General features: G+C 42.0%; 1 protein-coding gene across 5 annotated transcripts; it reads right to left on the bottom strand.

Moving 5' to 3' along the window:
- Positions 1-24596: 24596 nt before the first annotated feature.
- LOC115148621 (14-3-3 protein epsilon) lies at positions 24597-65766 on the bottom strand. Of its 5 annotated transcripts, XM_029690673.1 has the most exons (12): positions 65513-65766; positions 44018-44128; positions 43759-43909; positions 43485-43636; positions 37992-38208; positions 37695-37815; positions 35516-35715; positions 35135-35241; positions 32438-32644; positions 31689-31825; positions 31198-31244; positions 24597-25822 (listed from the first exon to the last, which is right to left on the bottom strand). In XM_029690673.1, the coding sequence occupies exons 5-11, from the start codon at positions 38007-38009 to the stop codon at positions 31237-31239; spliced, it is 798 nt and encodes a 265-aa protein (XP_029546533.1). In that variant the 5' UTR covers positions 38010-38208; positions 43485-43636; positions 43759-43909; positions 44018-44128; positions 65513-65766; the 3' UTR covers positions 24597-25822; positions 31198-31236. The 5 variants fall into 5 exon arrangements, with proteins under 5 accessions (XP_029546533.1, XP_029546535.1, XP_029546532.1 ...); XM_029690675.1 differs by lacking the exons at positions 31198-31244; positions 37695-37815; positions 37992-38208 and having other exon boundaries at positions 65513-65758; XM_029690672.1 differs by lacking the exons at positions 31198-31244; positions 43485-43636; positions 43759-43909; positions 44018-44128; positions 65513-65766 and having other exon boundaries at positions 37992-39109.
- Positions 65767-72089: the final 6323 nt, after the last annotated feature.

Below are 72089 nucleotides of genomic sequence, written 5' to 3'. Positions count from 1 at the left end.
AGTACTGAGCAAATATGAAATTGGCTTTTTACCAAATTACCGTATGACAAACCACGTTTTCACCCTGCAGACGCTAATTGACAAACAAACCAAAACAAAGGCAAAGTCTTCTCATGCTTTGTTGACTTCAAAAAAGCTTTTGACTCAATTTGGCATGAGGGTCTGCTATACAAATTGACGGAAATTGGTGTTTGGGGAAAAAATTATGACATTATAAAATCCATGTACAAAAACAACAAGTGTGCGGTTAAAATTGGCAAAAAACACCCACATTTCTTTCTACAGGGCCGCGGGGTGAGACAGGGATGCAGGCTCGACCCCGCCCATTTACTTCCGGCGCCAACAGAGACAGCCGCCTCGCTTCGCGTTCTTAGGAAACTATGCAGTATTTTGTTTTTTTATGTATTATTTCTTACACTGTTACCCCAGGAAATCTTAAGTCTTATTACGGATAGCTGGGAGGAACTATTGGATATAAGAGCAACGTCATCTTAGCAACATTTTAACCAGGAATACGACTTTCCCGAAGTGGATCCTCTGTTTGGCCCACCACCCAGGACAATGGATCGGATCCCAGCAGGCGACCCAAAACAACAGCACCGCAGAAGGGGCAGACGGAGCGGTCTTCTGGTCAGGCTCCGTAGAGGGGCACATCGCCCACCGCTCCCGAGTATACTACTCGCCAATGTCCAGTCTCTTGACAACAAGGCAGCCAAAATCCAAGCAAGGGTTGCCTTCCAGAGAGACATCAGAGATTGTAACATTTTCTGTTTCACGGAAACATGGCTCACTCGGGATACGTTATCAGAGTCAGTACAGCTACCTGGTTTCTTCACGCATCGCGCCTACAGAAACAAACATCTCTCTGGTAAGAAGAAGGGCGGGGGTGTATTCCTTATGATTAACTTCACTAGGGTAGGGGGCAGCATTTGGAATTTTGGATGAAAAGCATGTCCAAAGTAAACTGCCTGCTACTCAGGTCCAAAAGCTAGGATATGCATATAATTGGTTGGATAGAAAACATTTGATTTGGATAGAAAACACTCTGAAGTTTCCAAAACTGTTAAAATAATGTCTGTGAGTATAACAGAACTGATATGGCAGGAGAAAACCTGAGGAAAATCCATCCAAGAAGTGCCTTTATTTTGAAATGCCTGTTTTTCCATTGAAAGCCTATCCACCATACAAAGACTTATGACGCAGTTAATAATCTCTATGCCTTCTACAACATGTGGCCAGTCTTTAGGCATTGTTTCAGGCTTTTACTCTGAAAAATGAGGGAGAAAAAGCACATTCAATGAGTGGACAGTGGAAATTTCCAGACATGAAGCCAGCGCGCGACCGGGAGCCTTTCTTGTTTTTCCTTTTCTATTGACGAAGCTTTTGTCCGGTTGAAATATTATCGATTATTTATGACAAAAACAACTTGAGGATTGATTATAAACATTGTTTTTCATGTTTCTACGAACCTTTATGGTACTTTTTAGATTTTTCGTCTGTCTTTTGTGACCGCGCTTTGTTCCAATGGAATACTGAACAAAACGCACCAACAAAACTGAGGTTTTTGGACATAAAGAGGGACATTATCGAACAAAACAAATATTTATTGTGTAACATGGAGTCTTTGGAGTGCAACCATATGAATATCATCAAAGGTAAGTGATACATTTTAACGCTATTTCTGACTTTTGTTACTCCTCTTCTTGGCTGCTAACTGTTTGTAATGATTTGTCTGCTGGGCGCTGTTCTCAGATAAGCGCATGGTTTGCTTTCGCCGTAAAGCCTTATTGAAATCTGACACAGCGGTTGGATTACCAATAAGTTTATCTTTATGCTGGTGTACAACATTTGTATCTTTTATGTATGTTTATTATGAGAATTTCTGTTTTGTTGAGTTTCACGCTCTGCAATTTCACCGGCTGTTGTTTGAGACAGTGTTTTACTGAACAAAACACGCTAACAAAACTGAGGTTTTTTTATATAAAGAGGGACTTGATCGAACAAAACAAACATTTATTGGGTAACTGGGAGTTTTGTGAGTGTAACCATATGAAGATCATCAAAGGTAAGTGATTCATTTTATCGCTATTTCTGACTTTTGTTACTCGTCTACTTGGCTGGTTACTGTTTGTAATGATTTGTCTGCTGGGCGCTGTTCTCAGATAATCACATGGTTTGCTTTTGCCGTAAAGTATTTTTGAAATCTGACACTGTGGTTGGATTAACAAGAAGTTTATCTTTAAACCCATGTATAACACTTGCATGTTTCATAACTTTTTATAATGAGTATTTCTGTTTTTGAATTTGGCGCTCTGCAATTTCACTGGATGATGGCCAGGTGGGACGGTAGCGTCCCACAGACCCTAGAGAAGTTAACGAGTTGTGGTGTGATCATAACAACATACAGGAACTCAAGTCCTGTTGTTCACCTGACCTAGAATTCCTTACAATCAAATGCCGACCGCATTATCTACCAAGAGAATTCTCTTCGATTATAATCACAGTCATGTATATCCCCCCCAAGCAGACACCTCGACGGCCCTGAAAGAACTTCATTGGACTCTATGTAAACTGGAAACCACATATCCTGAGGCTGCATTTATTGTAGCTGAGGATTTTAACAAGGCTAATCTGAAAACAAGGCTCCCTAAATGATATCAGCATAACGAATGTGTGACCTGGGCTGGCAAAATTCTGGATCATTGTTACTCCAACTTCCGTGACGCATACAAAGCCCTCCCCCGCCCTCCTTTGGGCAAATCTGACCACAACTCCATTTTGTTGCACCCAGCAAAATGGAGACAGAAACTGAAACAGGAAACGCCCGTGCTCAGGTCTGTTCAACGCTGGTCCGACCAATCTGATTCCACACTTCAAGATTGCTTCGATCACGTGGACTGGGATATGTTCCGGATAGCATCGAACAACAACATTGATGTATACGCTGATTCGGTGAGTGAGTTTATTAGCAAGTGCAACAGTGATGTTGTACCCAAGGCGACTATTAAAACCTTCCCCAACTAGAAACCGTGGATTGATGGCAGCATTCGCGCAAAACTGAAAGAGCGAACCACTGCTTTTAATCAGGGCAAGGTGACTGGAAACATGACCGAATACAAACAGTATAGCTATTCCCTCCGCAAGGCAATCAAGCAAGCTAAGCATCAGTATAGAGACAAAGTAGGGTCTCAATTCAACAGCTCAGACATGAGAGGTATGTGGCAGGGTCTACAGTCAATCACGGACTACAAAAAGAAAACCAGCCCCGTCGCGGACCCCGATGTTTTGCTCCCAGACAAACTAAACAACTTCTTTGCTCGCTTTGAGGACAATACAGTGCCACCGACACGGCCTGCTACCAAAACCTGCGGGCTCTCCTTCACCATAGCCAACATGAGTAAAACATTTAAACGTGTTAATCCTCGCAAGGCTGCCGGCCCAGACGGCATCCCTAGCCGCATCCTCAGAGCATGCGCAGACCAGCTGGCTGGTGTGTTTACGGACATGTTCAATCAATCGCTATCCCAGTCTGCTTTTCCCACATGCTTCAAGAGGGCCACCATTGTTCCTGTTCCCAAGAAAGCTAAGGTAACTGAGCTAAACGACTATCGCCCCGTAGCACTCACTTCCGTCATCATGAAGTGCTTTGAGAGACTAGTCAAGGATCATATCACCTCCACCCTACCTGACACCCTAGACTCACTCCAATTTACTTACCACCCCAATAGGTCGACAGATGACGCAATCACAATCACACTGCCCTAACCCATCTGGACAAGAGCAATACCTATGTAAGAATGCTGTTCATCGACTACAGAAAGATTATCAAGGACAACAACCACCCGAGCCACTGCCTGTTCACCTCGTTATTATCCAGAAGGCAAGGTCAGTACAGGTGCATCAAAGCTGGGACTGAGAGACTGAAAAACAGCTTCTATCTCAAGGCCATCAGACTGTTAAACAGCCATCACTAACATTGGGTGGCTGCTGCCAACATACTGACTCAAATCTCTAGCCACTTTAATAATTAAAAATTGGATGTAATAAATGTATCACTAGTCACTTTAAACAATGCCACTTTATCTAATGTTTACATACCCTACATTACTCATCTCATGTATATACTGTACTCTATACCATCTACTGCATCTTGCCTATGCCGTTCGGCCATCGCTCATCCATATATTTATATGTACATATTCTTATTCATTCCTTTACACTTGTGTGTAAAAGGTAGTTGTTGTGAAATTGTTAGGTTACTTGTTAGATATTACTGCATGGTCGGAACTAGAAGCACAAGCATTTCACTACACTTGCATTAACATCTGCTAACCATGTGTATGTGACCAATAAATTTGATTTGATTTTTAAGCCCCACCCTCTTCAACATATATATCAACGAATTGGCAAGGGCACTAGAACAGTCTGTAGCACCCGGCCTCACCCTTGTAGAATCTCAAGTCAAATGTCTACTGTTCACTGATGGTGCTTCTGTCCCCAACCAAGGAGAGCCCGCATCAGCACCTAGACCTTCTGCACAGATTCTGTCAGACCTGGGCCCTGACAGTAAATCTCAGTAAGACAAAAATAATAGTGTTCCAAAAAAGGTCCAGTTGCCAGGACCACAAATACAAATTCCATCTAGACATCGTTGCCATAGAGCACACAAAAAAACCATACATACCTCGGCCTAAACATCAGCGCCACAGGTAACTTCCACAAAGCTGTGAACGATCTGAGAGACAAGGCAAGAAGGGCCTTCTATGCCATCAAAAGGAACATAAAATTTGACACACCAATTAGGATCTGGCAAAAAATACTTGAATCAGTTATAGAACTCATTGCCCTTCATGGTTGTGAGGTCTGGGGTCCGCTCACCAACCAAGAATTCACAAAATGGGACAAACACCAGATTGAGACTCTGCATTCAGAATTCTGCATATATATCCTCTGTGTACAACGTAAAACACCAAATAATGCATGCAGAGCAGAATTAGGCCTAAACTCGCTAATTATCAAAATCCAGAAAAGAGACGTTAAATTCAACAAACACCTAAAATGAAGCAATTCCCAAACCTTTCATAACAAAGCCATCAGCTACAGAGAGATGAACCTGGAGAAGAGTCCCCTAAGCAAGCTGGTCCTGGGGATCTGTTCACAAACACAAACAGACCCCACAGAGCCCCAGGAGAGCAACACAATTAGACCCAACCAAATCATTACTTACATGACACATTGGAAAGAAAGAACAAATAAACAGAGCAAACTATAATTTTATTTGGCCCTAAACAGAGAGTACACAGTGACAGAATACCCGACACTGACTAACCCAAAATTAAGGAAAGCTTTGACTATGTACAGACTCAGAGAGCATAGCCTTGCTATTGAGAACGGTCACCATAGGCAGACCTGGCTCTCAAGAGAAGACAGTCTATATGCACACTGCCCATAAAATGAGGTGCAAACTGAGTAGCACTTCCTAACCTGCCAAATGTATGACCATATTAGAGACACATATTTCCCTCAGATCACACAGACCCACAAAGAATTGAAAAACAAATCCAATTTTGATAAACATCCATATCTTTTGGGTGAAATACAATGCAATCACAGCAGCAACATTTGTGACCTGTTGCCACAAGAAAAAGGCAACGAGTAAAGACCAAACACCATTGTAAATACACCCATATTTATGTTTAGTTACATCACTGTATATACACACAATGACATTTGAAATGTCTCTATTATTTTGGAACTTGTGTTAGTGTAATATTTACTGTCAACTTTTTGTTTATTTCTCTTTTGTTTATCCATTTCACTTGCTTTGTCAATGTAAACATATGTTTCCCATGCCAATAAAGCCCTTTGAATTGAATTGAATTGAGAGAGAAATGAGGGGAGTGAGGGGGAGAGAAATAAATGTGGTCGCAGCGAATGAAAACAGAGTCGCTTGTTACTGTTTTGTTTTCAGAAAACAACTCGATTATTGATTTATATTAGGTTAATCGCACCTATGAAAGGATACAGCGGTGATAGTATGTCTTGATTAATTTGTAGCTTTTAATCGAGCAAAAGGAATGACTAAAAGTCGCTTTTGAATTTTAGTTTGAAGGATGTTTCTATTCAGGTTCTGTCACCTTGAGTTTTCACTTAGTCATAATCATAAGCATTGTATCAAAGCTTTGAAGGGTGAGACAGATAGCGATAAAATGGATGTTGCAAATCATCTTTGTCAAAATGAATAATTGCTGATTCATCCATTTGGATTCATGAGTAGGAAATATATTCAATCCACTACTGTGCAGTAATATGAATCTTTGATTGTGTGTACAGTTTGAGACAGAGCCACATATAAAGATATATAATACTGTACATATAGCTCTTTCCATAATGTAACGGTGTAGGGTAAAGTTGCCCCTTGACGCTGTCTTGAGTCAGTTTTGCATTTCCCGCACTAACAAATAAGGTTAGGAATGGGAGAGGGGAAGCTAATCATAGATCTTTACCTAGGTAAAATGTCATGGAGCTTTGATAATGCATGAGGGCCTCTGAATTCTTGCAAGGGTTGTCACTCCCTATACCTAATCAATGAGGTAGAAATAATTTCATACACTTATAGTTTGAAATACAAAAAGTTTTCTTATTTGACTGATTAAAAAACAAACAGTCATGATCGCATTTGAACCTCCAAAAGTGTGTGTGTGTAGCCTGATCTCTTAATAAAGAATGAATAGAAAATGCCATTCAAGCAATAGCCTACAGTACAACATTCTCCTTGGCCCATTCATTTAGGTATGTTATGACTTTGCAAAATCTATTCAATATCTCAACTCACCCCACTGCAAATGTATATGTTGCGGCAGTCAGACACAAGCGTAGCAGAGAGTGGATGTTGCTGTCCGCTGGCACCACCACATGGCCACTTGCTGCACCAGCAGCAATGTCAGATTGCCATACGCACAGAGATTAGGGTCGTGTTCATTACATTTACATTTACGTCATTTAGCAGACGCTCTTATCCAGAGCGACTTACAAATTGGTGGATTCACCTTATGATATCCATTAGGCACCAAACAGAAGAAAAGTGACTGAAACAGGTCTTGTCCAATGAGAAAAGCATGCACAACGTTTAATGTTGCAAGTCCTAAGGAACATGACCCAGGTTTACTGCAGCTGTCAGAAGGGGATCCTGTGATAACTGCATATTCTATAAGGGCCCGATTCCGACCCGAGTTAAGTGAGTGTAAATGGAGCGTAATCCCCTTTTTATGCACTTTTGTCTCTGTGTATTCTGACCTTGAATTTAAGCATGAGAATAGCATGCTATTTACCAGCTATTCGTTTGGGGTAGAGATCGAATAAATTAAGGTGTGGCGGAGAGGTCTACTGTCTTCTGACCTTAATTCCCTAATAATTCCAACACCTTTACGTGTGAGGAAACCATGAATAAAGTCTAGCGAACCAACCTGTTTCAAGTTGGAAAATCATCTATTTTTTCTTCTCCATGCACTTTAATTTACAACTTAATAACAGCTATTGATAAGAGCTAGGTACATTTGTAATCCGTTTGGATAAGGTTTTAATCTATTTTACCTTATAATCGCTGGAGACAAATGTGAAACCAGTCATATGACAGCAAACGGAAGCATATAAACATATCAACTTTCCCACAGTAAAGTTTCTGAAATGCTATACCTTTATGCAGAATTTAAATTGTACAGCCTCTTTTTTCTTTTTTTACTTTTACCCCTTTTTCGTGGTATCCAATTGGTAGTTACAGTCTTGTGTCATCGCTGCAACTCCCATACAGACACGGGATAGGCGAAGGTCTAGCCCGACTTTCTCTGTCTCCTCCGAAACACAACCCAACCAAGCCGCACTGCTTCTTGACACAATGCCCACTTAACCCAATGTGTCGGAGGAAACACCGTGCACCAGGCAACCGTTTCAGCATGCACTGCGCCCGGCCCGCCACAGGAGTCGCTAGTGCATGATGGGACAAGGATATCCCTGCCGGCCAAACACTCCCCTAACCTGGACGACGCTGGGCCAATTGTGCGCCGCCCCATGGGTCTCCCGGTCACGGCCAGCTGTGACAGAGCCTGGACTCGAAACCAAAATCTCTAGCTAGCACTGCGATGCAGTGCCTTAGACCACTGCGCCACTCGGGAGGAATTGTACAGCCTTTTAATGCAGGGATGGCCACTCTCAAATGTTTTAATCATAGGCTAACCCGACTTTCTCTGTCTCCTATTTCTATCATGTTAAATATTAGCCACTATCAGTATCGACCGTCAGTAGGTCTAAAACCACACATATTCAACTGCCAATTTACTGTTAGTTCCCTTCAGGTGGTATAGCCTATATTATAATTTCATGTAATTACATTGCTTCATTTACCTTCATTTGATTCCTCTGTAAACGCTGTCACGGCTGTGTGGTTGTTGCTGAGGATCATTAATAACAGTTGATCATATTTTTTAAAAGACAGGAATGATCATTAAATTGTTATGAGGTGGAGCGCAGACCAAGCCCTTGGCGCAATACTTGGCCATGTCGTCACACAGTTCCATCGTTGGTGTAGGCAATAGACAGGGTATAGTCTACAATGTACACTATTCAAACCACCGTTTTTTTTATTCCGTGCGCACGACAACACCTTTTTCCAACCTCAGGAGACTGAAAAGACTTGGCATGGGTCCCCAGATCCTCAAAAAGTTATACAGCTGCACCATCGAGAGCATCCTGACTGGTTGCATCACCGCCTGGTATTGCAACTGCTCGGCATCTGAGCGTAAGGCTCTACAGAAGGTAGTGCATACGGCCCAGTACATCACTGGGGCCAAGCTTCCTGACATCCAGGGCCTACAGTGCCTTGCCAAAGTATTCATCCCCCTTGGCGTTTTTCCTATTTTGATGCATTACAACCTGTATATGGCACCACAACAAACCTGCAAAGAGAGGGCCGCCCACCAAAACTCACAGACCAGGCAAGGATGGCTTTAATCAGAGAGGCCACAAAGAGACTAAAGAAAACCCCGAAGGAGCTGCAAAGCTCCACAGCGGAGATTGGAGTATCTGTCCATAGGACCATTTTAAGCCGTACACTCCACAGAGCTGGGCTTTACGGAAGAGTAGCCAGAAAAAAGCCATTGCTTAAAGAAAAAAATAAGCAAGCACATTTGGTGTTTGCCAAAAGGCATGTGGGAGACTCCCCAAACATATGGAAGAAGGTACTCTGGTCAGATGAGACTAAAATTGAGCTTTTGGCCATCAAGGAAAATGCTATGTCTGGCGCAAACCCAACACCTCTCATCACCCTAAGGACACCATCGGCAGGGACTGGGAAACCGGTCAGAATTGAAGGAATGATGGATGGAGCTAAATACAAGGAAATTCTTGAGGAAAACCTGTTTCAGTCTTCCAGAGGTTCACCTTCCAGCAGGACAATGACCCTAAGCATACTGCTAAAGCAACACTTGAGTGGTTTAAGGGGAAACATTTAAATGTCTTGGAATGGCCTAGTCAAAGCCCAGACTTCAATCCAATTGAGAATCTGTGGTTTGACTTAAATATTGCTGTACATCAACGGAACCCATCCAACTTGAAGGAGCTGGAGCAGTTTTGCCTTGAAGGATGGGCAAAAATCCCATTGGCAAGATGTGCCAAGCTTATAGAGACATAACCCAAGAGACTTGCAGCTGTAATTGCTGAAAAAGTGACTCTACAAAGTATTAACTTAGGGGTGGTAAATAGTTATGCACGCTCAAGTTCTGTTTTTTGTGTTATTTCTTGTTTGTTTCACAATAATAAAGATTTAGCATCTTTAAAGTGGTAGGCATGTTATGTAAATCAAATGATACAACCCCCCCCAAAAAATCAATTTTAATTCCAGGTTGTAAGGCAACAAAATGCCAAGGGCAGTGAATACTTTCGCAAGCCACTGTATATACTAGGCGGTGTCAGAAGAAACTGTCAAAGACTCCAGTCACCCAAGTCATAGACTGTTCTCTCTGCTACTGCACGGCAAGCGGTACCTGTCAATGGTGTGCGTACTGGGAGCGAAGTCAGGTGCAGGAGAGCAGAGAGTTGTGAACAGGCGCACACTTTATTGAGGCAGGAGAAACCAACAGACGAACGCCACTGCGTTGAAACCTCCAGCCAATATGCAAAAGTGCAAAACGCGCAGTCACAATAATTATGTTCAAACAAATAAACATACCTTGTGAATAAAACACGGAACAAAACGAACACCAGTCTATCGCGTCAAAATTGACACATAACACAAAAAAAATTCACACAAAGACATGAGGGGGAAGAGAGGAATAAATACATGTAGTGTGATTGGGGAATGAAAACCAGATGTGCAGGGAACAAGACAAAACAAATGGATAAATGAAAAATGGAGCGGCGATGGCTAGAAAGCCAGTGACGTCGACCGCCGAACGAACAAGGAGAGGAGCCGACTTCGGCGGAAGTCGTGACAGTACCGGAGTGCCAAGTCTAGGACCAAAAGGCTCCTTAACAGCTTCTACCCCAAGCCACAAGACTGCTGAACAATTAACCAAATGGCCACCTGGGCTATATAAATTGACCCCACCTTTGTTTTTACACTGCTGCTACTCACTGTTTATTATCTATGCATAGTCACTTTACAAATTACCTCAACTAACCTATACCCCTGCACATTGACTCGGTACCGGTACCACCTGTATATAGCCTTGTTGTGTAATTTTCTTGGTTACTCTTTTATTTTTTTATTTAGTAAATATTTCCTTAACTCTATTTCTTGAACTGCATTGTTGGTTAAGGGCTTGTAAGTAAGCATTTCACAGTAAAGTATACACTTGTATTCAGCGCATGTGATTTAAAGGCTCTCCAAACCTGTTTTTTTATGTTTCATAAATACTTTCCTAAACAAAATAATCTATAAGATCAGAGTATTTTTGTATCTACCAATTGGTGTTGAAACGGAGACTAATATGCATATATTTAGATGGCTTTCTTTCATTGATCCCAAATACTCTGAACCCGTTCTCTCGATATACATTCTAGTGAGTCTCTAGACAAAATCCGAACTTAAAAGGTACAGCGTATTTAAAGGGATGGCTTAAGATAAATGTACTGAAAACCCTATTGAATGAAAACTCCACGAGAAAATGTATTGGTCACTAAGTGGAAGGGTTTTCAGTGGTTGAATGAAATTTATTCAGAGCATGCAAGGGAGCCACATCTCAACAAGGTAAGTCTGAATACCAAATACTGAGACGTGCGTAGGAAAGGCGTGCATAGGAAAGGAATTAATTCCTAAGTCGGAATCGGCCCCTAAGACTTTATTGTATAATGTAAACACTATAACAGATCAGATGAGAATTGAGATTGCATTATTGGATTATGGTTTGTTGTGGATTTCCATTTGTGGCAATGATATTACCTCAGTTCAGTCTCGTGTTAACTTGGAAAGAGAGAGTGAGAATTAGAGTGAGAACGAGAGTGAGGAGGGGCAAAGAGAAACAGGAGGGGGAGAGAAAGAGAATGAAAGAGACAGAAAGAAGCTGGCAATAAATCCTCTCATCCATGACTGACAGTGAGACACATCCTGGTTGGTTTATCACCCCTTAATAACTGTTAACTACCTGTAATGCCATTAAGTACTATCAAGATGGAGGGCATAAACAACGCTAGATTAATCTTTCTTCGTCTGTGATTGAACTTATTCTCACAGAAGTTGACTGTCATCTCATCATATACACGGATACAGTCACATTAATACAAACAAACACATTGTGTTCCAAATGGCACCCTATTCCCTCGTGCACTACCTTTGGTCAAAAGTGTAGTTGAAAACAGAGAGTGAATCAATGTGAACAATGATGAAGGCCAGTGATGAAGACGCATCTAGAGAACTTGCTGGCACAGAGGCCCAGCATGATGACTCAATCACGATTTATGACATTTTTTGAATGGCTGACCATCTGTGGGATATCGCAGGGGTCAAACACACCTTATCTGTGGCAATCTCGAGGAGGAGACATTCCCACAGACGCCCTGGGGTCACTGACGCCAGGAGAGGTGTGAAGACTGATGAAACTTGAATCGACAAAATGAATGTTACTGTGTGAATTAAATTGTAATGTTTGGATTGTTTCAGGAGTTCATAAAGAACTACACATTTTGATATGTTTTCATTGTACTGTAAGTGCTATAGATTTATTGTTACAGAGAAACTGTGTTATTCTGTTCGTCGGACAGTGGATAGTTCAAAGAGGAGCGACACAGGGTTTCGCTCTTATTGTACAGCTTTGAGGTGTGGTGATTAGATTAGGGAATGTATGTAAAGTTTGAAGCCTTTTGTTTTAATGTTTTGGGCCATGCAAAGTGATGTTAATTAGACGATGGGAGATACTGGGATTTGAAGCTCCTGGAAGAATAAAAGCTGGGTTTAAACTTTGATCATGGAGTCATTGGTAATGTCACAGTTGACTTGGACTGGTGTAAGGCGGAATCAGATGCAGGAGACAGGTGCTGGAGTTGAGTGTCCTTTTAATAATTTGACACACAAAAACAAAACCCCGAGGCACAGGGCGCTACAGACAGACTGCCTGGGAAAAACACATTCCCGATATTGCGAACTATATATATTAGCGGCACAAAAAAGGCACGGGGCGCAACCCGGTAAATCCTCTCTTCCTTAAACTGTCAGAAAACAAACCCGTAATAAAACACGGACCACCGTCCTGAGTGGACAATCAACAATCCCGCACAAAATCCCAACTGAAAACACACCTTAAATAAATCCCCACTAATGACAACACAAAACAGGTGCGGAACAGACAGACAAAACTTAACGACAGAAACAATGATCGGTGGCAGCTAATAGGCCGGCGATGACGACCGCCGAGCGCCGCCCGACCGAGGAGGGGCGCCACTTTCGTTGGATCCTGTGACAGGTAAACCGATCTCCTGATGTATGTCATAGTGGTGAATTTTCTATGCTGTTAAAAGTTAGAATATTTTGTATTATTTTTATCCTGAAGATTTCTGGTATGTACCATTTGCTAATTGTATTCTTATTGCGTAACTGTAATAAATTGGATTACTTTTAAATAGGTACAAACTGTAGCCCTCACATTCCTGAGTAACATTCCTTGAATTATTATTTGGTGAAATGTCTAATGGGAAATGTTATTCACAATCCACATAGCATATGTGCTTGGTCTTTAACTGTGCATCTCTGAGCTAAGGTTAACTCAATCATTGAATGCGAGCACATCGATTGCAAGATATTAGCTCCTTGTTCCTTAGCCTCTTAATAATTGCATAATGGTAAACCTAGACACGTGCAGCATATAGTATTCCGATTGGTGAAGCAAGGCTCGCAACCTTGGCTATATCCACCTGATATGATTATGGGCATATAGCATTCATATGATAATGGAGTCAGATGGTATATCATATTAGGGTCATTGACCCCTACACTAATTCTCTGTCATCCTCAGACGAAGTGGATTTTCACCTACAGTATCTACAAAAGTAGTGCACCATGTTCCGGTCAGTCTCAGATAACAACATCTATACGCTGACTCGGTGAGTGATTTTATAAAGAACTGCATTGGCGATGTTGTACCCACTGTGACTATTAAAACCTACCCTAACCACAAACCGTGGATGGATAGCTGCATTCGCACAAAACTGAAAGCGAGAACCACTGCCTTTAACCATGGAAAGAGGTATGGGAATATGGCTGAATATAAACAGTGTAGTTATTCCCTCCGCAAGGCAATCAAACAAGCGAAATGCTGGTACAGGGACAAAGTGGAGTCGCAATTTGACGGCTCAGACACGAGACGTATGTGGCAGGGTCTACAGGAAATCATGGACTACAAAAAGAAAACCAGCCACGTCATAGACACCGACGTCACACTTCCAGACAAACTAAACACCTTCTTTACCCACTTTGAGGATAATACAGTGCCATCGTCGCGGCCCACTAACAAGGACTGCGCCCCCACCCCTCTCCTTCTCCGTGGTCGACGTGAGTAAAACATTTAAACGTGTTAACCCTCGCATGCCTACTGGCCCAGACGGCATCCCTAGCCGCGTCCTCAGAGCATGCGCAGACTGGCTGGCTGGTGTGTTTACGGACATATTCAATTGCTCCCTATCCCGGTCTGCTGTCCCCACATGTGTCAAGATGGCCACCATTGTTCCTGTACCCAAGAAGGCAAAGATAACTGAACTAAATGACTACCGCCCCGACGCACTCACTTCTGTCATCATAAAGTGCTTTGAGAGACTCGTCAAGGATCATAAAACCTCCACCTTACCCGCCACCCTAGACCCACTTCAGTTTGCATACCGCCCCAACAGGCCCACAGACGATGCAATCGCCATCACACTGCCCTATCCCATCTGGACAAGAGGAATACCTATATAAGAATGCTGTTCATTGACTACAGCTCAGCATTCAACACCATAGTACCCTCCAAGCTCATCATCAAGCTGAAGGTCCTGGGTTTCAACCCCACCCTGTGCAATTGGGTCCTGGACTTTTTGACGGGCCGCCCCCAGGTGGTGAAGGTAGGAAACAACATCTCCACTTCGCTGACCCTCAACACTGGAGTCCCACAAGGGTGCGTGCTCAGCTCCCTCCTGTACTCCCTGTTCACCCACGACTGCGTAGCCATGCACACCTCCAACTCAATCATCAAGTTTGCAGACGACACAACAGTAGTGCGCTTGTTTACCAACAACGACGAGACACCCTACACGGAGGACACCCTCTCACTCAATGCCAACAAAACAAAGGAGATGATCGTGGACTTCAGGAAACAGCAGGGGGAGCACCCTCCTATCCACATTGAAGGGACAGCAGTGGAGAAGGTGGAAAGTTTTAAGTTCCTCGGCGTACACATCACAGACAAACTGAAATGGTCCACCCACACAGTCAGTGTGGTGAAGAAGGCGCAACAGCGCCTCTTCAACCTCAGGAGGCTGAAGAAATTTGACTTGTCACCCAAAACCCTGACAAACTTTTACAGATGCACAATCGAGAGCACAACGCATCACCGGGGGCAAACTACCTGCCCTCCATGACACCTACACCACCCGATGTCACAGGAAGGCCAAAAAGATCATCACGGACAACAACCACCCGAGCCACTGCCTGTTCACCCTGCTACCATCCAGAAGGCGAGGTCAGTACAGGTGCATCAAAGATGGGACCGAGAGATTGTGAAACAGCTTCTATCTCAAGGCCATCAGACTGCTAAACAGCAATCACTAACTCAGAAAGGCTGCTGCCTACATTGAGACCCATTCACTGGACACTTTAATAAATGGATCACCTGTCACTTTAAACCAGGGGTCACCAACACGGTCACCAACACGGTGCCAGGTCGCCCCCAGGGACCACATGAGTCGCCCGCAGGCCTGGTCTAAAAATAGCACAACTCACTAGTCAGCTATGTCTGAAATGTAATTGTATTCTGTTGCTATTCTTTTTAATCACACTTGCATTTATATATATTTAAAAATGACAATATCTTACAAATATTTTCATTATACATGAGTTTAGATAAGTTTAGGTGAACTCTGACCTACTCTAGTTCAAAGGTCAGTATTGTGCGCGTGAAAAAACCAGTGCTCGTGGAGAGTAAGCTAGCGGGCGCAGCGAAGAAAACAAAAGTGATCGGCTTTGAGCACGTGATGACTCCGTTGTAAAAATCATAAACAACATTCGCTCCAAAGCAAAACAGCACAGGATTTTCAATGTGCTATTGGAGGAGATGTCAGCTGAATATGGTGACCTGCTGCTACACACAGAAATCCGATGGCTCAGCAGAGGACGAGTTTTACTTCGTTTTTTGTCACTTTTGGGTGAAATCAAAGAGTTCAAGCAGTCCAAAGGCAAAGACGTCTCACTGCTAGAGGACACAGAGTGGACACTTGACCTTGCATTTTTGACAGACATTACTGGGAAACTAAACAACTTGAACTGCAAGCTGCAAGGCAAAGGTAAGACTGTTGTTGATCTGATAAGTGCTTTAAATGCATTTAAAGCCAAGATGAACATTTTCTGTGGATTTACAGAAAAAAAGGTGCTGCACTTTCCCTCTGTGCAGTCGGTGCTGAAAGACAATGCTTCAGCATCTGAGACATTTGACAAAGTTGCAGAAAAGTACTGTGAAGTCATAAACAGACTTGGGCAAGAGTTTGAGAATAGGTTTTGTGACCTTCATCAGCTTGAGCCATGTGTGTCGTTCATTTCCAATCCTTTCATGAATGTGGACACAACATTCTTTGCTGAGCAACTAAGTGCAACGTTCAACTTGGATGCTGGACAGGTGGAGATTGAAATCATAACATTGCAAAATGACCTCCACCTCAAAGCCTACCAGGCTGCACCAAACTTTTGGTGCCTTGTTGACACAGAGAAGTACAGTGGAGTATGCACAGCAGCTATGAAGGTTGCTAGCCTGTTTGGTTCAACCTATCTCTGTGAATCAGCGTTTTCTGACATGAACTTCATCAAGAACAAACACAGAACACGCCTCACTGATGCACATCTGAAAGACTCACTCTCAATTGCAGTGTCAAGTTACACACCAGATTACAATACACTGGTGAACAGCATGCAATGCCAGTCTTCCCACTAACAAAGAAACAGATACCAGATGTTGTCAGTGGCAACATGGCAGTGCCATGGCGAAGTTGAATTAAAATATTGAAGAATTGTGTTCAATTTAAAAGTGTGTTAAAAAATGCAGCAGATTTGGTCATTAGTTCAAAATGTGACAAGATTTATTTAAAAATAAGTTGATTTTTCTAACATTACATAATTGATAACTTTTTGAGACAGTTCATGATTTGTTAAAAGGGTTTGTCAGTGGCTAGTGAAAATGGGACATTTTTCCTATGAAATGTAGTGATGTAAGTGATCATCTGAAAATGTAACAATTACTGAGATTAAAGTGCTGAATATTGATATCTGTTTCCCACCTTATTGTCATTGTTGATAATTATTGCGAGAAATTATTAGAGTGATCAGTGTCTTCACATAGATGAGTATCGTATGACTCAGTACCCATGAAGTAGCTCTCAGTTTCAAAAAGGTAGGTGACCCCTGCTTTAAACAATGCCACTTTAAATAATGCCACTTTAATAATGTCTACATATCTTACATTACTCATATCACATGTATTTTATACCACCTACAGCACCTTGCCTATGCCGCTCGGCCATCGCTCATCCATATATTTATATGTACAAATTCTCATTCACCCCTTTAGATTTGTGTGTATTAGGTAGTTGTTGGGAAATTGTTAGATTACTTGTTAGATATTACTGCACCGTCGGAACTAGAAGCACAAGCATTTCGCTACACTCGCATTAACCACTGCTAACCATGTGTATGTGACCAATAAAATTAGATTTGATGTAGGGTGTCATTTAGGATGCAGCCTAAAAGTTACACATACAGCCAGTCAATGTAGGAGCTCGGTTACGATCAATAGTCAATTGAAGCAGTAGACTGTGCCTTGCATGAATCCAATGACTCTCCACACAGAGAGAAAAAAAGACACTTCTATTCCTGACAGACCAATGGGGGCGGTGAGGAGAGAAAGGCGGCTATGATCTAAAGGCTGCTATGATGTTGTACACACAAAATTGTGTCATTCTGAACTTTATCCGCAACATTATATTCCATTTTTGTTGGACTCGAGCAAAAATGTGTGCGAGCATGCGCATGCTTTCTTGTTTTCATTGTGCTGATAGAAAGCATGTGCATGTTAAACTCTCTCTCTAGTCCAACAAAATGGGATATAATGTTGCGGATAAAGTTCGGAATGACATCATTTCATGAGTACAACATCTAAAACCGGCATCACATATTTTGGTGTTTTTGGAGCCTTTGTTCATGTTTTGAAACATGATACCGATACTGCAGAACGAGCATGGTGCTGGTGGGGTAAGTTTCTCATAACCAAGTGGAATCGCAAAAAAAATAAAAATCGCTGGACAAAAAAGTGCACTTGTAAAATCCAAGCTCGTGGGTTTGATTCCCGGGACTACCCATATGCAAAATGTATGCAAGCATGACTATGTCAATTTGGATAAAAGCTTCAGCTAAATGGCGTATATTATTATATATTATATAAATCTAATCATTTTTCTCTGTATTTAATGTTATCTGTTTGGATTGTTGAAACATAGGACACCATTGAAAGAGAGACCCTATAAAGGGAATACCATTAGGGATTCCCTTTATAAATAAAGGTTCAATAAATGGCCCCAGGTCTTAGTACAACATTTCCTGTTAAAAACCAGACTCAAGGGACAGCCTCTGGTGGCACACTGACCTTTTTCATACTACTGAGCTGTGCTGAATCAAGCAGAGCCAATCTTTCCTGGTTATCTTTTACCAGATCTAATGTGTTATATTCTCCTACATTAATTTCACATTTCCACAAACTTCAAAGTGTTTCCTTTCAAATGGTATCAAGAATATGCATATCCTTGCTACAGGCAATTAGATTTGGGTATGTCATTTTAGACGAAAATTGAAAAAAAGGGTCAGATCGTAAAGCCTGCAGGTATAATGATTTAGAACGTATTATAAGTAGGCTATATACTGTATAACATGACTCTTTACGTATCAAAATGGCTGGTATTTAGTAAAGAAGAATGTTACCCAACTAGCTGTAGCAGGCCTAGTGTAATATAGAGCAGAAAGTGTGGACAAGACTAAAAATCCTCACCCAAACATTCTCCCCAGTGACAAGTTTGTTTGTGTGAGTTCACATCAGTTCTCTCCCAGTGAGCGGTGCTGTTAAACTTGTGCATGTGTGTGCCGGGGGAGAGTGACAGTGTCAGCTCACTCAGACGGCAGGCAGGCAGGCAGACACAGACACATACAGACACACACACAGGGTTTACCTGAGGACTCCTTACCTGTACTGGAAGTCTGTCTGTGGCTGATCCTCTTAAATCCTGGACTTTGATGTGATGCACAACGCAGCGTTTCCCCGCTTTGTTCTCACACAGCCCCCTCGGTCTGATCTTAAAGAGGTGCTCTCTCTTACATGCTCTCTCTCCAAGGAGGCATCCAGTGAGTTTGATAACAGAGCCTCTTGACAAAGCCCCCAAAGCCCAGGTGATGTGTGTATTGTGTTTGTGCGTGTATAGGGAGATGGAGTTAGGGTGAGACAGTCAGTCTCAGGCATGTGTCCTGACCTAACACTGCTGGTGTGGTAAAGGCTTAGCAAGTAACACTTCCTCCTAATTCAACTGATACCGATGCTCAAACCCAGGACTTCTGCCTCGCAAAACAATCCAGAAAATGCCACCGCAATTCAAGAAAGATCAAATGTCTTAGTAGTCCTCCAACCTGTTTAAGCTGAAGGAGCAGAGTCTAAAGACATCATGCTCTCTGTACTCCTAAAGTTTTAGGACATCAATCACGATGATAACACAATTAAATAAATTGCTCAAGCTAGCCACACACACACACACACACACACACACACACACACGCTGTGAACATGAGCTGAGAGTCATCTCCAAATGACTGAACTGTATGAAAACACAAGCTTTCTACACTCCAAAAGTCCATGGGTAACAGACATTGACAATCGGTCAGCTAAAAAGGTAAGTGGCTCTTAAACTACTCGGGGCTGGTATCCATTCTGGTGTGGAGTGGAGAGAGGGCAGGTTTGAGAGAGGAGAGCATGACACGCACACACACACACTTTCTCTCACTCACATATAGAAGAGAATGTGACACACACACACAGACAGAGAGGGATCTGATGTGATCTGCACACTCTCCTCTAGGGCTAGTAAGTCCCATACCCTGACAGGGCAGCTAGTAACCTATTTAGCAGGGTAGCGGATGAGAACAGTAGAGGGTAACATCAATAATTCGTGGTAGCCTCAAATAACCTCATGAGCTCGTGAGAGAAACGCGGACTGTCGTGTTGAAAATCAGTGGTTATGTTTGTGTGTCAGGCTCACACACAGACAGACAGATGGACAGACAAACCCACACACACCCAGACAGACAGACACAGGCAGACAGACAGACACCCCTTTGGGCCTCATCACAGATCGATAGAAACCTCATCCAGCTCCTCCACCAGGAGCAGACAGTACACATTAGTAAGGGTCTCTTATCAGCTGATGCAACATTGCACCAAAATGGCCGACATGCAGAGCCGCAACAGCAGCATATTAGCCATTTCCCAAAAGATTGTTCATCTTCCGCCCATAGCAGCCTCCTGCCTCCCTTATAGCCCAAATGTTCGGCTGTGCCTCGGCTCAGTGATGTGTGTGATGCAGACAGATACTGATGCCTCCAGTAACAGAGGGTTCCCCCCCTTCAGAGGGGTTGGGTTAAATGCGGAAGACACATTTCATTTGAAGGCATTCAGTTGTACAACTGACTAGGTATCCCCCTTTCCCGCTCTGCTGTACGCCTGCAATGTAACAGCTCTGTTAGCTGATAATGTTAGCATGCACGCACACACACACACACAGTGCTGCAGGAGCGGCGGATAGATTGCTTTGATGAAAGAGCGCAGGATGACAAAAATAAGAGATGAGGACGACAATGGAGGAAAGATCTAGCGCGGTGTTTCGTGATACAAACCCTTCTCCCTCTAGGACTGATCCTACTACTTCAACCACATCCAACTAGCTGGTGCTCTCTATCTGTTACGATCAACAGTAGATCCTTGTCTGTTCGAGGAGGCAGGATTCGATCCAAAGCCAGCAACTTCATACTCCAGAAGCTAGTGGACGAACTTTGTCGTGGTTGGGCAAAAGAAGAGACGTTACTTCACGTCTCAGCGATGGTGACGTCACTTGGCTGCTGGCGCAAGCAATTTACTTTGATACAGCTCGGGTCTTTAGCTGACATCTGCTCCAGGACTGATCAGCAACACTGGCACTTGATCTTTTGATCCATCATTGACTATCTTCAATCAAGCTGTTTGTTTGGAGTCTTGTGATAGAGATGGTGTCGAACGGTGATACACTGAAACCAGTAAGCAGGGGACTTATGGACTGAATGATAAATAAAGACAAAACTATCTAGACTCGGGGGGAAATGGCTCTAGTGTGTGTGTGTTTCATGAAGGAGAAGAAAGACATGGTAAATATACGACAGGTTAGAGATTACCCAGGCTCCTTTCAAGGTACAACTCATTTCCTGAACTTCAGGACAATACATAGTGTAACAATGCAAAACTGACCCAAGATCCTTCCAGCTGTACGTATCGGTTTGGTCCTCTGGTATTGAGTGCTGTACGTCCGCACCGTGAGAGAGATGACGCACATCATTGCATAGAAGCCTAATAAAACCGTGACCCGATTTGAGCTGACATTAACACCCCCCCCCCCCCCCTCAAAGAAAGAGACACACAAACGTGTACACACCGGAATGCTGTGTATACACTTTCAACCTGGTTTAAGTCATCTAAATTCAGACTGGAGTATTTTTTTCATATATATATATATATATATATATATATATATATATATATATATATATATATATATATATATATATATTTTTTTTTTTACTCAGACACTCCAAAATGTCGGTGGCAACCCACCAGTTGAGAATCGCTGGATTAGAATGTATCGACTGGGCCCTAGCTCAATTTGAGCAACATTTGTTACGCGATTGCAGTTGACTGACCACCAGAGGTCATGAGAAAACCAGAAATCTCACAGGAGAGGGAAACGCTTCAGGCCGCAGAGCTCCCACACAACAGAAAGGGGCTCGTCCATAAATTGCAGCAGACATTCATTTAATTGTTAATTGTGATTGATAGACTGATCTACAAAGAAGAATGAGTAGTATTTTTATTTGACCTTTACTTAAATAGGGGGGCACCGTTGAGACCAGGGTCTATTTTGCAAGGGAACCCTGCACATACAAATCAAATAATCAAGAAAAACAGCCACATTCCTCCGGAAATAGCTACCCAATCAATATTTTAAGTGGCATCAGAGCATCCAATTGAAGTGTATTTTGCAGTTGGCTCCAACAATGACGTGCATTAACAAGCCCAATGATGAAGGCTTATCAGGTGTTACAAGAACTGGACTGATTTTAGAAAAGGAACCTCCCTACGAAAACCTATCATGTTGAGACAAGTTGGAATGAATTTCATCTTAAAAAACATAGCATTTTGTTTACCTATGATGATTTACCTAGACTGACTCATCATTGAAACAACGTTACAAATAGCAGAACTACAGTGCATTCGTAAAGTATTCAGACCCCTTCCCTTTTTCCACATTTTGTTACGTTACAGTATTATTCTAAAATTGATTCAATGTTTTCCCTCAATCTACACAATACCCCATAATGAGAAATCGAACAGTTTGACATTATTGCAAATGTATTCAAAATAAAAACAGAAAAATATATACATAAGTATTCAGGCCGTTTGCTTTGAGACTCGAAATTGAGCTCAGGTGCATCCTGTTTCCGTTGATCATCCTTGAGATGTTCTACAACTTGATTGGAGTCCTCCTGTGGTAAATTCAATTAATTGGACATGATTTGGAAAGGCACACACCTGTCTATATAAGTTCCCACAGTTGACAGTGCATGTCAGAGTAAAATCCAAGCCATGAGGTCGAAGGAATTGTCCGTAGAGGTCCGAGACAGGATTGTGTCGAGGCACAGATCTGGGTAAGGGTACCAAAACATGCATTGAAGGTCCCTAAGAACACAGTGGCCTCTAATCATTCTTAAATGGAAGAAGTTTGGAACCACGACACTCTTCCTAGAGCTGGCCACCCAGCCAAACGGAGCAATCGGGGGAGAAGGGCCTTGGTCAGGGAGGTGACCAAAAACCTGATGGTTATTCTGACAGAGCTCCTCTGTGGAGATGGGAGAACCTTTCAGAAGGACAACTATTTCTGCAGCACTGCACCAAATCAGGCCTTTATGGTAGATGGAAGCCACTCTTAAGTAAAAGGTACATGACAGCCTGCTTGGAGTTTGCCAAAAGGCACCTAAAGAACTCTGACCATGAGAAACACAATTCACCGGTCTGATGAAACCAAGATTTAACTCTTTGGCCTGAATGCCAAGGGTCACATCTGGAAGAAACCTGGCACCATCCCTACGGTGAAGCATGGTGGTGGCAGCATCATGCTGTGGGGATGTTTTTCAGCAGCAGGGACTGGGAGACTAGTCAGGATCGAGGGAAAGATGAACGGAGCAAAGTACAGAGATCCTTGATGAAAACCTGCTCCAGAGCACTCAGGACCTCAGACCGGGACGAAGGTTCACCTTCCAACAGGACAATGACCCTAAGCACACAGCCAAGACAATGCAGGAGTGGCTTCGGGAACAAGCCTCAATGTCCCGGAGTGGCCCAGCCAGAGTCCGGATTTGAACCTGATCTAACATCTCTGGAGAGACCAGAAAATAGCTGTGCAGCGATGCTCCCCATCTAACCTGACAGAGCTTGAGAGAATCTGCAGAGAATGGGAGAAACTCCCCAAATACAGGTGTGCCAAGCTTGTAGCGTCATACCCAAGAAGACTCAAGGCTGTAATCGCGGCAAAAGGAGCTTCAACAAAGCACTGAGTAAAGGGTCTGAATACTTATGTAAATGTGATCTTTTTTCATTATGGGGTATTGTGTAGATTGAAAAAAAATATAAAAAATACATTTTAGAACAAGGCTGTAACGTAACAACGTGGAAAAAGTCAAAAGTGTCTGTATTCTTTCCAAATGCACTGTATTTGTTTTCGGGAAATTGGTCATACAGGGAAATAATTCAAGGACAAAAGATCGAAATCTGGTAGCATATTGGTTTTCTAGTTGCCACCTGTAATAGTCTGTTGCAGGGATGGGCAACTGGCGGCCCCTTTGGTAGGATCAATTTCCAAAAATAAGACCCTGTGTGTCTCCTTGTTATGTGTGAAATTTGGTATAGATATGAGGATACCATGTCATAATAGAGCACATCCCAATACTGTCCATTCTAGCTCGATATAGAGATGACATCACCATTCCAATTGTTTCCCACCTTAATGTATTGTATTATGAAGTTAACTTATCAAATTGACTTACAGATGATTTTTCCCTTATAATACAAAATGACCTTTCATATCTTCAATCCTGTTGGCCCAAATAACAGCATAGGGGTCATAATAATGCAGTGATACCCATGTATCGGAGGTAGCTAAATGTGGGTATTATAACCCACATAAATATAACCCACATAATATGTGAAATTTGGCTCTCTGGCCCATGGACTACAAGTAATATGTGGGGCCAAAAACTAGATACTGTATTAATTAGTAGACATCTTTCCAAAAATGTGTGTTGTTCTTATGCCTTTCCCTCTTCAACCTAGGTACTCCAAAAGAAAAAGATCCACAGAATCAAAAGATTAGCCAGAAACTGACAGACTACAGTTTACATTCTGTTGTTACTGTTGGAGGGTAAGACTAATTTCCTGATCAACTCACTGAATGAGCACCTTACCCTTCAATGACAGTAACAGAAGGTAAACTGTTGTCAGTCTCTGGCATTTGAGGCGAAAAATGACATGACAGGTGCATTTTAATTTAAGTTCCTTTTTTTAATTTTAATTTGAAGTTTAATGTTAATTTCCATGCTGTGTTTCAGTAAGAATACAGACAGTGCTTGTGGCTCCAGTCAGAATATCCAGTAGTACAAATCAGATTCAAGTTACACATACTGAACAGAGAGAGAAAATATGGGGGCAAGACAAAGAAAGAAAGAAATAGAGAAAGAAAGGGAACATTCTGGAACAGAATGGGGATACAAGATGACATAAGCAAGTTTTTATTTTTTTAAACAAAGGTTGTTTTTGTTTTGACAGTGCCAATGCAAACCTGCTTTACCTAACATCAGAGAGAGGGAGATTCTTGTTTTCCCCCCCATCCAACTGCTACAAGCCATCGTGTAGCGCTACAGCCTCTTGCATGGTCCATGCTCTGGACTTGAGGGGTGATCGCAAAGAAAGACACTCATGGGAAGTTCAGCTGTCACCATTGATAAAACAGTCTTGCAATGAGCGACAGAGCGAGAAAGCGAGAGAGAGGGGAGAATCACAAATAAAGAGGGCATTAAAATGTCCCTTTTACAAACCGTCAAAATTCACGACCATCCCTAATTTGCCACCAAAAGCTTAGACGATTAGCGTAAAGTAGCACAAACACATCACAGGTATGGAAAAAGAGTTACAGCAAACGTTTGTGTTTTAAAAATCAACTCGTTAATTGTGTGAACGTTGACGACCCCAAGCAAGCACACTTGGCAACTGATGACATGGCAAAAATGTAAACGAAAAAAAGCAACAAAAAAAAGGAAAGGGAACGACGTGAACCTTACAGGCTTGCAACAGGAGTTATAAAAATCAATAAAAAGGTAACAACCAGGAACAGCTCGAAGCTTTAGCTTTTACATTTTCTCTTGTGTTTTAACGTGGAAGTATATTATTTCCACTGAAATAGGTGAATTTAATAGGATTGTTTTTAAAGAAAATAAAAACCCTAGGAAGCACAGAGGGGCGATGAGCTGACAGACAAAGTAATAGAACATAAAGAAAGAATTAAAGAAAGAAGAGGTGGGGAAAAATAGAGCGAGTGGACATCGGAGTAAAAGCCAAGTTTGGGAGCTCTCACTGTGACACGTAGTAGGACCTGGGGCTAGCGGGGCAGGCAATAGGAGGGAGAGGGAGGTGTCGGGTATTGGCTGTAAAGTCTCACTGCTGGGTCTCACCCTCCACATCTTGCAGTGCTTCTTTATTCTGTTCTTCACCTGAAGAGAGGAAAATCGATTACATTTTCATAATTAAAAAGCCAGTTTGTCAATTTCACCACAAATGCAAAAAACATTTTTAAAAAACTGACAAGAATCCAGAGCCCACCCACTGTTACCATGACAACAGGGCAGTGAGGACTTAATGTAGATCATTATCATTTCTACAGGTTTTAGTCATTTTAAAGTACTGAGTTTGTTCCCCCGCCTCAAAATAAATGACATATATATAATTTATTTTTAAGACCTACTATAACCATTACATACACACCAACAGGCTGCTTGGTTGGACCGCCCATGTCCTCTGACATCACCCAGACTAGTGCCACACGTGAGATGGTGAGGGGAGAAAAACTAAACATCTTAGCTACATGTAGTTAGTGTGTTGGTGCACATCAACCACACATTTGTGTTTCGTGTGAAGATTGAGTGTATCATGTTCAGCCATATTAATAAGTGGAGTCCCTTAAGTTTAGCCCAAAACCAGACAGACAGTGTTGGTAGAACTTGCATTTCAGTGAGTCAGACAGTGTCACTAACCACACCCCATTCAACTCATGCCGAATGAGAGGGGAACATCTCTAGCTTCTACTTAATGCACACACAGACACACACCCGAAAACGCTGTTCTAAATGCAGCCCAGATACTTGATGGTTGAGTTGGGCCATGTGGACATCACAGAGCACTTTAGGCCAGAGAGTCTCATCTGGCCTAGACTAAGATTAGAACAGGGTCATGTTCACTAGGCAGGAAACTGAAGAAAATGGTTATGAAACGGGAAAGTACATATATGAACTTGCTCAATAATAGTGCTCAATGATTAACTGAAATTGTTTATTTTATTTATTTTTTATTTATTTACGAATTGACTGACATTTTCTGGCTAGCACTCGCATTGCCTTCATTGTTGTTTTCCTTACAAATAATAACTTTGGACATGTTGGGGCGGCAGGTAGCCTAGTGGTTAGAGTGTTGGGCCAGTAAACGAAAGGTTGCTAGATTGAATCCCCGAGCTGACATGGTCAAAATCTGTCGTTCTGCCCCTGAACAAGGCAGTTAACCCACTGTTCCTAGGCCATCATTGTAAATAAGAATTTGTTCTTAACTGACTTGCCTAGTTAAACAAAGGTTAAATAAATGAAACGTGCGTGTTCCTATCAAAATAAGTGCATTATTTCCTGTATATCGTGTTGTCGTTTATGTATGAAGCATAATGTATTTACAGTTTTATTCACATTTTCAAGTACTAGTGGCAAATAATGCATTCTGGTTATTGTATAGATTTTAATGGACACCCATGATGTGTGTAAAATACTTTTTTGAAGGTTGTACTGATTATGATGAGCGAATGTTAAGCCATTTGCCAGCTATATGTGGCACCATGTTTGTTGACATTCTACAATGCATTCTGGGTGTCACGTAAACATCTGTCAGACCAAAGATGTTATAACGAGGTGAAGGAATGGTTCACTCATCTTTCGAGTAAACTTCCGGAAGTGAATGATCATAGACACACCACCTTCTCAACATGCATAGTGCAAACAGAACAAACTAATCTTGTCTCCTCTTCGGCTGACGTGAAAAAACAAACATTGTGGCGCACACGATTTTTAGAAAGTGTTTTACTCAATTATTTCAATCAACGGTGAGATCACCCGTGATTTGATGAATTGTAAATAGTCATTTCTAATAGCTAATTCCTATTGTGGTTTCTGTCAGCCGAGAGTTAGCTAAATATGACCGGTTGTGTTACGTCAATATTTCCTCAGTTAGCGCAAGGACTCATTATATTGTGCCCCCTTTAAAATAAAGCATAGTGGACAAGAGAAAGTAGTGCACTAAGAACCTGGGGAAGCATTGCAAGGGAGAAGAGAAGAAAAGGCTTATTTGAGTAGTTCTCATGTTAGAAAAGGTTGGAGACTCCTGTCCGAGAGTCTACGCTTGAGGGACCCCTTTAGGTATAAAAAGAAAAATATTTGATTAAACATTGAATTTGGCCTTACATCCATTAGCCCATAGAAACACACTGAATAACAGATTCATAGAAGGAAAAATAGATAGTCAAAAAATAAATTAAAAGGAAGATTGTTTTGAAGTGTCTGTCCTATATCTGAGAGATGTAAGAAAGATATATGATTCATTTGTTTTACCCATATTTAAAGGGATAATTCGTCATAAAATGGTATCCACGACTTCATCCGACTCTGGGGAAGTAGATAAAGGGCCTCATTGCCAAAATCCCAAAGTATCCTTTTAACACATTTCTTAGGCACTAAACTACTTTCATTTATACTTCCATTCATTTTTTAAAACTGGTATCAGGCTATGAGTCTTATGAGGCTTGTGGGCATCCTAGAGCAAAACAAGCGATGTACAGTGCCTTCAAAAAGTATTCATACCCGTTCACTTATTCCACATTTTGTTGTGTTACAGCCAGAATAAAAACATTAAATAGATTCTCACCCATCTACACACAGTAGAAGCGCCGTTGGTGGAGATTAGTTTTGCACACCTGGATTGTACAATATTTGCCCATTACTATTTTTTTAATTCTTCAAGGTCTGTCAAGTTGATCGTTGCCAGACAACCATGTTCAAGTCTTGTCATAGATTTTCAAGCCGATTTAAGTAAAGCTGTAACTAAGCCACTCAGGAACATTGAATGTTATTTTGGTAAGAAAATCCAGTGTAGATTTGGCCTTGTGTTTTAGGTTATTGTCCCACTGAAATGTGAATGTCTCCCAGTGTCTGTTGGAAAGCAGACTTCCAGCTTCTCCCTCTAGGATTTTGCCTGTGCTAGACTGTATTCGGTTTCTTATCTTAAAAAACGTCTTAGTCTTTCCCAATGACAAGCGTACCCATAACATGATGCACCCACCACCATGCTTGAAAATATGAAGAGTGGTACTCAGTAATGTGTACTCCGTGAACACTTTGTATTCAGGACAAAAAGTAAATTTCTTTGCCACGTTTTTGCAGTATTAGTTAAGTGCCTTGTTGCAAACAGGATGCATGTTTTGGAATATTTGTATTCTGTACAGGCTTCAATCTTTTCACTCTGTCATTTAGGTTAGTAACTACAATGTTGTTGCTCCATCAGTTCTCATATCACAACCATTAAACTATAACTATTTTAAAATCACCATTGGCCTCATGGCGAAATCCCTGAGCAGTTTCCTTCCTCTCTGGCAAATGAGTTAGAAAGGACGCCTCTATCTCTGTAGTGACTGGGTGTATTGAAACACCATGAAAAGCTTAATTAATAACTTCCTCATGCTCAAAGGGACATTCAGCTACTTTTAGCCATTGATCGGTGCCCTTCTTTGAGTGGCATTGAAAACTTATTATGGGATTTGCTAAGCACATTTTTTACTTATTTAGGCTTACCATAACAAAAGGTTGAATACTTATTGACTCAAGACATTTCAGCTTTTCATTTTCATAAAATAAATGTTCTACAAAACAAAATTCCACCTTTACATTATGGGGTATTGTGTGTAGATCTGTAACACAATTTCAATGTAATACATTTCATATCCTGGCTGTATCAACAAAATATGGAAACACTAAAGGGGTGTGAATACTTTCTGAAGGCATTGTACGTGTTCGTGAGTCTCACCTTTCCATAGAGGGGTCATATTAGTGTGTAGCCCAAAGAGGTCGACCGATTAATCGGAATGACCGATTAATTAAGGCCGATTTCATGTTTCCATAACAATCGGTAATCGGCATTTTTGGACACCGGTTATGGCCGATTACATTGCACTCCACGAGGAGACTGCATGACAGGCTGACTAACTTTTACACGAGTGCAGCAAGAGCCAAGGTAAGTTGCTAGCAAGCATTAAGCATATCTTATAAAAAAAACAATCAATCTTAAAACAATCACTAGTTAAACTAATAATATCATCAACCATGTGTAGTTATCTAGCTTGTCCTGCATTGCATATAATCGATGCAGTACCTGTTACTTTATCATCGAATCACAGCTTACTTCGCCAAACGGGTGAAGATTTAACAAGCGCATTCGCGAAAAAAAGCACTGTCGTTGCACCGGTGTACCTAACCATAAACATCAATTCTTAAAATCAATACACGTGTATATATATTTTAAACCTGCATATTTAGTTCATATTGCCTGCTAACATGAATTCATTTTAACTAGGGAAATTGTGTCACTACTCTTGCGTTCTGTGCAAGCAGAGTCAGGGTATATGCAGCAGTTTGGGCCGCCTGGCTCGTTGCGAACTGTGTGAAGACCATTTCTTCCTAACAAAGACCGTAATTAATTTGCCGGAATTGTACATAATTATGACATAACGTTGAAAGTTGTGCACTGTAACAGCAATATTTAGACTTAGGGATGCCCCCCGTTAGATAAAATACGGAACGGTTCCGTATTTCACTGAAAGAATAAACGTTTTGTTTTCAAAATGATAGCTTCCGGATTTGACCATATTAATGACCTAAGGTTCGTATTTCTGTGTGTTATATTATAATTAAGTCTATGATTTGATATAGCAGTCTGACTGAGCAAATGGTATAGAGAGAAATAGTCCTATAATAACTACAACCTAAAACTTCTTACCTGGGAATAATGAAGACTCATGTTAAAACCACCAGCTTTCATATGTTCTCATGTTCTGAGTAAGGAACTTAAACGTTAGCTTTTTTACATGACAAATATTTCACTTTTACTTTCTTCTCCAACACTTTGTTTTTGCATTATTTAAACCAAATTGAACATGTTTCATTATTAATTTGAGACTAAATAAGCAAAGCTAACAAACTAGGTTCAATGTTAACTAGCTAACATTAGGCTATAACCGTTCGGACGCGACAGGCATTTTCGTGAGAAGACAGATTTCCGGACTGACAAACACCGCTGTAACGCTGCCAACTTCCACCGCAGATGCTGAGGGCCAACATCGGCAGATGGAGACACAGGCCATGCAACAAAAAAACAGACAGATATTGATGTGTATTGTCTTACGGGGTTAATAAGTGATAAGCAGTAATGGGAAGTCCCTACCATCATGGGACGTTTATTAATAGTTTTATTCTGTGTTGTTACAGCATTTAATGCACATAATGCATAGTGCATGTAATAAAACATTTAATTAAAAAAAGAAACCGAAAACCGTGATTATTGTTTCATTATCAAACCAAAGCTGAACAGACCTAAAAATGCACTCAATGTTCAGCGCTATTTAATAAGAAACACCTGTTTCCCGTTGCACAACATTTTGCTACGGTGTGCCCTAATGAGCCCAACCTGGCGCTGGATGATGCAGTGACAAAGGGTTAGTGAGGGGTAGCAAGTCTGAGTGAGGGAGCAAGAGGTATGCCCAAGAAAGGTGAAAGAGATAACTTACAAAATACAGTTCTATAGAGGGAATGAAGAGGGGTTGTCCTTAAGAATCTACACGGAGGAAAACGGAGACACGAGAGAGATGGGAGAGAGATATTAGAGCAGTGAAAGGGAGTACAGCTCAACAGACGGACCAGGACAAAAAAAGTAAAAGGGAGAGAAACAAAGAGAAAGGTGAAAAACAAAGAGAACGAGTGGGAGAAAGAGAGCGCTAGAGATGGAGAGGTGCTTCGGTTAGAGAAGGACCACTGTACTGAGGGGAGGAGGGAAGTTAGAGAAAGGGTGGGTGAGGTCAAGTGTGTCAAGTGGACCGCACCAGTCCAGCAGTCTGTAAAGTCAATAGCTGGAAAACACCCATCCTCTACGTGACCTTGTTTGCTGTCAAGCTGATGTAGCAGCATACTTTTTGAACAACACTGAAAAGAGACGCTGGAGTGTGTTTAGTCAATAGTTATTGTGCTACATATAACAGGTGAAGAAGCATGGAACGCTCACCGTCCCCCTGCATGTCTGAAGTCCATAATGTAAGGTTGTCGCGTAGCAACTGCATGATGAGCGTGGAGTCCTTGTAGCTCTCCTCGCTCAGCGTGTCCAGTTCTGCAATGGCATCGTCAAATGCCGCCTTCGCCAACCTGAGGGCAGCAGCATGGGCAGAGCAGAGGGGTCAAAGGTTGGATTTCACACAGCATCCAAGTCACACATCAACAATGGGCTGAACATCTAGTAACATGTACCGGTATGGAATATACAATAAAATGTATTTGTAAAAAAAAATAAAAAAAAAAAATAAATAAAGTATATATATATATATAAATAAAATAAAATATATATATATATATATATATATATATATACACATACACACACACATTGTATTACTAGCCAGGGCATGAGGTGACTTCCTCAATGTACTGTATTGGTGAGACTGTACTGCACACCCAGTCTGAAAATTTCACCATGGCATGATGCAGCACCAGATATGAGCCCCAAATAATAATCAAATCAGAACTCGTTCTGTTTCTTTGAAGATATTACTGAAAGACGGTTCAATGCCTGGTACTGCAGGAAAACGATGAGTAAGGCAATGCATATAAATCAAGTGTATTATTACTCCCTCACAATCCCTTTCTACTTAACACATCTGGCAATTGAGTGTAGAGGGAGATGGGCGAGACACATGTGGAGTGAGCAGGGAAAAGAGAGAAGATGAGAAGAGAAGATGAGACAGGAGAGAAGGGGCCCACCTGCATGCACGGTCAGGGGAATTGAGAATTTCATAATAAAATACGGAGAAGTTGAGTGCCAGTCCCAGGCGGATGGGGTGAGTCGGGGGGAGCTCAATCATGGCGATGTCGCTCGCAGCTTTGTAGGCTACCAAACTGTTCTCCGCCGCCTCCTTCCTGTCGTTGCCCGTGGCGAACTCTGCCAGGTACCTGTGGTAGTCTCCCTTCCTGGGGACAGAGGGGAGAACGAGACCACGGTTATCTCAACCCCACAAAACAATAAATCCATGGTCTCCTTATGTTAACATAGGACTCTTTTCCTGAAATATGCACTTCTGCACTGAACTCCCCTATTTGGAATTAAAAGGATTGGTGTTAAGAGCCCTTGCTTACACCAAGCGTGTGCTTTTAAACCCTTGTGGGGTATTGCTAGAGCTGGGCAATATGGACAAAAATCTATATCGCGATAAATGTCCTGAATTGATGCTATAACGATAAATAGAACAATAAGTCTATAACCATGTACACAAGTTTTGTTATGATTCTTTAAACCAGGAATGTCAAATATACGGCCCGTGGGACAGATCCAGCTCGTGAGGGGGTAAAATAAATATATACAGTATTAGAATTATTTATTGATTTTATTTGGGGGCGGTGACAAAAACCTTCCCACTAGCCATGATTGGCTGAGATAATGTATGGGCTGGACATGCCAGGAGATGGGTTTGGTCTGCCATGTAGCATGCTTCTGTCTATAACGTAAGCTGTTTAGTATTTGTTGACAGTCCTTTCGACCGCGCCATTTAAAAAAAAAGATAACGTTAGCCATCGAGAACTACAAAAGTTTTGCTACTTTTCACAAGATTGATGCCTTGAATTTAGTAGGCACCATCAACAGATCAGTAGGAAAAAGCGATGGGCAACATTCTGCACACGCTACGGTTAGTTTGAACTGGAGTGACTTGACACAAAGTTGGCCAAACAAGACTTAGCTACAAAGAAAACTGAGTTAAAATGGTTCCAGTCTGCCCATGAAGCGTTCATCCATGTATACGGGTAAGAGCCTAGCTAAATTTTTCTGATATAAGTTTCAAATTTGGTCAGAAAGTCATTTTTTTTGCAAGTTAAAGCAGACTGTTAGCTAGCAAATGTTAGCTTGCGGGCTCACTAGCTAACGTTAGGTGTATGATCTGTGTAGTAATATTATTTGAAGCAGAAATCCATTTGCATTGCTAGTTATAGCCTAATGTTAGCTAGTTAACATTTAACCTAGTTGGTTAGCTTTAGCTACCTGCAGATTCATACTACAGCTATGACAATGTTTGTATTGGTAGTAGTTGGGGTTATGCCGGTTCATTGTTTAGCTAGCTAGCTACATGTCTAACAAGACTTCACTTCGTCCAGATTATTACAAGACCCATCAAATTAGCAGGTGTGTCTGTGGGTGATTACAACCATCGATGGCATTTCATGAACATGTGTACATGTCTATAATAGTGATCCATTCACTTAGCTAGATCTGGGTGAGGGGTGGTTATAGCATTTCCTTCACATAACCCATCAATTTAGACAAGCGTGTCAGGTAAGCGTCATCTAATAACGATAAAATATTCATAAAATATTTTTATCTGGACACATTCTGTTTTTGATATTGCTACTATGCAAGTACTATTATTGTACCGTTTACACCTTCCGCATCCTGTGCATGTGACAAATAAACTTTGATTTGATATAACGTGTGTTTACCACATGACCTCACATGTGAATCCTTAAAGGGATGGCTGGGACTAAGGCTTCAGTGGGTGTAAACAATGCTGAACGGGTATAGACAAAGAGCAGCTCTCCAGTACGTGTACCAAAAGGGCCATTTTCTCAAAAGTGGGGTTACAAGTTTATCAACTTTCAAAGCAGAATTACTTTCCCATTGTTGCTCAACTGCAGTGTATAATATAACATTTTCTAGCTCTGCGTCTCCACTTTTATCCAACGTAAAAAACACTATTTCAAATGTTGATACATAAGACCAAATCGAGGCGGTCGGTCACATATACTTTAAAATGCCAAAAACCAAATGAAAATGTGCAGAAATTATAATGGCCCTACATTTATACAGTTTCTTGACTGTGTCCAGCTCGCTAATAAAGACCGAAATGAAAGTAAGACAGTCAGGGAGCATAGAACATTTTAAACACTTTGGATAGAAGACTACTTTTCACTAATTTTTACAGAGAGGAAATATAACCCATTTTCAGCGCAGCCCTCAGGTCCTTGTTGAAGACCAAATGTTAATACTACTAGTTTGATGGTTGTAGCCATCAATTGTCCCATTAACAATCACCCATATTAGCAAAAGTCACATTTTTGTAGTATAGTCTGCTTATTGTAATGAATGATATCAGCAAAATGTCTGCGATAAGTGATTGGTATGGTCGGTATTGATCATTTTTGGTTTATTGGCCAAGCTCTAGGTTGCGTACAAGTGCACACTTCACGGAAAAGTGTGGAAAACAGATGCAGAGTAGCTGTTTTTTCACAGCTCAGATAAGAGGTTTTACGCTCTGCTTGCCAGAGAGAGCGAGTGTTGTATGAGCGACGGCCACAACGCTGCACTGAGAAGACATGGCAGCCTTTTCTCATATTACTAGCGCAGTCAGGGCGTACATATTCGCTGGTGTGTGCAACATAGTTTTTGAAGATATCTCCCATCCACAGACGTACATTTTGTAGTAGAAAACCTTTGATTCTCCCGTGTTTGCAGCTGGAATGAGGTGCTTGTCCAGTACATCCAGAATGTCGTTACAGATTGATTTTAGCTCAGTCTCCACCTGCAGAGCAGACAACACAAACACCAGTTGACAACAAACTCAAGGAGAATGGGAAAAAACATCACACTCAACTTTGAAGTCTCAGTTTTACATAACCATTGAATGACCTCTTCAAAAGATTAAAGAGGACCCGAGTCTTAACCTACTTTGAAAGGAGCCACACACCATCCCTCCGATGCAATAGGTCTACATCTATTATGTAACTAACATTTCGACAGCAAGCTGCCTTCATCAGGGATTCTATTCTTCTACTACCGCCGTCCCGGTGGCTCACCGTTTGCCTGTATTCCCTGATCATCTTTAGTTTGTCTTCGCCTCCTTTGTTCTCTTCTTTCTGTTCGAGGCTGCTGATTATCCTCCAGGATGCTCTTCTGGCTCCGATCACGTTTTTGTACGCCACCGACAGGAGGTTCCGCTCTTCCACCGTCAGCTCCACGTCCATGCCGGCCACATTCTTCATGGACTCCACCATTTCTGACGGAGAGAAGAGACAGAAAAGAATGAAGCTCAACCATCACACAACCCGTTTTCAAAAAGGTAGGAACAGTCTGTTCTGGGGGATCGTCAGTTGCTTGCTGGCTGCAATATTTAAACATTTTAAGAATTTAGCAGAAGCTCTTATCCAGAGCAACTTATTTAGTGCATTCATTTTAAGATAGCTAGGTTGGACAACCACATACATATGACCAAAAGTATGTGGACACCTGCTCGTTCAACATATCATTCCAAAATCATGGGCATTAGTATGGAGTTGGTCCCCCCCTTTGCTGCTATAACAGCCTCCACTCTTCTGGGAAGGCTTTCCACGAGATGTTTGAACATTGCTGTGGGGACTTGCTTTCATTCAGCCACAAGAGCAGCTGAGGTCGGGCATTGATGTTGGGCGATTAGGCCTGGCTCACAGTCGGCGTTCCAATTCATCCCAAAGGTGTGCAATGGAGCTGAGGTCAGAGCTCTGTGGAGGCCGGTCAATTTCTTCCACACCGATCGACAAACCAATTCTGTATGGACCTCACTTTGTGCCCGGGGGCATTGTCATGCTGAAACAGGATTCGTCCGTTGACTGCCAGATGGTGAAGCGTGATTCATCACTCCAAAGAACGTGTTTCCACTGCTCCAGAGTCCAATGGCGGCGAGCTTTACACCACTCCAGCCGACGCTTGGCATTTCACATTGCGATCATAGGCTTGTGTGCGGCTGCTCGGCCATGGAAACCCATTTCATGAAGCCCCCGACAAACAGTTCTTATGCTGACTTTTCTTTCAGAGGCCGCTTGGAACTCGGTAGTGAGTGTTGCAACTGAGGACAGACGAATTTGACGCCCTACGTTCTTCAGCACTCGGCGGTCCCGTTCTGTGAGCTTGTGTGGTCCACAACTTTGCGGCTGAGCCGTTGTTGCTCCTAGACGTTTCCACTTCACAATAACAGCAGCTAGTTTACCAGGGCATCTCTAGCAGGGCAGAAATTTGACGAACTGACTTGTTGGAAAGGTGGCATCCTATGACGGTGTCACGTTGAAAGTCTGAGCTCTTCAATAAGGCCATTCTACTGCCAATGTTTGTCTATGGAGATTGCATGGCTGTGTGTGCTCGATTGTATACACCTGCCAGCAACGTGGCTGAAATCAACAAATTCACATATTTGAAGGGGTGTCCACATGTACACAAAAGTATCTCACTGATAGTAAGTACATTTTTCTTCAATAACGTAGTTATCACAGTTAGTGCCAGTAGGGGGGAAAAAGTCAAGTGTGACTGTTAGTTCACGAAAGGCAAGTTCTCTTGCTGCTCCGTAGTGGATGCAAGCCTCGACTAGAAGCCAGTGGAGTGTGCAAAGGAGCAGGGTGACATGGTAGAACTTGGGAAGGTTGAACACCAGGCGGCCTGTGGCGTTCCGGATAAGTTGCAGGGGTTTGATGGCACAAGCGGGGAGCCCAGCTAACAGCGAGTTGCAGTAGTCCAGACGGGTGGTGACAAGTGCCTGGATTAGGACCTGCGCTGCCTCCTGTGTGAGGTGGGGTCGAACTTGCATGAGCGAGTAACCGCTTTGATGGTTTCAGAGAACAAAAGAATGTGTCCAGGGTCATGCCAAGTTCTTTGCTCTCTGCGAGGGGGACACTGTGGAGTCAACCATGATGGAGAGGTCTTGAAGCGGGCAGGCCTGTCGGGGCGGAAGAGCAGCTCAATCATGTCGAGGTTGAGCTTGAGCTGGTGGGCCGACATCCAAGCAGAGATATCTGCCAGGCACCTGGGTGTGTCACCTGGGTGTCAGAAGGGGAGGGGAAGGAGAAAAATAGTTGAGTGTCATCCGCGTAGCAATGCTAGGAGAGAACATGTTATATGACGGAGCCGAGTAACTTGGTGTATAGAGAAGAGGAGAGGGCCTAGAACCGAGCCCTGGGGGACACCAATAGTGAGAGCATGTGGTGCAAACACAGATCCTCTCCACGTCACCTGATAGGAGCGGCCTGCCAGGTAGGATGTAACCCAAGAGCGTGCAGAGCCTGAAACGCCCAGCCCTGAGAGGGTGGAGAGTTAGATCTGATGGTTCATGTGTCGAAGGCAGCGAATAGATCTAGGAGGATGAGAACAGAGGCAAGAGCGTCAGCTTTGGCAGTGCGGAGTGCATTCGTGAGACAGAGAGCAGAGCAGTCTACGTTGAGACCTGTCTTGAAGCCTGACTAGTTAGGGTCAATATCGTTCAGAGAAAGACAGCAGGCTTAAGTGTTTTGGAAAGAAAATAATGAATACCGGTCTGTAGTTTGACATCAGAGTGTTGGTTTCTTGAGGAGGGAAGCAACTCTGGCTTTTGTTAAGTCAGAGGGGATGCAGCCAGTGGTCAGGGATGAGTTGATGAGGGAAGTGAGGAATGGGAGAAGATCTCCAGAGATGTTCTGGAGAAGGGAGGGGATGGGGTCGAGCGGGTAGGTTGTCAGGCGGTCTGACCTCACTAGTCGCAGGATTTCATCTGGAGAGAAAGGGGAGAAAGACGTCAAAGCGTGTGAGTGGGACCTGTGGACTGAATAGGCAGAGTGAATGAGGAGCGGATGTCGTCAACCTTTTTAAAGTGGTTATTTTCAAAGTGGTTGACAAAGTCGTTCACACATGACAGTCAACATAGGAAAATCAAGATTTTCACTAGGGGATAGGTCAGTTTTTATTATGCGGGAATTGAGGATAATGTCGAGAAAGCAGGAATTCCTGACGAATTACATCCCTGACTGAGACTAACATATCAGGAAGCACAGCAGTATTTTTTTAACCACATTTACAGCCACTGTGAGGGAAATTATAGGGGTCAAGGGTTTGTTGGTGGTTGTAAGTTTAATTAGCAAGTATTTTGGGCTGCACCAACCAAACTTGTCAGTGTAAGTAAAGGTCGACCCCCTGAAACCGGGGAGAAATGGGTCAACGTAGAACGGAGCATTTGAACTGGGCCACTGACTGTCTCATAAGTCATGTGAGTGAATGAGTCAAACTGAGGAATGAACTGAACGCAACTGGGTCATTTGATGGGGTAACCGGTGTTAACAAGGACACTTGCTGCATTTATGAATCAGTCTACAAATAGCCACTCCCACTGTTCAGTAGTAGCCTATAAGAAAGCTCATCACAAGAGGTTACAAAGCCATTACCAAACGCCATACCTATAGCCTAAAAACGCATAAAGTCAATATTTTTTTTGCATACTCGCATAGCTTAGACCCTACTTTATATACTCTGAGGCTGTGTTGTGCCCTCTATCAGTTGAGACCAGGGGAGAACGACTGCCCCTTCTCAATGAAGCCACAGAAGTTCAAGGCCGACAGTGGTACTGTGGGCATTGTTAGCAGAAAACAAGATCCCCATTATAGAATGGAAAAATTACGTGGTCAATCTTTATATAAATAAAAACATTTTAGAAGACAATCATGTTGCCAAAAATTACTTCCAATACACCAGATGTATGCCCTTGAACAGATTATTCAAAAAAAAAATAATAATAAAAAAAAAAATTTAATCGCACACAGAAGTTACGGATAATTTAGTTGCTAATTGCAGCCTGCAGTACCACGGTCAGGCCTTCAACTTGAGTTACTCAATGAGATGGTGCAGCACTGAGCTAGCCTGAAACGTCACTTCTTGGAGTAGTTCAAACTGCACATCTAATGTCTCCATGAGACGCCATCTTAACCAACTTCAGTTGGCTTCAATGCGCTATTGAGTCTAAACATAGGAATGAATGATGTCAAGTGATCGATGGCTTTGTCCATTCATACACCTTTATAATTTCATTTATTTGAACTTTTCATTACTACAACAAAGATGGCCGCCAGTCACCCACCGTCAAAGGTCAATTTAAATGGTAACATCTATTCTATTATCTATATTTCTATGAATAGGTTTGTTATGGGGGATTAACAGAATTTCAAACCAATATTCCCATTCAAGTACACAATATATACACAAAATGATGTGGACACCCCTTCAAATTAGTGGATTCGGCTATTTCAACCACACCTGTTGCTGACAGGTGTATAAAATCGAGCACACAGCAATGTCAATCTCCATATACAAACATTGGCAATAGAATGGCCTTACTGAAGAGCTCAGGGACTTTCAACGTGGCACCTTCATTAGGATGCCACCTTCAGTTTGTCAAATTTCTACCCTGCTAGAGCTGCCCCGGTCAAATATAAGTGATGTTTTTTTTATTTCACCTTTTTTTAACCAGGTAGGCCAGTTGAGAACAAGTTCTCATTTACAAATGCAACCTGGCCAAGATTGAGCAAAGCAGTGCGACACAAACAGAGTTACACATGGGATAAACAAACAGTCAATAACACAATAAAAAAGTCTATATACAGTGTGTGCAAATGTAGTAAGATTAGGGAGGTAAGGCAATAAATAAGCCATAGTGGCGAAATAATTACAATATACCAATTAAACACTGGGGTGATAGACATGCAGAAGACGAATGTGCAAGTAGAGATACTGGGGTGCAAAGGAACAAAAAATAAAAAACAATATGAGGATGAGGTAGTTGGGTGGGCTATTTACAGATGGGTTATGTACAGGTGCAATGATCAGTAAGCTGCTCCGACAGCTGATGCTTAAAGTAAGTGAGGGAGATATGAGCCTCCAGCTTCAGTGATTTTTGCAATTCGTTCCAGTCATTGGCAGCAGAGAACTCGTAGGAAAGGCGGTCAAAGGAGGAGTTGGCTTTGGGGGGGGGGGACCAGTGAAATATACCTGCTGTAGCGAGTGCTATAGGTGGGTGCTGCTATGGTGACCAGTGAGCTGAGATAAGGCGGGGCTTTACCTAGCAAGGACTTATAGATGACCTGGAGCCAGTGGAGAAGATCTGGCGATGAATATGAAGTGAGGGCCAGCCAACGAGAGCATACAGATCGCAGTGGTGGGTAGTATATGGGGCTTTGGTGACAAAACGGATGGCACTGTGATAGACTACATTCAATTTGTTGATTAGAGTGTTGGAGGCTATTCTGTAAATGACATCGCCGAAGTCAAGGATCGGTAGGATGGTCAGTTCTATGAGGGTGTGTTTGGCAGCATGAGTGAAGGATGCTTTGTTGCGAAATAGGAAGTCGATTTTAGATTTAATTTTGGATTGGAGATGCTTAATGGGAGTCTGGAATGAGATTTCACAGTCTAACCAGACACCTAGGTATTTGTAGTTGTCCACATATTCTAAGTCAGAACCGTCCATAGTGATGCGAGACGGGCGGGCGGGTGCAGGCAGCGATCAGTTGAAGAGCATGCATTTAGTTTTACTTGCATTTAAGATGTTATTGTGAAGCTCAGCCACGAAATGGTAGGCCACACAAGCTCACAGAACGGGACCACCGAGTGCTGGAAAAATCGTCTGTCTTCGGTTGCAACACTCACTATTGAGTTTCAAACTGCCTCTGGACGCAACGTCAGTACAACAACTGTTCGGCGGGACCTTCATGAAATGGGTTTCCATGGTGATCTTAGGCACACAAGCGTTGGCCGGAGTGGTGTAAAACTCATCAACATTGGACTCTGGAGCAGTGGAAACGCGTTCAGAGGAGTGATGAATCACACTTCACCATCTGGCAGTCCGACAGACGAATCTGGCTTTGCCGGATGCCAGGAGAACAACACATAGTGCCAGCTGTAAAGTTTGGTGGAGGAGGAATAATGGTCTGGTGCCTGAGCCCGTGCACGCATAGAAGTACCTGGCCTACAAGCTTGGCACAACTGTATTTGGGGAGTTTCTCCCATTCTTCTCTTCTCTATCAGGTTCAATGGGGAGTGTAGCTGCACAGCTATTTTCAGGTCTCTCCTGAGATATTTGAATCGGGTTCAAGTCCGGGCTCTGGCTAGGCCGCTCAAGGTCATTCAGACTTGTCCTGAAGCCACTCTTGCATTGTCTTGGCTGTGTGCTTAGGGTCGGTGAACCTTAGACCCAGTCAGGTCCTGAGCACACTGGAGTGGGCTTTCATCAAGGATCTCCCTGTTCTTTGTTCCGTTCATCTTTCCCCTCGATCCTGACTAGTCTCCCAGTCCCTGCCCGTGAAAAACATCCCTACAGCATGATACTGCCACCACCATGCTCCACCGTAGGGATGGTGCCAGGTTTCCTTCAAACGTGACACTTGGCATTCAGGCAAAAGAGTTCAATCTTGCTATCATCAGACCAGAGAATCTTTCTCATGGTCAGAGTCCTTTAGGTGCCTTTTGGCAAACTCCAGGTGGGCTGTCATGTGCATTTTACTGAGGAACGGCTTCCGTCCTGCCACTCTACCATAAAGGCCTGATTGGTGGAGTGCTGCAGAGATGGTTGTCCTTCTGGAAGGTTCTCCCATCTCCACAGAGGAACTCTGGAGCTCTGTCAGAGTGACCATCAGGTTCTTGGTTACCTCCCTGACCAAGGCCCTTCTCCCCCGATTGCTCAGTTTGGCCGGGAGGCCAGCTCTAGTAAGTCTTGGTGGTTCCAAACTTCTTCTATTTAAGAATGACAGCGGCCACTGTGTTCTTCGGGACCTTCAATGCTGAATACATTTGTTGGTACCCTTCCCCAGATCTGTGCCTTGACACGATCCTGTCTTGGATCTCTACAGACAATTCCTTCGACCTCATGGCTTGGTTTTTCATCTGACATGCACTGTCAAATGTGGGACTTAAATAGACAGGTGTGTGCCTTTCTAAATCATGTCCAATCAATATAATTTACCACAGGTGGACTCCAATCAAATTGTAAAAACAGCTCATGGATGATCAATGGAAACAGGATGCACCTGAGCTCAATTTAGGGTCTCAAAGCAAAGGGTCTGAATACTTATGTAAATATGGTTTCATTTTTTTCTTTAATACATTTGCAAAAAAAAAAAAAAACAGTTTTCATTGTCATTATGGGGTGTTGTGTGTTGATGGATTAGATTTTTTGTTTGCTCAATTGTAGAATAAGGCTGTATCGTAACAAAATGTGGAAAAAGTCAAGGAGTCTGAATACTTTCCGAAAGCACTGTATATTGAGACATTAAACACTGGACCGTTTCCTTTATACTGTCTTTAACACTGTGTATTCATATAATGTATTCTTCCTTTCCCTTTCATATTGCTCATTCTAATACATCTACTACTATTGCATTTTCATTACACTATTTATACACAGTGTTTATATACTGGATTAAATACTGTATTCTTATTCATATACTCAACTCTTCACATAGCTCATTCTCAGTGTTCCATTCTCAGTGTTCCTCTCTCCCAAAACAAGTACTGAAAAGCTTGGTTCTGGTGACTTTTTAAAGGAAAAAAACTGAAATCATCTTAAATATATTCCCACTCCAAGAAATGAGCTCAATAATGTATTGGTAAAATGATTATAGTATACAGGATGCAATTTAAGGTTGAGTGCTGCAGCCATCTAAAGAAACACAACGGAGACCTTTCTGAACTAAAAAAGTTTATATTGACAAAAGTAACAGAGGAACATGAATTAGAGCCCCCTGATTCATGTTCATCACAAAAGGAGGGTGTTGGAAATCTCTTTCCAGGTTCTGACAAAAACCTAGTTCTGATTTAGGTAACAGCCTTGGTGATTTCCAACGCCCTCCTGTAATTGAGCTCCTTGATTTGGGGGGGGGGGGGGATGACGCAAGATGCTCTCCCTGCAGTCTGTTCCTCAAGTCTGTTTTGACCTGCAATAACAAAGAATAATAAGAGACGGGAGTGGGACAAAGAGGATCTACTTCCACATTTAAATGTTCTTACTCGTTTCATTGCAGAGAAGTCCCTCTCACAATTAACAGAAGACACTGGCATAGTCAGTGTGATTGCTGCCAGTTGGATAATAAAAAAAGTGTAGATTGCCTCCACTCAAACTGCGAGGCCAGCTTTGTCATTGCCATCATCTGGTCCAACCCCTGAAATACAAAAAGATATACAACATTAAAGAGCCAACAGAGTGGTAGTTCAACAGGAAAAAGGGTTGGGCAACACTGCCCTAAAATGTTCTCTTCAAAAAGACTCACACTCAATGCCATACCTTGAATGCTCCAACAAGCACATGTTGCTTGTAAGAGAACCAGGAGAAAGCAGGCTGAGGTCCCAACAGACTGAAGGCCCCCCAGAATCTACCGGTGTTGGAACCGCCGGTCTAGGCTGTCCTGAAGGCCAACAAGATATGGATCCATTACCTAATTATAGCACAAAAGAGAAAATAAGGAATTAATAGCCATTTTAGTTTATCCAACACACAGGATGTAACATTGGTTTAATCACAGCATTTAAACAAATGTTTTTACCTTCTTTCTGAACCGAACCCAGAACTGCACCCTGGTCTTGTCCACCTGGCCTCTCCCTCTCCTCCTCCTCGATGTTGAATGCACCCAGAAACCCATTGGGCCATCGAGGTCCTGGTGGATTTGGCTCAAAAATAAATACATAATGCTGCAGACTAGTACAGACTAAATATACAGAAACATTTTTAGCCCGTAGCCAAATTAAAGGACATTTGACTAACCGTGTGGCGTATTATATAGCCACAGCTTCAGTCTGTCAATTTAAAGTCACTTTGGGTCACATCTGGATTGCCAGTGGTACACACTTGGCCTTACTCAGCTCTCCTCCTCTACTCCTTCCATCTACCCTCCTGGCTTTCCTCTCCTCTTAAAAATGTTGTCCCTCATGCAACCCTAACTCACTCCCAGGATTCTGCCTCGTCTCGGTCTAGCAAAGTGACACACTTATTATAAAAAGGATAGCTTAAGCTTTTAAAGAGTTAGCTATCTAAAGAAAGTTTCATATAAAAATCAGGCTGATTTGCCATTAGCTAGCTAAGTTAACGTTACCCGACACTTGTCCCTGCTCCCCCTTTCTATTTTGCTGCTGTGGCTGGAAATATACTGCTCAAAAAAAATAAAGGGAACACTTAAACAACACATCCTAGATCTGAATGAAAGAAATAATCTTAGTAAATACTTTTTCTTCACTTAGTTGAATGTGCTGACAACAAAATCACACAAAAATAATCATTGGAAATCCAATTTATCAACCCATGGAGGTCTGGATTTGGAGTCACACTCAAAATGAAAGTGGAAAACCACACTACAGGCTGATCCAACTTTGATGTAATGTCCTTAAAACAAGTCAAAATGAGGCTCAGTAGTGTGTGTGGTCTCCACGTGCCTGTATGACCTCCCTACAACGCCTGGGCATGCTCCTGATGAGGTGGCGGATGGTCTCCTGAGGGATCTCCTCCCAGACCTGGACTAAAGCATCTGACAACTCCTGGACAGTCTGTGGTGCAACGTGGCGTTGATGGAGCGATACATGATGTCCAAGATGTACTCAATTGGATTCAGGTCTGGGGAACAGGCGGGCCAGTCCATAGCATCAATGCCTTCCTCTTGCAGGAACTGCTGACACACTCCAGCCACATGAAGTCTAGCATTAGAAGGAACCCAGGGCCAACCGCACCAGCATATGGTCTCACAAGGGGTCTGAGGATCTCATCTCGGTACCTAATGGCAGTCAGGCTACCTCTGGCGAGCACATGGAGGGCTGTGCGGCCCCCCAAAGAAATGCCACCCCACACCATGACTGACCCACCGCCAAACCGGTCATGCTGGAGGATGTTGCAGGCAGCAGAACGTTCTCCACGGCATCTCCAGACTCTGTCACGTCTGTCACGTGCTCAGTGTGAACCTGCTTTCATCTGTGAAGAGCACAGGGCGCCAGTGTCGATTTTTGACAATCTTGGTGTTCTCTGGCAAATGCCAAACGTCCTGCACGGTGTTGGGCTGTAAGCACAACCCCCACCTGTGGACGTCAGGCCCTCATACCACCCTCATGGAGTCTGTTTCTGACCGTTTGAGCAGACACGCACATTTGTGGCCTGCTGGAGGTCATTTTGCAGGGCTCTGGCAGTGCTCCTCCTGCTCCTCCTTGCACAAAGGCGGAGGTAGCGGTCCTGCTGCTGGGTTGTTGCCCTCCTACGGCCTCCTCCACGTCTCCTGATGTACTGGCCTGTCTCCTGGTAGCACCTCCATGCTCTGGACACTACGCTGACAGACACAGCAAACCTTCTTGCCACAGCTCGCATTGATGTGCCATCCTGGATGAGCTGCACTACCTGAGCCACTTGTGTGGGTTGTAGACTCCGTCTCATGCTACCACTAGAGTGGAAGCACCGCCAGCATTCAAAAGTGACCAAAACATCAGCCAGGAAGCATAGGAACTGAGAAGTGGTCTGTGGTCCCCACCTGCAGAACCACTCCTTTATTGGGGGTGTCTTGCTAATTGCCTATAATTTCCACCTGTTGTCTATTCCATTTGCACAACAGCATGTGAAATGTATTGTCAATCAGTGTTGCTTCCTAAGTGGACAGTTTGATTTCACAGAAGTGTGATTGACTTGGAGTTACATTGTGTTGTTTAAGTGTTCCCTTTATTATTTTGAGCAGTGTACTTCAATTAACTCGTCTGAGAAAAATAAAATCTAATTGAAGACAGATAAATGGAGCCATCTTTCTTGCACGATACAGTTCCAAACAAACTACCTAGCTAACTTGCTAGATTAGTAACGTTAGATAACCATGTTTCTATCATCAACATAACGTTACTTGTGGATATTCAATAGCTGGCCTTGCAGTTTTCAATTGTGGCAGCAATATTATACAGTTGAAGTCGGAAGTTTACATACACCTTAGCCAAGTACATTTAAACTCAATTCCTGACATTTAATCCTAGTAAAAATTCCATGTCTTAGGTCAGTTAGGATCACCACTTTATTTTAAGAATGTGAAATGTCAGAATAATAGTGGAGAGAATGATTTATTTCAGCTTTTATTTCTTTCATCACATTCCCAGTGGGTCAGAAGTTTACATACACTCAATTTGTATTCGGTAGCATTGCCCTTAAATTGTTTGACTTGGGTCAAACGTTTCAGGTAGCCTTCCACAAGCTTCCCACAATAAGTTGGGTGAATTTTGGCCTATTCCTTTTGACAGAGCTGGTGTAACTGAGTCAGGTTTGTAGGCCTCCTTGCTCGCACACGCTTTAAGTTCTGCCCACATTTTCTACAGGATTAAGGTCAGGGCTCTGTGATGGCCACTCCAATACCTTGACTTTGTTGTCCTTAAGTCATTTTGCCACAACTTTGGAAGTATGCTTGGGGTCATTGTCCATTTGGAAGACTCATTTGCGACCAAGCTTTAACTTCCTGACTGATGTCTGCAGATGTTGCTTCAATATATCCACATAATTTTCCTTCCTCATGTTGCCATCTATTTTGAAGTGCACCAGTCCCTCCTGCAGTAAAGCACCCCCACAACATGATGCTGCCACCCCCGTGCTTCACGGTTGGGATGGTGTTCTTCGGTTTACAAACCTCCCTCTTTTTCCTCCAAACATAACGATGGTCATTATGGCCAAACAGTCCTATTTTTGTTTCATCAGACCAGAGGACATTTCTCCAAAAAGTACAATCTTTGTCCCCATGTGCAGTTACAAAACGTAGTCTGGCTTCTTTATGGTGGTTTTGGAGCAGTGGCTTCTTCCTTGCTTTCAGGTTGTCGATATAGGACTCGTTTTACTGTGGATATAGATACTTTGGTATTTTTTGTTTCCTCCAGCATCTTCACAAGGTCCTTTGCTGTCGTTCTGGGATTGATTTGCACTTTTTGTACCAATGTACGCTCATCTCTAGGAGACAGAACGCGTCTCCTTCCTAAGCGGTATGACGGCTGCGTGGTCCCATGGTGTTTATACTTGCGTACTATTGTTTGTACAGATGAATGTGGTACCTTCAGGCATTTGGAAATTGCTCCCAAGGAGGTCTACAATTTTTTTCTGAAGTCTTGGCTGATTTCTTTTGATTTTCCCATGATGTCAAGCAAAAAGGGACTGAGTTTGAAAGTAGGCCTTGAAATACATCCACAGGTACACCTCCAATTGACTCAAATGATGTGAATTAGCCTATCAGAAGCTTCTAAAGCCATGACATAATTGTTTTGAATTTTCCAAGCTGTTTAAAAGGCACAGTCAACTTAGTGTATGTAAACTTCTGACCCACTGGAATTGTGATACAGTGAATTATAAGTGAAATAATCTGTCTAAACAATTGTTGGAAAAGTGACTTGTGTCATGCACAAAGTAGATGTCCTAACCGACTTGCCAAAACTATAGTTTGTTAACTTCTTTGGGATAGGGGGCAGTATTTTCAGGTCCGGATGAAAAGCTTGCCCAGAGTAAACTGCCTGCTACTCAGTCCCAGAAGCTAGGATATGCATATTATTTGTAGATTTTTAGAAACTTCAGAGTGTTTTCTATCCAACTGTTTGAATGATGTCTGTGAGTATAACAGAAGTCATATGGCAGGAGAAAACCTGAGAAAAAGCCAGCCAGGAAGTGGGAAATCTGAGGTTTGTAGTTTTTCAAGTGATTGCCTTTCCAATATACAGTGTAAATTTGGTCAGATTGCACTTCCTAAGGCTTCCACTAGATGTCAACAGTCTTTAGAACATTGTTTCAGGCTTCTATTGTGAAAGGGGAGTGAATAACACCAGTCACAGTAACTGCCTCAGCTGAAAGCCTTTGTTGATCACGCGCAGCCGTGAGCGCGAGCTCCGTTCCCTTTCCTTTCTAAAGACAAAGGAATTGTCCGGTTGGAATATTATTGAAGATTTATGATAAAATATTCTAAAGATTGATTATATACATCGTTTGACATGTTTCTACGAACTGTAATGGAACTATGACTTTGGACATAAAGATTTACTTTATCGAACAAAACAAACATTTATTGTGGAACTGGGATTCCTGGTAGTGCATTCCGGTGAAGATCAAAGTGAATATTTATAACACTATTTCTGACTTTTGTTGACTCCACAACATGGCGGGTATCTGTATGGCTTGTTTTGGTGGCTGAGCGCTGTACTCAGACTATCGCATGGTGTGCTTTCACTGTAAAGATTTTTTGAAATCTGACACAGCGGTTGCATTAAGGAGAAGTGTATCTATAATCCTATGCATAACACTTGTATCTTTCAAAGTTTATGATGAGTATTTCTGTAAATTGATGTAGCTCTCTGCAAAATCACCGGTTGTTTTGGAGGAAAAACATTACTGAACATAACGCGCCAATGTAAACTGAGATTTTTGGATATAAATAGGAACTTTATCCAACAAAACATACATGTATTGTGTAACATGAAGTCCTATGACTGCCATCTGATGAAGATCAAAGGTTAGTGATTAATTTTCTCTCCATTTCTGCTTTTTATGACTCCTCTCTTTGGCTGGAAAATGGTTGTGTTTTTTTGTGACTAGGCGCTAACATAACATAATCGTATGGTATGCTTTCGCCATAAAGCCTTTTTGAAATCAGACACTGTGGCTGGATTAACAATACGTTTATCTTTAAAATGGTGTATAATACTTGTATGTTTGAGGAATTTTAATTATGAATACTTGTATGTTTGAGGAATTTTAATGATTATATTTTGTTGTTTTGAATTTGGCGCCCTGCAATTTCACTGGCTGTTGTCGAGGTGGGACGCTAGCGTCCCACATATCCCAGAGAGGAAGAAATTTGTGGAATGGTTGAAAAACAAGTTAATGACTCCAATTTAAGTGTATGTAAACTTCTGACTTCAACTGTAGATCTAAATGATGTTAGAGTTTTTAGGTTATAGGTAGTTTATGTACTTAACTAGTTGGCTGGCTAACGATTGTCAAACAAGCTAACATACCTTTCTTGCAGTTTCTCACACGGGTACACTGAGGTGATTGAAGTGAATTGTGTTTCGCGCCACAGAGTTTTGTATTGCGCATTGGTCCCTGGCACGCTGTGTTTCTTGAGTTGCAGGCTGCCTGCCACAGCTCAGAGAGCTAAATAACCTTCAGAACTGTGTTGAAGCCAGATGATCTATTTACGAAGAACCGCCGATGTGCTTCACAGAATATTATTGAAACTACGTTTGGTAGAAATAGTTTCTCTTGGTGTGGTGGCAATGATTCTGTTGTGGCGCAGCGCCACAAATGAAAGCAGAGGAAACACTATCTACTGCTGTACATTGCATTTTTTAAATACTGCTTATATAAAACACAGCCTGTAGTTATATACTGGATTCTTGACATAGCTCACTAATATATTTACTGCTGTACATATTCTTAGTATATATTTTGGTGTATGTACACAGATTGCAACTTTGATTACTGATAGTTTTATTTGGGTTGTTAACTGGATTGGTCCTGACAGTCGTAATTTATTTCTTTTAGTTTTTGACAATTTAATTATTACACAAAAAAAATCTATGTAAATTACAATTTTTATTAAAAACACTAAGAAATTATCAAATTGTTTGACAACCCTGTTTGTAAAATTATATCAAAATCAAACGTTTCTAGTTTTGAGTGTTGAAAACATCGAGGTCTCATGGTAGGGTGGGGTACACAAAATACAGTATGTAAACTTTGAGCACCATCTCGTGAATGTTTTGGCATTCAGGTCTAAAAAAATCCCTTTCTGAGCACTTCTACAGTGGGCAAATATTTATTAAAGGATTTGTTCAATCAAAAAGAGGTGATTGTCAAAAAGTGATTGAATTCAAATGGATTTATCCTCAATCCAAAGCAGTTCACTGGGTTTTCATACACAATGACTATCAGGACAGATCAAATAGGCCAACTACACTCACTGTATAGAACAGGGTCTCCTGGCACATTTCTCTTCCATATTTAGATGTATAAAGAGTTTAGATGCACACCTTGAAAGGTTCCTGTCATCACAAGCTCTCTTAATGGAGTGTTTGGGGAGTTGCCAGCGTAGACGGGGGGACTTTATGCAAACCTGCATTAACGCTAGATGGGCGTAGCCGTGGGAGTAGAGCCAAAGACCAGAGGAGTGTCTCGAAATTCTAGAATCTTCCCTCATAGAACGTCGCCGAATTCAGTACTGCGTCAGTATCCAAGTCTGGGAGATTTTTTTTGTAAAATAACTTTGGGTTTTTGTCTGTAAAACACATTAATCAAGAGACACCATTACAGGGCTGGTGTAATCACAGTGAGGCAACTTGCAGGTGGAGGCCTTTCACATTTAATGTTACACCAGTAAATCAGATCAAGAAAAATGACAGGAGCTGTGCAGCTGTCCAATATGGGTGTTATAATACAGTAAGTGGTTACAACAGGTCTTAGCTAGAGCAGAAGTATTGCTCGTAATAATTACGGCATAACATATTGCCGTACTAGGCCTATAGCCCACGTTATGCCTATATGTTTACAGTTACACAATACCCTACAATTGCTTTATACCAATGCTTATGGGACTGAGTGGGAACCCCCAGAAAGCATGGGATCTTGCACTGTGACCCTGCAGGTGCATAAAAATCAGAGCACCGCCATGCGGTGCACAGGCAGGCAGCTCAGTGTGTGCCATATACAGCCTATGACTTCTACAGAGAGTGTACCTACAGCAGCCAATGGCAGACCTCCACAAAGCATGCTGCAGAAACTCAATGCTCCACAGTCAGCGCCCAGGAAGAGCAGCAGCACTACAGTATCTCTGCAGCAGAAGACCACTGAGCCGTGGCTTTGCTCAGCGGACTAGGGCCGTGCTCAAACACACTCAGTGACCCCTCTACGGATTGACACAAAATTTGAAAGGACGGTAAGGGAAAGGAAACAATATTTATTCGAAAAGGATTTAACAAGCTGAAATAACATTTCTCATGAAATTGGATGAAAGCAGATCAAAAGTATGATGACCAAAGTATGAAAAATTACTGTTGCTTCTAGATTGATAAAGTTAGATCATGAAGTTACTTGTCCCCTCCCCCATGTCAAAAACTTGGATTCAGAAAGGCGGGATTATTAAGGGCGTAGGGTGACGTCAACCTAACTCATTTTAATACACCAACGTAACGTGGTATTTTTTACCAAATTTAAATAAGTACCACCTTGTAACCAATGGCGCTGGGATAACTAGTCTATCAGTGTCAAAATTTGACTGTAGGGTGTCAGCGAATATAATTACTAGTTTACACTATTCATCTATGGCAAAGACATGGTGCCTTCAGAAAGTAGTCAGACCAATTGACTTTTTCCACTTTGTTAGGTTACAGTCTTAATCTAAAATAGATTTTTTTTTTATTCCCCCCTCAATCTACACACAATACCACATAATGACAAAGCAAAAACTGTTTAATTTTTTATAAATTACCAAAATAATTCGAAGTTAACTTATGGAAATGTGTTTTCAGTCCCTTTAAATTAGTACTTTGTTGAAGCACCTTTGGCATCGATTATAGCCTCAAGTCTTCTTGGGTATGATGCTACAAGCTTGGCACACCTGTATTTGGGGAGTTTCTCCCATTCTTCTCTGCAGATCCTCTCAAGCTTTGTCAGGTTGGATGGAGAGCGTTGATGCTCAGCTATTTTCAGGTCTCTCCAGAGATGTTTGATCGGGTTCAATCTCAGCTATGGCTGGGCTACTCATTCAGAGAATTTTCCCAAAGCTACTCCTGCATTGTCTTGGCTGTGTGCTTAGGGTCGGTGTGCTGTTGGATGGTGAACCTTTGCCCCAGTCTGAGGTCCTGAATGCTTTGGAGCAGGTTTTCATCATGGATCTCCCTGTACTTCGCGCCGTTCATCTTTAGATTCTGACTAGTCTCCCAGTCCTTGCCGCTGAAAAACATCCCAACAGCATGATGCTACCACTAAGCTTCACCATAGGGATGGTGCCAGGTTTCGTCCAGACGTGACGCTTGGCATTCAGGCCAAAGAGTTCAATCTTGGTTTCATCAGACCAGAGAATCTTGTTTCTCCTTTTGGCAAACTCCAAGCAGGCTGTCATGTGCCTTTTACTGAGGAGTGGCTTCTGTCTGGTCACTCTACCATAAAGGCCTAATTGGTGGAGTGCTGCAGAGATGGTTGTCCTTCTGGAAGGTTCTCTCTCCCATCTTCACAGAGGAACTCTGTCAGAGTGACCATCGGGTTCTTGGTCACCTCCCTGACCAAAAACCTTAACCCCCGATTGCTCAGTTTGGCCGGGATGGCCAGCTCTAGGAAGAGTCTTGGTGGTTCCAAACTTCTATTTAAGAGTGGAGGCCACTGTGTTCTTGGGGGCCTTCAATGCTGCAGAAATGTTTTGGTACCCTTCCAAGTCTTTACCTCGGCACAATCCTGTCTCGGAGCTCTACGGACAATTCCTTCTACATCATGGCTTGGTTTTTTGCTCTGACATGCACTGTCAACTGTGGGATCTTATATAGACAGGTGTGCCTTTCCAAATCATGTCCAATCAACTGAATTTACCACAGGTGGACTCAATTTCAAGTCTCATAGCAAATGGTCTGAATACTTATGTAAATAAGGTATGTTTTTTTATTTATTTTTAATACATTTGCAAACATTTCTACAAACCTGTTTTCACTTTGTCATTATGGGGTATTGTGTGTAGATTGCTGAGGATAATTTTTTTTTTAAATCCATTTTAGAATGCGGCTTTAACCTAACTAAATGTGGAACAAGTCAAGGGGTCTGAATACTTTCCGAAGGCACTGTATATGTTTCCCCTTTCATCTGTGTCTGGTGTTAGCTAGTTACTGGCTAGCTAGGTCTTCAGCCAGTATGGAACAGAGGGGGAAGGGTCATTCAAAACTGACAAAGTTGTCATGTCAGCACATCCGTCAGTGCTGCTGTGATTCGTATCACAAGAGACATGCCATACGGGAGATGTATAAAAAAGACATCATTCATGCAATATCAATGTTGTTTGAGTTGCTTTGTACATCACCAAATTTGCTTGAGATGATTTTACTGCAACACTGAATCCAAGTTTTTTGACATACGCGTTTCAAAGAGCTGTCAGTCAAGGTGAGCTCATGAATATAAGCTTACCGCCCATAAACCTGTCTTTGGTTTATGGTTTATGGTAGTTAGCCATGAGAGAAAGAAATGCAAAAAATGTTAGTACTAATCACCCACTCAAGGGAATCAGAATTAATGTTTGGGACCTTTAAAAAGGTAGACTCAGCGAAATGACTGCCACGAGCAGCACTGCAGACATTCAGACAATCGAGATGCAAGACTTCGCTCTCACACAGTATTTGCGCATGTGCATGAGTGCACTTCACAGCGCCGTAGCCAGGACACCAAAACAGCAGAGAAGTTGAGCCACACGTTTCAACGCTGTTAGTTGTTGTGGAAATGTACCCACTATGCTGTTTACTTTCTGCATCTACGTCATATCGCTGAGTCTACCTTTACTGTTAGTACTTTCAAAAACATGAAAAATCTCAAACTTATTTGTTTATCATGCTATTGTCATAAAAACTATGATTTTTAAATCACATTAAAATGGACAAATCCATAATGTCAAAGCTCACTACATGTAATCATACATCATTTAAAAGCCCATTTCATTAAAAAAATGTACGAACTGAACTACATGTAGTAACTTACTTTGAAGAGATCGTGATTTGGTCTAAATAGGCATTTGGTCAGCTTAAGTCATTGTTCTTTAACTGCCATTTCCCAAAAGTCAGACTCTTCCCACACGCCAACTAATTTCTCAGCTTCAGAAACATCTGGATTTGTGGTTTTACGTCGATATATTCTCCAGACTTGTATAGAGGGAATTGTTGATATGTTGCAAACTTTTGATTCTGATAACAATTGTTGGAAATATGCACCAAAAATGCTGTGTATGTACGTCTTTAGTATTTTACAAAAAAGTATATATCCACAATCTGCTCTACACATGTCTGGTCCTGGGGTTTTTTAAAACTATACCTAAATATTTATGCTGACTTCATTCAGTGTGCAGAAATGTATAGAGAGATGTATAAAATTATACAAATGAGGCAACAATATTTCAGAAAATATGTAATATAAAAACAGTGTTATATTGGTGTCCATATTCAACTGGTAAAAGTTAATTGTGAAATGATTGGTGGGGGGGGGGGGGGGGATCACCCTATTAGGGTGTGGTGCCTCACTTAATGTAGAAATGTCATGTCTGTGTGGGGGACCTGGGTGATCGAGAACACATGAAGAAAAGGAAGATCTCAGCTAGTTTGAATGAACAGGACTCGCACCAGCTTGCCTTTCATTCATGTGTGGAAGCAGCACATCTTACTATTGTGCTCAGCTACACTGCCACCCTGATTAGCACGACTCGACAAAATCAAATTAACATTTTAAATGACTGCAAGAACAATCGGTGTCTAAATAAAATAATTTCTGTTAACTGTTCCATCTTAACCCATCAAGCAAGGAAAGAGGAATACTACTCAGTCTCTTTAGAAAGAAGAGAACAGAGGTGACTGAGGTGTGTTGGGGGGAGGGGTGTTACCGCCACCATTATGACACCACATTGGAACATGTTCAGGTCTGTTGAGTGACAGACCAGGACTGCTGAGCCCGGTCTGGCTGGAGGCAGTGTATAAGTGCACTTACTGAAAGAATAGGCTCCAAGGAAGGGAGCGAGGAAAAGGTAAGACAGCACAGTCTTTGCAAAGATACCCACTAAGCAGGCAGCTCCTGTCTGATCTATTTGTGCACACACACACACACACACACACACTGGGGCTGGATGACTCGCCTGAGCTGGAGAGAGAGAGCGAGAGAGAGGGGTTACATAAGAGAGTAGCGCACTGCTGCTCTAGTCTCCTCCTGTCCCTTGGTCCCCATGTCAGGGTGGCTGCATAGGTGCATACCTTCCCGTCTATGGTCTGGCTTAAGCCCAGCTGCACTATCCGCCTTGCACATTCCTCTGTGCCAAAGGGGGCTCAGGAGGAGTGGCCTGTTCCACAGCAGGCCTGCAAGGGGGGAATCATCCTGGCTCTGAGTGGCCGGCCCCTCCAGGTGATTGACCCCTTTCAGCATTGCGTAACGACATGAGGGGTGGGGGAGGTGTAGGCTAGAGCTGGTAGGGGACAGTATCCTGTTTCATAGCAGGGCAAAAGAGATCAGAGAAGAGACTGCATGGCCCATGAGTAGCACTGCTGATCTTTGATATCAAAATCTAGAAAACTCTTCAGGTACTACTACAGCACTTAACAGTATGCCTTCTCAGCAATACTGCTGTCATGTTAAATTGGGAAAATAAAAAGTTAAATGAAAGGCATTTAACGCATCTTCCTCTGCATTCATCATCATGGGAAAGTCTTAGCCCAGATGAGTCTGCATACTTTATGAACTAGGTCATCAGAGTGGTACAGTTCAGATAATTCAAGTAATAATAAGTTAGGAGAAAAAGAAAAAAAAAAGCACATTCCTTGCATTCTCTTCAAGACTAGTGATACGAAGAAAAAAAATCAAGTTACATGTCAGGATATTATTTGATGCTATATCGTATCGTTTTGACAATATCGCAATATTATTTTTGCACTAGTTGGCTGTACCTACCTATTTTTCCTTCATAGCTTGTTCTCCATCTTTTTAAATAGGGCAGCAATTTGTTTTATGCACTTTTATTTCCATGACTAATCTAAACTCATTATCATGGCTCTCGTCACTCTGCAACAGATATGTGAGCAATATGTTAACAGCTGGTGTGCAATGTCTAATTTTAAGGATGTCTCGAGGTTTTGCTCTACCTCTGTCGAGTACCTCATGATAAGCTGTAGACCACACTATTTACCAAGAGAGTTTCTTATTTTTCGTAGCTGTCTATTTACCACCACAAACCGATGAGGCCATGAGTAAAAAAAGAAAATGCTCATCCCGAAGCGGTGCTCCTAGTGGTCGGGGACTTTAATGCAGGCAAACTTAAATCCTCTGTACCTCATGTCTACCAGCATGTCACGTGCAACCAGAGAAAAAAAATTATTGATTAATTATTTATTTATTTTTAAATAATAATAATAATAATAATAATAATAATAATAATAATAATAATAATAATAATAATAATAATAATAATATAGACCACCTATACTCCACACAGAGACGCATACAAAGGTCTCCCTCATCCTCCAATAGGGAAATCTGAAAATAATTTTTTCCTCCTGATTCCTGCTTACAAGCCGAAAGTAAAGCAGAAAGTACCTGTGAATCGCTAAATACGGAAGTGGTCAGATGACGCAGACGCCATGTTGCAGGACTGTTTTGCTAGCACAGACTGGAATATGTTCCGGGATTCATCCAATGGCATTGAGGAGTAGACCACCTGTCACCAGCTTCATCAATAAGCGCATCTACAACGTCGTCCCCACACAGTGACCGTACGTACTTATCCCAACCAGAAGCCATGGATTACAGGCAACATCCGCACCGAGCTAATGGCTAGAGCTGCCGCTTTCAAGGACTGGGACACTAACCCGGACACTTATAAGAAATCCCGCTATGCCCTCAGACGATCCATCAAATAGGCAAAGCATCAATACAGGACTTAGATTGAATCCTACTACATGGATGTGGCAGGGCTTGCAAACTATTACCGACTACAAAGGGAAACCCAGCTGCGAGCTGCCCAGTGACGCGAGCCTACCAGACGAGCTAAATGCCTTTTATGCTTGCTACGAGACAATGAAGCATGCAAGAGAGCTCCAGCTGTTCCGGACGACTGTGTGATCACGCCGTCGGTATCCGATGTGAGCAAGACCTTTAAACAGGTCAACATTCACAAGGCCGCAGGGGCAGACAGATTACCAGGACGTGTACTAAGAGCAATGCACGGACCAACTGGCAAGTGTCTTCACTGACATTTTCTCTCTCTCCCTGGCTGAGTCTGTAATACTATAGGTTTCAAGCACATCAAGAAAACGAAGGTAACCTGCCTAAATGACTACCGCCCAGTAAACTCACATCAGTTGCCATGAAGTGCTTTGAAAGGCTGGTCATGGCTGACAACATCATCGTCCCGGAAACCCTAGACCCACCTCAATTTGCATAACGCCCCAACAGATCCACAGATGACGCAATCTCAAATCGCACTCCACACTGCCCTTTCTCACGTGGACAAAAGGAACACTGATGTGAGAATGCTGTTCATTGAGTACAGCTCAGCGTTCTACACCATAGCGCCCACAAAACCCATCACCAAGATAAGGACCCTGGGACTAAACACCTCCCTCTGCAACTGGATCCTGGAGTTCCTGACGGGCCACCCCCATGTGGTAAGGGTAGGCAACAACATCTGCCACGCTGATCCTCAACACAGGGGCTCCTTAGTCCCCTCCTGTACTCACTGCTCACACACGACTGTGTTGCCAAGCACGACTCCAACATCATCATTACGTTTGCTGACAACACAGCAGTGGTAGGCCTGATCACTGACAATGATGAGACAGCCTATAGGGAGGTCAGAGAACTGGCATTGTGGTGCCAGGACAACAACCTCTCCCTCAATGTGAGCAAGACAAAAGAGCTGATTGTGGACTACAGGAAAAAGAGGGCTGAACAGGCCCCTATTAACATTGACAGGGCTGTACTGTAGTGGTGCAGGTTGAGAGCTTCAATTTCCTTGGCGTCCACGTCAACAAAGTATCATGGTCAGAACACACCAAGGCAGTCGTGAAGGCACGACAACACCTTTTCCCCCTCAGGAGACTGAAAAGATTTGACATGGGTCCCCAGATCCTCAAAGTTACATAGCTGCACCATCGAGAGCATCCTGACCGGTTGCATCACCGCCTGGTATGGCAACTGCCCGGCATCGGACCGTAAAACACTACAGAGGGTAGTGCGTACGGCCCAGTACATCACTGGGGCCAAGCTTCCTGCCATCCAGGACCTACAGTACCAGTCAAAAGTTTGGACAACTATTCATCCAAGGGTTTTTCTTTTTTTGCTTTTACCATTTTTTACATTGTAGAATAATAGTGAAGACATCAAAATTATGAAATAACACATGGAATCATGTAGTAATCAAAAAAAGTGGGAAACAAATCAAAATCTATGATATATATTTGAGATTTTTTTTAAAGTAGCCACCCTTTGCCTTGATAGCTTTGCACACTCTTGGCATTCTCTCAACCAGCTTCAGCTGGAATGCTTTTGCAACAGTTTTGTCTCCAGTCACCCAAGTCCGACTTATCTCTGCTACCTCACAGCAAGCGGTACTGGAGCGCCAAGTCTAGGTCCAAAAGGCTCCTTAACAGCTTCTTCCCCCAAGCAATAAGACAGAACAATCAAATGACCACCCGGACTATTTACATTGACACCCCTCCCTTTGTTTTTACTCTGCTTCTACTCACTGTTTATTATCTATGCATAGTCACTTTGCCCACTACCTAAATGTACAAATTACCTTGACTAACGTGTACCTAACATGTATTCTTTTTCATAAGAATACCTCTGGTCTTGGGTATAATTATCTTAGTAAACTCAACTCTGTCCATATACACAGAGTGTACAAAACATCTCCATGCCATACTGACCAGGTGAATACAGAGGAAAAGCTATGATCCCTTATTGATGTCACTTGTTAAATCCACTTTAATGTATACGGAATATAAAACGCAACATGCAACAATTTCAAAGATTTTACTGAGTTAAAGATCATATGGGCCACAATGGGCCTCAGGATCTCGTCAAGGTATTTCTGTGCATTCAAATTGCCATCGATAAAATGCAACTGTGTTCGTTGTCCGTAGCTTATGCATGCCCATACCATAACACCACCTCCACCATGGGACACTGATCACAACGTTAACATCAGCAAACCGCTAACCCACACGGCACCATACACGTGGTCTGCGGTTGTGAGGCCGGTTGGACGTATTGCCAAATTCTCTAAAACAACAGTGGCTTATGGTAGAGAAATTAGTATTAAATTCTCTGGTGGACATTAACTGCAGTCAGCATGGCAATTGCACACTCCCTCAACTTGAGACATCTGTGGCATTGTGTGGTGACAAAACTGCACATTTTAGAGTGGCATTTTATTGACCCCAGCACAAGGTGCACCTCTGTAATAATCATGCTTTTTAACCATCTTCTTGATATGCCACACCTGTCAGGTGGATGGATTATCTTGGCAAAGGAGAAACGCTCACTGAAAAGGATGTAAACAAATTTGTAAACATTTGGGAGAAATTCTGAGAGCATTTTGTGCATATGGAACATTTCTAGGATCTTTTATTTCAGCTGGTGAAACATGGGCTTTAAATGTTGGGTTATATTTTTGTCCAGTGTAAGTTAAGAGGAGACATGTTAAAGAAGGATTTTTATGCTTGAGACAATTGAGACATGGACTGTGAACGTGTGCCATTCCAGGGGTGAATGGGCAAGTCAAAAGATTGACGTGCATTTGAACGGGGTATGGTAGTAGGTGCCAGGCGCAACAGTTTCCCATGTATCAAGAAAAGCCAAAAGGACATACAGCCAACTTCACACAACTGTGGGAAGCATTGGAGTCGCTATGTGCCAGCATGCCTGTGGAACGCTTGAGACCTTGTAGAGTTAATGCCCCAACGAATTGAGGCTGTTCTGATGGCAGGGGGTTAGACCCATCGCCTCATAGTTAGCAAGCTATCTAACTACGATCGCACCAGCTAAAACATTCTACAAAACTATCAATTAGCATTAACTAGCTAGCTGCCTAGCGTCTTGAGTTTAATGTTTGCTTACTGTTAGCGTTGATAATAGATAGCAAGAACTAGCAGGAAACCCAACCCTCAGAGCTCTGTGGCCGCAAATCAGGGTTTGACAACCTGTGTGGACTCCACACACACACACACACACACACAAGTACTTTATAAGGCTGCCCCAGAGACTTAGTTGATTTATCGACTTCACTGTTTAAGTGTGCCCGCTCGGCTGAACTCAGCTGTGCGGTGGCACTGCCGGGCGGCTGCTGAGTGTGTGCGCACCCATCACTTTTTAAAATCTGTTCCTTGTTGTTAAATGACTCCACAAGCATGAATAATAAATTTAAAAAAATTAAAGTACAAATATTTTCTAAAAAGGGTAATCTACCTTATTCAATTATTTAATCAGTTCCTCTTTGTTCCTCCAGACTCTCGAGTGGCGCAGCGGTCTAAGGCACTGCATCTCAGTGCAAGAGGCATCACTACAGTCCCTGGTTCGAATCCAGGCCATGATTGGGAGTCCAGCACAAACAAAACAAAAAATATTTGATGAAACAAATTGATGTTAGGATATTTCAGTTATACCATATGAGATTTTGCGCCAAACACATTACGTTGTTACTAGTCCCATAGGGCGGCGCACAATTAGCCCAGCGTCATCCGGGGAAGGCCGTCATTGTAAATAAGAATTTGTTCTTATCCAACTTGCCTAATTAAATAAAAGGTTACACACACACACCAAAAGTACGTTTTTTGGCTTTTATGCATGTCCCCATTACCAGTAAAACAATCAAAACCTATTTCTTTCACTTACTTGCTGTGCTGTTTCATCGTTCATTTGTTCAGTCGTTTAATTCTCAACCAGGATTTCATGACATGTCAAGCACTGAAGTTTCAGCTCTGTCTGTCCATGGCCTCTCTTTCTCGGTGCGCATGGTCACTGTGTCCGTTTCCATCTTGTCCAGCTGCGTAAGTAACATTTCACGTAAACCCCGTTTCTTGTCTGCATCGAAGCAGCGGTCCTTGCGTCGAGCATTGTGGCGACACAGTAGAGAGAGAATTCCACCGAATCGCTTTGTTGAGCAGGCGTTTCAATGCCATGACAGAGGGCATCACATCTGCTGCAGGCGCAGTGGATGAGCATATCGCGAGTCAGTTGTTTGAATGGAGCTTGCTAGTGTGTTCATGTTTCCAAGTTTCAAACATGTTCTCAAATGCCATTGAAATGGCAGCAGCAGAATGACAAACCGGCACATTCATGAACATGCAATACGACTTTCCTCAGTACCAAATCCTCGACGACACATTGTGCTGTCAGACTCAGCATGCTCACGGGGCTGATATCGCTGGTCCAAATGTCAGTCATAACGCCAATAGCAGTGACACAATGTTTCTTTTTTTTTTTAGCAGTGACGCCATTACTGTGTAACATTGGTAGAGCAACATCTGAAAAATAGCACACTTAGTAGTGTGTACTAGTGCTCGACCAGTCGGCGAAAGCCAACATCACCCACGACAGAACAGTTGATTGTCAAGGGCAATGAATACCATTATCAAGCCATTAATGGATTTCGCCTAATTGTCTTACTCTTTCAAACGACTGCTCGATCCACACAGCAGACATTGTGGGCTAGGTTAGGAATGTTGTTACAAGTGTAGCGCAAAATTTGACGTGGCGTCATTACGTTATATAGGTATGCACGTCAGCTTTGACATTGGTTTTGCACATCGGCGTTAAACTAGACATCGGGGAGATGCCGATAAGTTCACCAATATATTGTGCATCCCTAGTTGTTACAGGTGTCAAGCTTATGGGCATGTGGCAGCACTGTGTAGGAGGGAGGTTTCTATGTGTGAGAAGTGTGCAGAAAGGCATGAGACAAAGGAATGAGTAGCATTGGGAAAAGAAGCGGTATGTGCTAGTTGTAGGGGTGCCCAAGGGGCTTCGGATCAGAAATGTCCAGTGCGAGAGAGGCAGGTTGAGGTTACCAAGGGTTAGAGTAGTGCAGAGGGTGTCTAATGCTGAGGCAGTGAAGAAAGTAATGGGTCAAGGGGGAGGGATCCTGAGATAATTTGTGAGTAGTAGATCTGTACCAATATAGAGGGATAAGACCAATGAGTGATATATGCAGTGTTGCCATGTTTGCAGTTTTCCAGATTAATTGGGCTACTTGGAAAACATTGCGAGTGAAAATGTATTGGTTTGCAGGTATTTGCACTGCGGCTGCCACGGCATCTCATATATATATATATATAAATATAAATAAAATCCCCCCCCCACTGTGACCTGCTCCTGACTGTCAAGCAGTGAGACAGGCTGTTGCTGAGTGAGTGGTGGGGAGGGCCAGAGGGGTGTGTGTGTTGAGAAAGCACTACAGTTATTGGCTGAGGCACGTGAGCGAGACAGCAGCCAGCACGTGCACATGTTGTAGGTAGGCTATTTAGATTGTCATTATGGAGAGAGCTATTTTCAAACCTTTTTCCATAAAACATTAATACTGTAGAACTGATGCACATCAAGAAATAATGGTGACAAAGCACTGGAAAAAGACTTTGGGAGCATTATATAAATCCACTCTGAGGTGGTTTAAACTGCATTCTAATGTTGACTGCTTAAAGAAAACAGTATCAAACAAAGTGCTTTATGCATGCTCAGTTCTAGGTTCCCGGGGGCTGCCCGAGTAGAAATTTTAAATGGAAGTTACAGTTATTTTTATGGGGGAAAAGTCCTAAATTAAACTGACAGGCAGTGTGTGTGTGTGCAGAATTATACATTTGCCTTTGATGGCCAACAAATAGCCAATTAATGTATATGCCGTTGTAGGCTAACATTTGATACAATAAATATGCTGAAATTACGATATCACTTGAGTCATTGCAAATCATTCTGCCTGTAACTTCAGTTTAATGTAGCCTTGTATTATTATGAACGCATTAGATTGACGGTAAAAGTAGTCAGATTAGGCTACAGATAAAACTAATTTAAAAAATAAACACTGGCTATTGTTGACAAGCATATTCAGTTCATTAAGATATTATTCATATTTAATTCAGTGATTGAAATTATGACCCCATCCTCAGTAGCCTATTCCAGCAGGCTATTGGGGAAACAAGCACTTCTTATTGCGAAATCGCCTCGCTATTCATGTTGAACAAATTTGTCTGTTAATTTGAACTAAGCAAGCTGCTGAATTGTTCAGTTTACATCTTGCCTAGATCTTGTGTAGGCTACTGTAGACTGTCTAAAATGAGATGTAGAACATATCAAGGGCTATAGGCTACCTGCCTTTATCTAAGCAAACTATATCAACATTTTATTAGAATCATAAACCCAGATGAGTCTGAAGCCTATGCCTATTGAAATGACAAGTCAATCTCGCAAATGGGCCATTTATAACAGTTTGTAGTCTTAACATCAGCACAATTGCCAGAAAATAGTCTAACATTAGATTTTTTTATGTTCATCCAAGTGTTTCTTGCTCAGAGATTGAGATCTTCAGTCCAACATTCATCACTCAAACTCTCCTGTCGGATTTATCATTTGTTATGCAAATGCACAACAGCGATTTACTTACAATTATAAACCTGGTTCGAGCCCCGAATGCTGATTGGCTGAAAGCCGTGGTATATCAAACCATATACCACGGGTATGACAAAACAACTTTTTACTGTTCTAATTACGTTGGTAACCAGTTTATAACAGCAATAAGGCACCCCGGGGGTTTGTGGTTCATGGCTAATATACCCACACCTAACGGCTGTATCCAGGCACCCCGCATTGCGTCGTGGTTACTAGCCATTGGCCACTGTGGTATATTGGACATATACCACACCCCCGTGTGCCGTATTACTTAATCATAGCAGTCAAGCGAGTTAATTTTCCATCAATGGATGTGGATTTATCTGGCAAGTTAAATAAGGGCGACTTATCAGTTCCGATGTCACATATTCAAATTCCTTTATTACACCATGTCATAGCTTGCAATAATTATTTTGAGGAAACCTACATTTTGCTTCTAACGTCGTTACAATGATATTCCTTCTTAATTGGCTCGATAACTTACAGAAAACGGTTTATTGTATAAATATGGCAACTCCTCACTTGCTGTGGGGGGGAAAAATTGGGCTAGTTTTCAAGCCTTTGGTGCAGGTTTTGAGTGGTCAATGTGCTAGAAATGTTAACTTGACCTGGCAACCCTGGATATATGCTTCAGTAAGATTGGCTTTGTTCATAACAATGGTTATCAATAGTACTGCAGGGATGTAACACAAGTCGCAGAAAATAGAGGTTGTGGTGGCAGCTGCAGAGAAGTATTTGGGTGTACGATATTTGATGTCAGAAGAGTTACCGGGTATGTTGAGTGGTGGTGTCCCGTCCTTTAAGCCTGAGGTAGGACTAGATTAGGTTTAAATAGTGAAGTCGGGTGGGTTTTTAAATTAGTGTAGGGTTATATAGGGAAATCAACAAATACCGTACTTTTTCCAAGCAAAGTATAAGAGGGTTCTATTCCAGTCTAGTTGGTGGCAGTAATCCAACATTTCTGGGTGCCGTTAAACCTCATCTAAGTAATTTATACTTTCCTTGAAAAATAGTTGGCAAAACTGCTGTCGCTAGCAAAGTAGCTTCAAGACAAACGTTAGCTAACTAGGCTACGAAGCCGCTATTTCTAGTGTAACGTCATTACTGTCAAAATAGCTAGTTAATCAAATAAGCAAATTATTTTAGTGAACAAATGGTTAGGTAACCTTAACCATTCCCCATGACACGGTAGCTATTATTGCAATTTGTCAACCATTGCTAACCGCAATTTTACCACAGATTTTAGCTCACGTTCGTTAGCTGTCATGCTCTCTTGTTAACTAGCGTCAGCTAGTTATAGTAACGTTAGTATATCCATTGATAATTAACAACCAAGTCGGAACAACAGGACCACCAGCAGAAACAACCAACGGCTTTCAAGATAGCATGGGCTGAATATCACCCATGCCCATGCAAACACGGAATATCCTAAAACCCACTAATACACATGTGTATCGCTTGATACCTTTGTTCAGTCAAACCACTAACGTTAAATGACTGTAACTAGTTGGGAAACCCCATCTTCTCCGCCATTTTGTCTCTACTACGATCTCTTACTAGCTAGTTAACGAATCCATCTTCAAACCACCTCACCCGCTCCTCGAAGCCCCCCGCTAGAGAGAGGGAGACAAGCGAATGAGGGGCATACTCCGCATTGACAGTAAATCTTAGCCCTTACCATCGTATCTCTCGGCTTGTTCGGCGAGTTTGGCCTGGTATACTAAGTGTTCTCGATCTGCCATTGTGTTCGAAGTCGGGCTGATGTGCGGCTTGAAGGAGAGGCTCGAACGTGGGTCTGTCTCGGACTGCGGTTCCTGGTGGAGCAGAAGCTCAGCGTCCCCACTCTCTAACTACCGGTAGCACTGGTTTAAAGATGGCGTCCGAACTCATACCGGGAAATTGACGCAATCCACGCCAACACCACATCCCCGCTCTTCACTTTTCTTTCTCACAAACTCACGTGCAAGCTATTGGCCACCAACTCATTTCATCTCATGTATTTATGGTGTGATTATATGTCAACCAAAAATCTATTGAAAGACAATGTGTGTGTCAACCAAAAATCGATTGAAATACAATGTGAAACACAGGCCAGTATTAAAAAGATTCAGTTAAATATAATCCACTCAGCATGACCAGACTCCATAAAGTAGTGTGCATATAATAATGGTGGTTCACACATCAGGGCCACATATTTACATTTTAGTATATGGCTCTGGTTCACAACTCCTTATCATTGCTGGAGTCAATACTGTTATTATAATCCTGTGACTCCAGAGTGGCGCAGCGGTCTAAAACACTACATCTCAGTGCTTGAAGTGTCACTAAAGACACCCTGATTCGATTGCAGGCTGTATCACAACTGGCTGTGATTGGGAGTCCAATAGGGCAGTGCACAATTTGTCCGGGTTTGGCCGGTGTAGGCCATCATTGTAACTAAGAATTTGTTCTTAACTGACTTGCCTAGTTAAAAAAAAGGGTAAATAAAAAAAATATAAGTGATTTTATCACCTCTTCTCACCAGCCATGGGTAGTCAATCAATCTGTGATAATCTCAGGTTGGCTGTATGCATTGTTAGCTCTCAAACTCTAGGTGGCATTCTGCTTTTCCCCTAGTTCTCAACCATGACTTCTCCCACGACTGCCTCGTGAACTACAATCCCGACGCTGTATTTAACGTTTAGGAAAGTTAATAATCATTGCTTGCAAAACCCCTTTTGCAACATACGTCCCTTAACTTTCATCAGCGAGAATCCTTCAAATAAAAAGGATACACTTACTGTAGCAGTTTTGCACAGATCCATACAACTATGGGTGCCTCCATCTGACAAAAATACACTTCCCCGAGTTGCACTTACACAAAAGTTTTCGGGGGAGCTTGCTAAATAACTAATTAGCACAGGTGGTCGCCTTGTCTTGTCTGTTTTCCGTAAACAAGCGCTGTAACATGTAGATATGGCGGTGTGGGAACACTAACCTTATCAAGGTGTGTATAAAAAATTGTATCTCACTGAAATGAAAGATAAGGTCCTTATGCTTCCAAAACCATACAGCGAGTGATGCATGGTAATGTTCAGACCGAGCGTCTGGGATCTTAAAACTTTAGGGATAGCCCCCCTTTTTTTTAAATTTTCGCCTAAATGACATACCCAGATCAAACTGCCTGTAGCTCAGGCCCTGAAGCAAGGATATGCATATTCTTGGTACCATTTGAAAGGAAACACTTTAAAGTTTGTGGAAATATGAATTGAATGTAAGAGAATATAACACAATAGATCTGGTTGAAGAAAATACAAAGAAAAAACCAAGCAGTCTTTTTCTACCACCATCTCTGAAATGCTAAAGAAAGCTCATAGTTCTAGCCATCACTCTGGTTGTAATTCCATAGTGTCCACAAGATGGCGGCAGTGTATGTGCAAAGTTTGAAGTATGACTGAACTACAATACTTTTAGTGTGAAGTCCCCAGGTACATTTGGGCAAATCGTGAAGGAGACATTCGCATTCATATTCCATTTTTCTGCAAGAATATCATCAAATCTGTATACTTGGACTTTGATTTAGCTTTCCAGGTATTAGTAGCCATATTAGAAGTTCAACATTTGCAAAACAACCAGTTTTCATAACTTCATAACTCTGAATATCCTTATAATTTTTGTCCAAAATGAAAAGGCATGCTGTCGTACAAGGTTAGTAGCTACATTTTATGACATATACATGGTTTCCGGATACTCCCGTAAAGCCCAGCTCATTGGCTATCTAGCTAGCTTTGTTTGACCCCGATTGGTGCTTATTTGACAAAGATACAGTCGTTCAAGTGATGGCCGCCCGCGTCATCGGCGTGCCATGAAGGTGTCGCTCTCTTACAAAATATGGTGTCCTATAGGATATACTACACCCCTAATGAAATTGTGAAGTCTTGTTACCTTCTAGGATCTCTGAGGAATAGATAAGAACGTGATTTGACTCGTTGAAACAACGTTTAGGGTGAGATTTTCAGATTCCTTTCTTAGCAAATTGAACGAGTGGAAATACAAAATAGATTGTGCATGCTATATGGACCATTTTAGGATATGAAAAAGGATTTTATCTAACAAAACAACACTTCATGTTATCTCTGGGAATTTAAGCTTTCAGCGGATATAAGATACTTATATGTACTGCCATTTGTTGTTTCTCTAAAATCTGCGATCTTGACATAAGGCGCTGCATGATTTACAACTGTCCCGTTGACGGGACGCCGATCCTTAATTAAAACTCCCCTTACAGAAGACGCCTTCGTCCAATGACTCTTATGTGTAATGTAATGCCATGGAACAGTCATGATCAAGGGCTAGCTAGCATTCAGTGTGTATTGTATCACTTCACTTTCGATTTGTGAGTCAGCGGAGACATAGGCTATATGTGACAAAAAAATTCCCAGAATTTAAGAATGCCTGTATTTGTATTTATTATGGATCCCCAGCAGCAGCTACTCTTCCTGGGGTCCAGCAAAATTAAGGCAGTTTATACAATTTTAAAAACATTACAATACATTCACAGATTTCACAACACAGTGTTCCCTCAGGCCCCTACTCCACCACATATCTACAGGACTAAATCGATGTGTATGTATAGTGCGTATGTTATCGTGTGTGCGTATGCATGTGTCTGTGCCAATGTTCGTGTTGCTTCACAGTCCTGTCAGGCGTTGAATGGAAACAAACACAAATTAAGACAGCAAATTGACACAATTGTAATAGGTTTTTATTTACTAAGGATATTAACACATTACATGCTACAGAAAATAAAAGGTAAAATGTGAACATCAAATAATAGTGTTATATCACAATGGAACATCTTAAAATCAATTATTTATATTTTCACCCACTCCTGTCCTCTTCAAAAGAAAAGGGATGGCACAAAAGGAAAATTGTAATTGGGATAAGGCAATTTCATGTCATGGAATTATGCTGAGATTTCACTTTAAAAATGTATACCAAACAGAAAAAACATTAATTTCAATGTTTAACCATACAAACTCTATGCACAATGACTACTTATACATTTTTACAAAAAATATTTACAGGAAGAACTGTGCAGATAGTTTTTCCAGTAAATGTTATTTGTTTGTAATTTACTGTTTAAATTGTTCAAATTAGTCATTGTGCATAGTTGTATGGTTTGTTATTAAACTTTTAAATACATGTTTTTTGTTTGGCATAACATTATTCTTTTTTTAAACCAGAGTCTCAGCGTAATTCAGTTTCTGTGGAATTACCTGGTACAAAAATACAGGAGAATGAAAACAGTTTGGCATGAATGATGAGGCATAAAAAACAATCATCACTAACAGAGGCAATATAAGCGATAAGGTGCAGAAAAGGGATTCAACATTGAAAAATGTTTGGGAAAGGACACCATTTTAAAATCACTCGTTAAAATCCAAGTATTCGTTGGTCCAAGGGCGAAAGTTGCTTCACCTGACTGGCCTATACTCCACTAGACAAAACAGTATCATATGATCATGACCCTCTATGAAATGGAGACAGTCTCTTCTCTTCAAGGCAAGCCTGAGATGGTTGGATGACAGACGGCTGTCACTGGATGCAACATGCAAGTACAACAGACACAACAGGACCTGGCTCAACTGGCAACACATTGCAGAATGGTGTTGGTGGGAAATGTTCGAGAACATTTGAGCAATGTTAACCAAACAAAGTACAACAACTTCTTACACTATGAACATAATGGTAAAATACATACCCATCAGTGCCATACCAGAGGACAACATTAAAAAGCCAAAGACCAACAGAAAGCACATCAATTATTTGTTTCCTTTCAAGAAATCCAAACAGTATTGACAACAGAGTTCAAGAAAACTAGAAAGGGAAAATGAGAGGTGCCAGGTACATGTCCACAGCATCCTTCCCAATCTGCAGTATTGACTTAAACAAATAATTCAAAGTTATGCAATAGGGGAACTCTGTCAGGCAGTTTAATGTCATATTTTCAGTTTGAGTTTGTCATTCATTTATTTGTGTAAATCTTTCTCTGTCATTGCTAAATACAGATTGCATAATTTCTAATTCATAAAACATATAGAAATATTACTTAACAGGGGCAACACGAGTTTTTGGATCTAGCAGTGACCCTGGTCTGGTTCAGTAGGGAGAAAACAAAACTGTGAAACTGGGAGGTAGCCTACTACCTGAACTTGACCAATAAGAACTATTTGTTTTACCCCCTTTGCAAAACATTTTGCTACTTTGTACCCTACTGAACACAACCCTGGTGCTTTCTGTAATGTGTCATAGTTCAATCATCCTCTTGCTGTACTACTCCTCCTGTCACTGAACTCTGTTTATATCACATACAGAGCATAAAACCATTCAAACTTTTACAGACACATTTTAACTGTTCATTGTCTCATAAATACAATAATGCTGCAGTCAACACAAGTTATGCAGGTTGCCCTCAGTTCTGCCTTCAATAGAGCAACGGTAGTGTCTTTGTAAACTTTAACATAGAAAACATCTACACAGGGCTTGTAATTAATATTCTCACTCTTAGTATTATTAAAAAGCCTTGCAGCTTCATAGACATGGACTTGGAAGGAACGTGGGTTCTTACACTGTTGGGAAGGTTGTGCAACTATGCACATTTACACAATAATACCACAGGGTATAGTTGAGGGAGTAAGGAGTATTTGGACTATAATTGTTCGGTTGGCAAAAATAAAATAAAATAAGGAAATAAAATCTACCAACATTTCCACAAAAATACAGATGAACTGAGCCTGGCACTTCAGGTCATGTTATTTTCCTATTTCGGAAAGACAATTAACATCAATTAAAACAATTCAGACGAGGTAGAAGGAACAAAATAAACAGACCCTCCCCAAATGAGGATGATTGGCCTAAAACACTCACATGTGCCTACGATTGGTCAATACACCCACCCATGTTACTATGATCGATCAGTGGCTATGTGCCTTTCACCCACACAGTCCTTTAGCAATGTAATGTAGTCATCCTATGAGGACGTTTAGCATACTGCGGTGTATCTGGCACGTCAGTGGCTCGATGTGTCATAACTGTGCCCAGAGGGTAGGTACTGGGTGAGATGCTGATAGATTGGCACTAAGGGAGACACTAGGGAAATGAACGTGGTCATGTTCAGTCGGGAGGAAAGGTTTCAAAACGGGGCGGTACTACCCAAACCTGTCCAATAAGAAACATTCAATATTTTTTTCGGTTGCATAACTTTTTAAAACACTTTCAATATTATGCCCTACTGAATACAACCCAGACCTAACTTAGGGCACCCAGTTGAAACGTAGCTGACAGAAACAATGAATTCTGTTAAAAACGTGTATATATATTTACTGTGTGTTTGCTACGACCACGTGGGAGGGAAACTAGGGGAGACACCAAAGGATTAAGGCTGCGGCTTTCTGTCGAGTGTGACAATGTGAGCTTCTGCATCACAGTGCTGGGGACTAAGTCTGCATCATTTCAAATGTGACGTTAACAGGTTCCATCTGCCAAAAGGCCTTTATGTACACTGAAACAAAACTGTACTCTGTAGGTGCCTCTAGTGTCTTTAGCATAGGGGAGGTACGGGAGGAAATGGATCAGACCATGTAACAAATGAATGAGACAGGTGGAGGAGACTGACAGGATGGGAGAGGAGGGGACTGGGCAAATCAAAGTAAGAGGAGAGAGGGCGGTGTTGGTATATTTACATTTTTCTGTCATTGTCTGGCCATTGTATACCCTCCTTATATGACCATTTCTCAAAACAATGAGGTGGACCGGACAAAGGCCCCATACCTGACAGTCCTAAGGAATGTCTCCACTTCCTCCCCAGACACAGTCATCATAGTGTTTCAGATAGATGCATAGCAGTGACCACGCAAAGCGTGAGGGTCTGTTCACACACAGGGCAACGAAAAAACAAAACATTTAACATAATATTTAGCATGTAATGATGTATATATACAGTACCAGTCAAAAGTTTGGACACACCTACTCATTCAAGGGTTTTTATTTTTACTATTTTCTACATTGTAGAATAATAGTCTAGACATCAAAACATAAAAAATAACACATATGGAATCATGTAGTAACCAAAACAGTGGTAAACAAATCAAAATATATTTTATATTTGAGATTCTTCATAGTAGCCACCTTTTGCCTTGATGACAGCTTTGCACACTCTTGGCATTCTCTCAACCAGCTTCATGAGGCAGTCACCTGGAGTGCATTTCAATTAA

The sequence above is a fragment of the Salmo trutta genome, chromosome 15 (genome assembly GCF_901001165.1).
Source record: "Salmo trutta chromosome 15, fSalTru1.1, whole genome shotgun sequence".
Lineage (NCBI taxonomy): Eukaryota > Metazoa > Chordata > Actinopteri > Salmoniformes > Salmonidae > Salmo > Salmo trutta.
Note: the sequence above shows the minus strand (reverse complement) of the source record. Positions and strands in the feature narration are given on the sequence as shown.

Bases quoted from the DNA above. Each gene is read 5' to 3' on its own strand.
- LOC115148621 (XM_029690672.1), bottom strand. The intron at 35,716-37,694 runs GTGACGTGGAGA...TCTCTCCGTCAG, and splicing joins TGGCAGGCCGCTCCTATCAG to AAATGGTGGAGTCCATGAAG. The intron at 31,826-32,437 runs GTGGGCCCCTTC...TGCTGCCCTCAG, and splicing joins TCCCCTGACCGTGCATGCAG to GTTGGCGAAGGCGGCATTTG.